The 53114-nt window shown below is 36.1% G+C and overlaps 1 protein-coding gene across 2 annotated transcripts; it reads left to right on the forward strand.

Annotated features, from left to right (window-relative positions):
- The first annotated feature begins 5771 nt into the window (after positions 1 to 5771).
- Positions 5772 to 52902, forward strand: ZNF148 (zinc finger protein 148). Of its 2 annotated transcripts, none has more exons than XM_026707865.2 (7): positions 5772 to 6057; positions 32719 to 33064; positions 36559 to 36684; positions 38604 to 38727; positions 39213 to 39296; positions 48601 to 48719; positions 49693 to 52902. In XM_026707865.2, the coding sequence occupies exons 2-7, from the start codon at positions 32735 to 32737 to the stop codon at positions 51292 to 51294; spliced, it is 2385 nt and encodes a 794-aa protein (XP_026563650.1). In that variant the 5' UTR covers positions 5772 to 6057; positions 32719 to 32734; the 3' UTR covers positions 51295 to 52902. The 2 variants fall into 2 exon arrangements, with proteins under 2 accessions (XP_026563650.1, XP_026563649.1); XM_026707864.2 differs by having other exon boundaries at positions 5775 to 6057; positions 36556 to 36684.
- The last annotated feature ends 212 nt before the right edge of the window (positions 52903 to 53114 follow it).

A 53114-nucleotide genomic window follows, 5' to 3' on the forward strand; every position in this document is an offset into this window, starting at 1 on the left:
CTGCTGCTCAATAAGCAAACCAATTTTATGCTACAAAATCTTGGAAGAGAAGATGGCAGCAGTAGTGTGCTGCTGAACCCTGGGAGAGAGATTGGTGGAAGAATCGAGACATAAAGATTATGGGCTTGCTAACTTTTGTGCCAGTGGTTTAACTATAATTTCTCTGCAATCTAACTGTAGGCTTCCAAACGAATTTGAGAAAAGGTTGAGATGATGTAGGCTTGGGAAAAAGAGTGGTCTCTGTTAGGCCAAGAACTAAACCAGACGTCATTCTATTCAGTTGCTTCCTGACCTGCTGCTAGTCTATGTGAATTTCTGATCTTAGCTTAAAAGCAAAGCAAGATGTGATGCTCAGACCAGCTAACAATGGCTTATTCCCCATTCCCTTCTTAAATACACTGACCAAACTCTACTTTAAAAGAAAGTACATGTAGGGGATCATTTTTTTTCATGCCCAGCTTGACTTTAAGGTATCTTGATAAAGGTATGTTACAAGGGAAGCAACCAAAAATGAACAACAAAACTTATTAGAAAAGAGCGGTCTCTTATATTTCAGCAAACTATTAATTGCATATTCTTTACTGCTTTGTTTCCATTATTCTCTCAAGGAATATGAATCTTCTAAAACGATGACATTGAACCATTCTGCTGTTCAAGGACATAAGGGGAGTGTACTTTATGAAATGGCTGGCTTTGTTCCCTTTCTTCAATGGCCTCATCCTATTTACATGGCATCACCTTTGAAACCATTTTCTTGTTTTTTTCTTTTTCCTCTTTATTCAGACCTATGTGTGAAGTGAAATGATCATTAGGGTACACGGACACATCTGGAAAGCTGTCCTTTATTATTATTGAAGATACGTTTGTCTTTTTGCTTACATAAGCACTCTGAACAATGCACGCTTTTGCAGAAAGCTAACCTGGTGAGGCTAAAGATGAAGGCCATTATTTTTAGAGAAAACCATGGCCATTTTAGTAAGCCATTTAAAACACATTCTTATTATTGCTTTCCCCTGTAGGAAGGTCATCTCAATAGCTAAAGAAGTTTTTCTTCTTCTGTACTCAATAGGTATTTATCTCCCTTTCTTTCCTAAGACACTCTGGACCTACATTAAGTCCACAGATTCACACGTCATTAGAGCTTAATGTGATTTATGTTGGTTTATGTGTTGGGTGAGCCTAGCTGTGATTAGTGTATTGTGTATGCTGGAAACCAGACCTTCATATTGCAACAATTTCAATTTCCTAGATATTTTTTAAAAATAGCTTTCTAAATAGAGAGGAGTCAAACTAAATAGAGAGGAGTAGTCCTTGGCTTACAATAGTTCATTTAGTGACCGTTCAAACTTACAATGGCACTGAGAAAAGTGATTTATGACCATTTTTGCAATTACAGCCTTTGTAGCATCCCCTTGAAGTACATATTTTTTTATTTTTTGTTTCTTTATACACATCATTGTGTGAACAGTGTGGTTCCAGATCGTTTTACATTTTAAAATGTAATGATCATCTGACCAAAATTTATATGTTTGGCGACTGATTCATACTTATTACCATTGCTGTGTCTCAAGGTCATACGATCCACCTTTTGCAACCTTTTGATAAGCAAACTCAATGGGGAAGCCAGATTCACTTAATAATCGGATTACTAACTTATCAACTGCAGTGATTAACTTAGCAATCGTGGCAAGAAAGGACATAAAATGGGGGCAAAACTCACTTAACAGAAATTTTGGGCTCAATTGTGGTTATAAGTTGAGGACTACTTATGTTTGACTCCTCCTACCTGTACCTGATGGGACCCAAGATTATAAGACTGTTAATATCTGATGGATATTAACCATATCCAGTTAGGAACTGCAGAGGAGCTCCAAAACCATATCTAAGATTGTATCAAGGCTTTTGATAATTTAAAGCACAACAAAATGTGAATAGCTCTTTAAAAACTTGGGCACATCAGGCTGCCTCATCACCCTAAGGAAGAATTTTGTACACTGACCAGAAAGCAAATAGCTGGGATGAAACTGCAACTAAATACTCTGGGAGTATTTCTTGAGCTTCAACTGTTCCTGAATTTACTCTGGCTATGGTACTTTGGCTATGGGGCAAGTTACAATCCTTCTCAAATCAGATGGATCTAGTAGTATCAGTAGTTCTCATCTATTTTAGTGTGCTCTATTTAGGACAACCTTTGAAAAATATCCAGAAGTTGCAAATAGTGCAAAACTAAGGTTTTATTTTGCAAGAGACAAAAAGGATATGGTGTCTGTACCAAAAGCCTGCACTAGTTGCCAAATGCTTACTGCTCATAATATTTTTGGTGTTGAGAAAATCTAAAGATTTGTCTATAGAGATTCTCAGTCATTCAGGTCATGGTTGTCCCAAAGGTGCTTTTTCAAGAGGCAACTGAACTTTCTGGTTTTTCTTTGAAGACGTTTTGCTTCTCATCCAAGAAGCTTCTTCAGCTCTGACTGGATGCTAGGGAATGGATGGATTTATACCCCTTTCAGAAATATCCTTGCAGTATAAATCCTTCCATTCCCCACCATCCAGTCAAAGCTGAAGAAGCTCCTTAGATGAGAGGTGAAATGTCTTCAAATTAAAAACAAAGTCCAGTTGCCTCTTGAAAAAGCACCTTTGGATTGCTCTGGACAAGCTTTTAATTGTTAATCAACATTGGTTGCTCCTTACATTGGAGTTTTAAGCTGTGGTTTTTGTTTTGTGGTTTCCCATATCAAATGCTTGTTTAAATACAAAACTAAATAATCTTCCGTGTTAAGGCAAGAGTTCTTTCCTGGAATGGTGTGTAGAATGGTATGATATATGATATGTAAACACAATGCTCCAACATTGGAAGTTTTTAGGACAAGATTGGACAACCACTTGTCTGAAATGGTATAGGGTTTCCTGCCTGAGCAGGGGTTAGACTAGAAGACCTCCAAGGTCCCTTCCAACTCTGTTTATTCTATTCTATTCTATTCTATTCTATTCTATTCTATTCTATTCTATTCTATTCTATTCTGACTCTGGATATTTACCATAGAACCAACAGGGCTTATTTCTCCAGTGCCTGTATTACAGAGATATCTGTACTCCTGTTTCCTCTTATCATTATCCATAAATACCCAGGACACACAGGATACTTTTTGATAAGTCTGTTACTTTCAGATACCAATGCAACCTACAATATTCTATACATACAATGTTCTATGAAGCAGTACTCAAAATTCATTGGATGACGACCTGTGCTCAACTTTATAAATTAAAGCTAATGGGCTTTAATTAATATTGGGCTAGTACTTTATTATTGTAAATATTAGACTGTTTTACAACTTGATACAGTCTTCCACATGCTAACCTTTAATGCTTCCTTACACCCATCTAATACTTCCACAACTCCTTGCAGATTCTCCCTTTTTATACATACTTTTAATTTTTAACTTATAATTTATATATCTTCTAGCTTTTTATAATTTCTTTTACATTTTTGTTTTCACTCTTGGTACATTAGATACTTTATGCTTCTTAATGGTTATATTCCACTACAGTTGGTCAATGATCATAATAAAAATTTGACTATACTTGTCATATAAGTATATGAGGAAAGGGAAAATAAAGTGTGGTGGTAAGGTACTTATAATTGAAGTAACGCAAGTAAAGTGAGCAAACAATAAGAACTGTAATTGTTTTAGATTAATTATAAAAAGTTCGAGTTCTTCCAGTTATGATGGATAGTCACCATACATTGCATTTGATGTGAAGGTCTTTTTTGTACTGTACATTATTGGGGTTGGGTGACTGTATAAATGTCATTAATGAAAAAATGAGATATTGACTTTACACAGATATTGACAAACGTTAAAGTAATTTCTTTTCAGAGTTACACTATCCCTGAGGATTTTCCACACTAGCAATTTATATTATATAGCTATTCATTGGTGTGTTGATAGATCATTAAATACAGATTTAATGTTGCCACAGTGGCAATATAAAGTGGCTGGGAGCATATTATCCCTGCTATGGGTATTTTTATTCAAACAATTAAAATTACATCAATTTTTGAACATATATTTTAGGAAGATTGTTGACAAAAAAGCATGTCCAGAGGATAAGGATTAAGGGCTAAGAAGGAATAATTTATGAGGAACAGTTAGAGTGAAGGGAATCTGGCTGCCACATGCCTGTATTCCTGTTATTAAAGAATACATGCCTGCACTTCTGATTTTTAAAAATATGTCTTCAAAAATGATTTGGAAATTGCAAGTGGTTAAAAATATAGCCACTAAATATTTGATCAATACAGTAAGAGCAAGGCAGTCAGCACATGCTATACTGATATCCAATTAATTGCCAACAAATTAAAGTGCCAGTTTAAGCCTTTAATGGGCTGTACTTAGTAACTGAAAGACTGCTCGCATCCCTAAGAACAAGACTACTATTTGAGGCCTTGCTGTCTGGCCAGGACACCAAGGAAAAAAAAATGATGGTATTAAGAACAGAACATTTTCTGAGAAAACTCTGCAGCTGTGGTGGATTTTTTCCTCCTCCCTAAATCCCAGCCCCCTTTTACTGCTTTCAAGTCATCTTTGATAATGCTTTCCTTTTGTAAAACGTTTATACACAGATAGTCTTCTGCATCTCTTTGCTTCAGGATACAAATTTGCTCCCCCCTTTTATAAACTATTAGAACTTTTTTTTTTAATGTTGGGACACAAATGACTAATGCATACTCTGCCTTTTCCATTCATAAACAAAGGATGATTATTCCCTTACATATCAAAATGCACGAGAGGTGCTCCCAGATAGATGGATTCTAGTACTATCATCAAAAATATATAATATGGCTGACTTTCTCCTTCCTTAATAGTTTGGGTGTGCAGAAGTGTGTGTTTTCTACAAAACAAGGTCCCGAAGCTATAGGAAAATACAAGAGTCACAGGTTGGGAGAGTCCCTCAAATGTCAGTAAGGAACATTAATTATAAATGGTCTTTTTTTCTGAATCATCCCTAGGTTGGAGTGCCTATCCTATATATTCATGCTCTTCGCAACTATGGTTCACGCAACGGAGTATTTTTTTATTTATTTCCCCAACCTATTAAATAAGGGTGCTGGCTTTGCTAAACTCAAAACGAGGCCGTCGTGTCTAACAGGCGCCGCGGATACTTCTCCACTTGCGGCTGTTCTCCTTGTTTTGGTCTCCAGGTCCTTTACATTCTTAAACGTATGCTGGAGAAACCCCCAAAGCTTTGATTTATGTGGATGGGTATCTATCGCTATTTACTGGATTAGGGATGAAAAGGGAGAACTTTTACAATGTTTATTTATTGGATTTATTCGCGGATCCTCTGAGAGGTCTCGGGGGCGGGGGGGGGGGGTACCCAGGCTTCACGTGGAGGACCGCTTGCTCCGTGGGAATATCCAGGGAAGCTTCCCGCAAGGCAGCCTGGAGGGACCCACCTGCTCTTTGCTCCTTTCATGTTTCCTTCCCGGATGGGATTTTCAGCCGTGGTCCGGTCACCGAAGCCAGCACCGAGGCCGAGAGGGGTGGTGGGGGGACAGGCTCCGGCCGCGCAGGAACGAGACCCCCCGAGGTTATAACGACGGTCCCCGGGTGGGTGGGCGCCCCCCCCCCCTCCGCGCCCTTCTCGGCCCCTTCAGCGATAGCTTCCCCTCCCAGGAAGGGCGCACGGTCGCCAGTGGAGCCTGGCGGCGGGTTCGGATGCTGCGGCTCTTTCCCAAGCTGCACCGCGGCGGCAGCGGCGGCGCTGCTCTCTGGCTCGGCCCGTCGCTGTCACCGCCAGGAGGAGGCTGCGGCGGCTGCGCTTTCCCGACCGGCCTGGTGCCCGCCAGCCGCCGCAGCTTGCAGGAAGAAGCCGCCGCTTCTGCAGTTGCCGCCGCCGCCGCCGCCGCCATCATGGTGCCCGGGGCTGCAGCCTTGCTGGTTGCCTGGGGGCTCTGAGCCCCCCTCATCACCTCCTCTTCCTCCTGTCGCCGGTCGTGCCGTCGCCGACGTCGCCACCCGCCTCCGCCCTTCACTCCGCCGTTTTGGGCCGCCGGTAAGGACCCCCCCCCTCCACCTCCCGAGCGAGGGAGCCTGAACACGAAGAGGGCCCGGCGGTTTGAGGGGGGGGCGGGCGCGGACTCCCCTCTGGCCCGCGCCGGTGGGGCCTCGGTGGCCTCTGGGTGTCGGGCGGGGTCAGGCCCGATGTTCGCTAAGGACTCCGGGATCTCCCTGCTTGACACCCCGCTTGTCCGGGGCCTGCATTTGCAGAAGGTGAAGTGTGTGTCTCCCAGCCCTGGGCAGGCCTCGCCGGAGCTCTCCGCTTCTTCCTCGGCGCTTTGGTGAGGCTGGAGGAAAGGTACACAAACAAAGGAAGGGGGCTCCGGGGGTGGGCGGGAGGGCGGGCAGGTCTCTTCTGCTAGGCTTCCCCCCACCACCACCACCCCACTTTCTTGCTTCGGCCGAGGGGGGCTTTCTTGGAAACGGGCTGGAGGAAGGACCCTGGCAGACAAAGGGACTTGTAGGGCCGGTCTACCCCTAGGTAGGAAGCATTCCTGTCGCGTTGGCCCAAGACGGTTGCTTCCCCCTTGGTTCTCTGGCGCTCCAGTTTGGAAAGTTAGGATTACAAAAAGGTGGCGGGCAGGTTGCTCTTCGAATGGTTGCCGCTATAATAGGGTCCTAGCTATCAAGAATGACCCCCCCATCCACCCACACACACCGATCATAGCTCCCTTGAATGCAAAGATTGACAACCTGGTCAAGTCCAACTCTAGCTGCTTCCTGTTTAGCCAAAGAGTTCCCTTGGATCTTGGATACAGGCTGCTGAACATAACAGACAAAGGGGACTGACAGAACCAAATATAATATATATGTACGTATATATATTTAAAAAGAAGAAATTGCAACTTCCCTAATCCGTGAAATCCATTCTCGGATAGGGTTTTGATCTATTCTGAATATCTTTTTTAAAAAATTTTTGATAAAAGATTAGTGAGCTGCCCTGCAGAAGCAGTCCCTTTTTTCAAAAAAGGTTTTAGATTCAGAATACCTTGAAAATAAATAATTCAGGATTAGCAGTATCTGACTTCTTTTTGCTGTTTAGTGCAGAATTCTAATCTTTTTGGAGACAGACGGTCAGAAACATAGATCGAGGCTGCATGCCTATGCAGGTGTGCACGGGGAATCAAATTTGCTTAATCTGAGTGGCAATTATTTTTTTAATAAATGTTCATTGGGATGCAAAAAAAAGTGCAGAATCCATAACTGCCATTTTTGGGTCTTTTTTTCTTTTACCATTAAATGACATTCCTTTTCATGATTATATTATGAAATTAAGAAACACTGACAATAATTGAGCCCATCTATTTGGCATCCTTACTTTTGGGATGGCTATATATACTCTAACGATAAGACTTCTGTAATTTTATTTTTAACTTTATTAGATGAAGATGATAAGATGTTTGGGAGCTTATTTATGAGTAGAAATGTCCAATTCTAAAAACAGCTAAGAAGTGATACTCTATACATAATTGTTTGTATTTATCTATTTACATGTTGAACTGAAAATGACTACTTGCCACAATTCAAACAAGCATTTACAGATCCCAGACTGTTATTATTCAGAGAAAACTCTGAGTGAGTAGAAAGATGGTAGGTTAAGGTATTGTGGTAGAAACACATCTCTGAAAGAATCACAAACAATATACTTGTTTTTAAGCCATAAAACGTGTTGAAGCAAATCCTATGCTTAACAGCACGTAAAACATAGTATTTCTAATAAGTGTTATTCCCCCTGGAAGCACATGTAAAAATATTTCAGCGGGGGATATTGGAATTGGTTAATTGTATTTTTCAGGAAATGTTTATTAGCAGAGGTTATAGCTACCTGTTAAATCATGTGTAAAAATCTTCATAGGAGAACATTTTCAGTGGCATCAAGTTTCCTATTTACCCACATGGGAATAATCTGAAAAATGTCTCCAAAATGAATTGTGATAATGACAAAACTCATTCACTATCAAAATATTTGCTTTCCATCAAAAGTAGTTACAGACTAGATAGGAGCATTCAGATCCAACTTAAGTAGAGACATGCCTAAATATCACTAAAGACTCAGAAATCTCTTAATGTACCTATGCTATTGTATAATTATTCTAGCCGTATGTTAACGCTGGCAATATTCTGATATAAATAATATATTGAAATAAAGATAATTTCAGACTGATAGCTTAACTCTTAATAACCAAGAAAACTAAACATCTTTTCTTGATTATTATTATTGTTTGCATTAAGGAAAAAAACAAAATGAATGTTACAGCAGAAGATAATGTGATTTCTGGATATTAGAAAATATTCTTTTTATATATAATAATTTTTATTAAAAATTACAATTAAAAAGAGAAAATACAAAAATTACAAGAATAAGAGAAAAAAAATGCAGAAAAGAAAAAATAGAGTAGAAAGAAAAAGAAAATATATGCAAGGAAATGGTTTTTCCTTTCAGCATAACAAGTATAAACAATTTTAATAACTTGTCACTTCTTTTAAATTACAACAAAATATATCTTCTTCCGATATCCTATTTCTTCTCCATAAACAGATCCTTAAAGCCTCGTCATTCAGTCCTGATCGGTAAAAGTGTATTAATTACCAGAGACAATAACATATCTATTTTAACCTTGATCAAATAAGCCAACTTTATATTCCTTCCTTTTATTTTTTTATTTTTAACAACATTGATTTTTAATCCATTTAAATAATGTCTTAGAACTTGATTTTTCCTTTCATTCTGTTTTTATCCCTTCTCACAAGATTCTTCAAAGCTTTAACGAATCAGTTTTGTAAATCTGAGATTGGAAAGTTTCCAGGACACTCTTTTGATTTGTATTTCTATATCCCTTTTAATTATTAAGACATCTTCTGTTTTCACTTGTTATCCAATATGGCATCTTTTCCACATTGTTCTTGTAGTTGTCATTTTTTAAATCTACTTTCAGATAGGTCTCAACCTTGTCCTGTAAAACTTGTTCCTTTTCCATCACATATTTAAAGACAATCTTTCTATAGGGACACCTTTAAAATTAACTTCTAAAATTGTTCAAAAATATCCTTCAGTATATCCAATGTTAAGATATTGTATTTGCAAGTCAAATTTAAATGTTATTCTGCTTTAATTATAATCTTTAGTTTCTTCTAGTTCCCTCTTGTGTTCAACCTTCAAAGTTCCATCACATTTAAAAAAAATTCAAAAAGAGCATTTTCCTATGGAAAGGATTTTTACAATTAACTCTGAAATCTTATTTCAAATCCATGTGTTTGTAACTTTCCAAAATCAAATTTCTAATCCCCTTTGGCTGCATTTCAAATATTGTTTTGAAGTTCTTAAACTTGTTTTTAAGTTTATTTCACTAAGAATTGAAGGAAACTCACCTGGTGCTATAAAACTTGTTGGTTCAAAAGTGCCTAATAATTGAAAAGCAGTTAATAAGCCATTTCTGAAAGTAATTAGAAAAGGAAGTATGCGAACCCAGTGTCTTTTGAATAAGAGAAGATGGTTTTCCCTTATCTCCCAGACCTCTAGATCTGGAGATCTTTGTCTTGTGGTCTTCTCATGAGGAACAACTGTCTGGTGGAACATCTGTAGGTGATCTCAAATCCTTTCTTTCTCTGGAGAGGAATTACAAAGAGTCATCTGTGTTTAGTGGACCTGTTTTCACCTTTACCATTTCTTTGTATCATTCTACAGATGGGGCAATTTTATAATAGAAATCTTACGTGAAAGTATCTTGTGCATGTGAATTGTAGGACATAACAAGAGAGAAAAAGTTCAAGTTATAAGTTAGGGTAGGTACTCTTAAATAAAATTTCAAATCAATTTAGAAAACTATAAAAAATGTCAACTCTGTATTTATTTTTGAGGCTTAGTAACAATATTTTGTGAGTTCTGTCATATTTATTTGATTTTGATGTAACGTACTGTTGACCACTTAAATGTGTTTGTAAACAGTGGTTTATACATTATTTTATTTCTCTACTTTCCAATTTGCTAGAGATTGAAAATAGTTTCTACTGTGCAAAATGAGTCAGTTGTATTTAATTGAATGAAACGTGATGTGCAAAATGTATGAAAATGAAATATAATGTATTTTTATGCATATCTAATTTATAAGGTTGGTATTTGTTGCTACAAATGAAGAAATGTTAAATCTTGTTATAGATAGCATTTATATTTCTAAGATATTTTCATGATTATCCTTAAAGTTGTAAATTTACATTGCTTAAATTGATTTAAGTAATTAAAGCAGAGCTACCTAGAGTAAAAAATAAAAATAATATCTTGTATTTTACTCTTAATTACTAGTTACTTTTGTAAACAAGTAGATACTGAAGCATCAGTAATGTTCTGGGAAATTTTCTTTTTCAGATTGCAATGTTGATAGTGTTACCATTGTTTTTTAGAGAGAAACTCTGGCTTTATTTCTCCGCTACTTCTGTGGATTTCTTTGAGACTGGCAGATCAGTACCTTTTGGGTTAGGCTGATGTCTTTATGTTGACATAGCTTTCAAAAGGGTTAAGGTTGTGACTTTTTGTGAAAGTCTATAATGTTTATTTGAAAAGTCAGATTCTTTCATATCTTTCATTCTTTCAATTTCCTTGAATTCAACTTCTGATAATTTAATGGACGCATCCATATAAATTTTGTGATGGAATTATGGGAAAGGTTTGTCAATCAATAATGGGAAATACAATTTCAGAGTGTTTAATTAGTACTTGAATTTCATAAATAAGGATTGCTCTGAGAATGCTTGTCCTTTTAATTGCATTGACCTCACTGGAATAGATTATATAATGGTAATGTGACATCCTTGCAGTAAAAGAAGAATGCTTATAAATTTACAATTAATATCCTTTGCATCAGATGAAATTATTGTTATGCTTTTTACAAATAGACATACATATTGATTGCTTTGGGAAAAAAAGCAATCTCTACCATCCCAAATCTATATTAAATGAACAGTTAATAATGTAATAATAATGAACATAATTTTCTTTAGCTATTTTCTTATTTTAAAACTCCTGGTCACTTCTTACAGTGTTTGACAATGTACTTCTGCTTGCATTTTTTTATATTTAAAAATTTACAATAATGTTGAAAGTTTGTCTCCCACCTCCTTAATCTGTTTTTTAATTCAGTTAAATCAGCAAAGACAAAAAGCTGTTAATTATTCATATTATAATTCCATGAATTCTTTGTGTATGTGTGACTTAGAAAGAGGCATGATCTCTACACTGATATACTGTACACTGATACACTATAATCCAGGGGTCTTCAAACTTGACAGCTTTAAGACTTGTAGACTTCAACTCCCAGAATTCCTCCTCCAGTCATGTTAGTTCAGGAATTCTGGGAGTTGAAGTCCACAAGACTTAAACTTGCTAAGTTTGAAGACCCTTGATATAATCAATGCCATCACAGAATGTAAGAGCAGTATTCTTCAGGAGCAAAAATGTCATAGTAGAAACACAGAAATATTTTGGGTGCTGCAAGGTAATGCACATATTCAAACATATGAATATGGCCAATGCTTTCATTAATACTGCCATTTTGGATTCAGTCTAGATCTCTGAAATCTTGTAAGAGCATTATTTGCCAGTGTTCACTCAATACAATCTGAAATAGATCAGATTGACCAAAGTTTAGGAAAAATCTGGATATTTTTTCTTGAAGCCGTGATTACCACCTAAAAACTAAGAGGAGCAATTAGCATTGGTTTTAACATTTTAACATTGGTGCCATATTCCTGAAAGGAACCACTTACTCAACAAAGTCTGAACAGACAACAGGATTCTAGAAAACTGACAGATCCATACACTGAGTATCAAATGGGCACAATTTTCCCATTATTTTAACTCTGTGAATTTTCAGCTCATCGGACAAGCAAATGATGATGGTCTATCAATCAGCACAAATATTTTGTTGCTTTTCTAGCTTCCACTCTGCAACCTAAGAACTTTGTCCCTTAATTCCACTGCCCTTAGTCCATGAAACACCAGGAGCTGGAAGACATTCTTCCCTGTAACACTGAGCAAATTCTCACCCAGCTGCAGATCCATATGGGTGAGCTTGACTAGATAACCTTTAGGAACCATCATCACCCCTCCCCCAATTCACTCTTCCCTTTTTTTTTTGGAATTAGGGAGAACTACAATAGAATGTCTGACTGAATTTCTCTTAGTCTCTAAGAAAGGACATTTTATAGCTCCATCATAACAGCTAGCAGGGTGGACATTTTGGACTGTTATAACTACTCAGCTCCCGTTCAATGGGTTTTGGTGTCCTTGTTTCCCAGCAGATGCTAAGGATTATATTTTTTTCCTTGTTACATCTCTTATTATGCTAAACCTCTAGTTGGTGTGTTGGGTTTTGTTCCCATTCCACAGGGGTCTTGAGATATGGACTTTATTACCAATCTACCATATTCAAGAAACTGACTGCTGTCTTTTTGCCTCCAAGTTTGACTTGATTTCAAAAATGGTGCCGTTCATTCCCTGTCATGACCTTTCCTTGCCCCCAAAACAACCTGTTTATTCACCAGATTTTTGATCATGAGGGCATGCTGTAATATCTGGTTCCTGGCAGATATTTTCAATTCATGGTCTACTTTATAGTTGTTAAACTTATTTTTTTCTTCTCCCTAGTACCCCCCCCCCCAAAAAAAAAGTGATGGGAAATTTGAAAGAATGGTACTTTAGCCCAATAATGTTTTTGCTTTGTGAATGATCAACAAAACAATAGGAATTATCTTTTTGCATATAGCTAAGCTTATCTACAAGAACTCAGTTAATTCTTTACTTGTATGTCACCATTCCAGAACTTGTACAGCTAGTAGCTACCACCAGTGTCTGTTGCCTGACACTTGAGCACCTTATCCTATTTCTGAGGTTTTGAACTTTTTACCAGAAACTCCAAGCAGCACAATCGGTGTTTCTTCAAAGAGCACATGAATCTTATCAGGGCTTCCTAGAATGTACCACTGACTGACATTATCATGGACATTTGTCTTTTGCCAGGTTCCCCTGGATGGTATTTGGGTGGACAGGCTTTTTCAGTTTTAATCAAAACATAAATGGAAAGGTAGAAGATTACAGGCTCATCTATGAAAAGGAAAGAGAAAGAGGGGGAAATGGAAGGAAGGTGGCGAGGGTAAATTCTGGCAGGATCAGAAGGAAACAGTCTGAGATCACACGAATATTTTAGAGTAACAAGACTCAGGGAGCCGTTGCTTTACCCCTCCCAAAGGTGTGAGCCCACCTTCTCTATCTCTCCCCCCCCCCCAAGGCATCCCACTGCACAGGCTGGAAGAAATGATACAGAAGTGAACTCTGCTTCTGCATAAATAAGAACTTCCATTTATGGACAATTGTTGTCCGTAACATTGTTGGACTTATTTTTAATGGCTTAGTTCTTAGAGTAAGCATAATAATCAGAGAGCTGTATCCTTCAATTACTGTCTATAAGGCTTGGGAAAATCTGACACTTCAGCAAAATGGCATGGAAATTCCCAACCTGCTGAAACATTAAACAGCATATTAAGCAGATCCCTTCATTGTAGACTTCAGCAATTCATCACCTTATATACTGCTGCATTTATTTAAAGAAGGAATCGCAGCCATCTCATATTTACTCTAGGCAGCACACAGCGGGTTAAAAAAAGACAAACAAATCCATGAGTTATAAAGCAGAGATCCAGAACATTAATATGGATCGGATTTTTTCCCCATTTCCAAGCCGTAAAGGTAACTAGATAAATCAACCACAGATTGGCTTAGTCTTCTTGCCAGAATACAATAGGAACAATGAGGCCCTGGTGGTCTAAATTGTACAGTCTGTTACCATCAGTGCCTTTGAGAGTTGTTAATACTCACTCGTACCTTTTTGATCTTCTGAGGAGACAGGAAAGCAGATTCTGGTGAGAAGTGGGAGTAAGAAGGAGATTAGAAGCTCAGGGACCTGTTTGTACTAGAATAAATCACAGCCCCCTTTCTTTTTCATAATCTCATCTTGAACACTGCCACTGCACTTTATATCCTCCCTTTGAATTCCACTTCTATGGATTAAATATTTCCCTTTGGTTAGAGAGACCCATCTTTTTACCCTTTTCCAAAAATGAAAATAGTTCATGTTTTTGAAATATTTACTTTTGGCTTGAAAAGGTGTCCCGTTCCCCCCCCCTGTCCCCCCCCCCATAATCCCTGAATGACTTTTGCCATTAGCTTATATCTTATTAACCTTTTGAAGTTGGGGTTCCCAGATTTACAATAAATTAATGGTTATGTGATAACCGACTCCACCCCATTCTCCTAAGTTCATCCTTGTATTTATGAGGAGTACATTCCTTGTATCTCATAGGCAGCATGAGGAGACCGAAACAGCAATAATGTGAGAATTCGTAGGTAATATAATTTGGGAAAAACTCACAGATGCATTATCACACACTGTAAAGGTAATTTAGAGGTGGGAAATAATTATCGAATCAAAAGTGAAACCAGTCATTATCATCCTGAAGATGAACTAGACTAGTCCACAATCAGAAAGCAAGTGCTTCTAGAACTGTTAATACCAGATGACATGCACAAAACCCCCAATCCAACTGAATGAAGAGATCCTTTCTTTTCATTGCTTAGGCAACCAGGTTTCCCAATTACTGTTTGCTTGTTTTAAAGGTGTTCATAACTTTTATATAAGGATAAAGTATACTATTAGCAACTGTGTGGGAGAAATCCAGCTATTCTTAAAATAGCGAATGAGGAGCTTACAGAGACATTAGTATTTTCTAAAACAGCCATAGATAAAAATTATTCTCAGGCATCCACTCCAGCTGTAATCTGTTGGCACTTATCCAACAAAGAAAGTTTAATAAAATGTCTACCTTACTATTTTTTGAAAACCTTTGTAATATTTTTCAGTATGTCTTGCCTTGATTGTTACCAGAATAGAAACATTACACTCTCATCCAAATAAAGGCTCATCCTAAATTTCTGGGCAATGATGTCTGTTCTTTTAGTCCTATTCTGATACCAGATCTTATGTCAGGGAAATTATAAATATGTACACCACAAAGTGAAAAGATCTAGATGGATTCTTTATGTTATGTTCTAAATGAATAGACCTTACCATAGCTCTTGGTTCTTCTGAAGCTGAAACAGTGATACACATCTCATAGGTACTTTGTAAACATTTTTGGTGTTTATTTAAATAATTATAAATAGTGTTGCTTAATGACTGGTCACCTAGCAGCCACTAAGTTATATTAGACGCTACCTAAGATCCTGTTTCAAAGTTACGGCCGCTGCAGTGCCCCTCAGTCATTTGCTCTTACAACTGACCACAGGGAGGCTATAAAATCACCCAGCACTCCCCACCTCCCTCTTCCCCTCCCATGAGTCCTTGAACCTAGGTCTGTATTATGCTTCCCAGGACTTCTCTCACCTTTGATGCACTCCATTCTCCATTTAAGGAACCACACTTCATGACTTCCTCTGGGGACTGGGGCTTGTTGGATTATGATCGTAGGTTGAGAGCTACCTGTATTAAAATCTTATATCTTTTAAATGGGTTGTCTTCTGAGTTTCAATATAATTGTGTATGCTGTCTCATGAGGAAGATTCTAGCTCCCTAGCAGCATTTGTTCTAGAAAATATCAATAATTCAACCTCCTCTTTATACTTCCACTTGTAAGCTTTCATTGTTTTGGTTAATTTGAAGTGAAGATAGCATATTGAGCATATTGGATTGCTCAATTAGCCTTAAAAACTGTTAGGTTCTTCTGAAACCCTGCAATCTTTAAAATAATGCTCTCATCTATTACCTATTTACCTATATTGAAGTCAACGGGTTTGAAGAAAAGACATCTCTGTAAATATCTCTAAAATATGATACTTATATTACTGATTTGCTTCCTAAGAAAGTTTAACTGTATATATTTAACTCTGACTTTTTTGGCCTGTATAAAAAACAAAACAGCAAATATTTCATACAATACTTTTTCTATAATTACTACTTGTTTTCTTTTAATTATTGTTATTAAAGTACATCTATCTCAAATATTTGAAAGATGGGCTAGAAATAGATATAAATTTGTTAATATTGCTAAGGTATAGAAGTATATACTAAAATAATAATTTTGAAGCCAGTCAAATACCACTTTTCCTATATCATTTATAAACTGAACCCTCCAGACACAATCTGGATCCTACTTTCCAGGGTTTCATCTGATTTTAAGGATATCTTTAGACTCTACATCTGTCTGCCACACATTTAGTTTTTGATGGATCAGGACCTCAATTCTGCCTTCTATCCTTGAGAGGCGCAGAAATCTGCCTAACTTCAATCAGACCTAGGCATTGAGTCAAAATATACTGGGAGTTGTCACCTGGACAATATCAGTGTTTCTGTTTCACAAATTTAAATTCTTTTTTTATGAAATTAGATATGATAGTAACAATTCCTATCTTTTTTTTCTGGCTTAAATTGTGAGTACGGTATTATTTATGCAATTTAGAATTATACCAGTAGACTTTCTTTTGCTAATTGATATTCTTAGCATCTGTAAGTTTTAGATAATCTCAACAACTCTTTAATATTTAAGATAAAAAACATTTATTGTAGCACTAGATTTCTTTCCTTTTATTCTCCATTTTATTAGAAGATTCTTGAGACCTTCAAAACAGACGGGAGAATGTAAAGTTTTCAGGGGAGTTGATGGAGCCTATTCTATTGAAGGAATACTAGAAATGCCAATACTTCTATCAATAATATATAAAAGCATAACTATCCATCTCAAGTAATACTTAGTTGACTTCGCTTTTTCTTGAAAAAGCAAAATGCTGCTTGGATGGAGGACCACCAGGAAATCCCCAAGATGTAGACCAAGGCTGTCAAACTCATGGCCCACATGCCAGATGCGTCACGTGGGCCATGCCCAGGCCCGGTTTAGTGAAGGGGGAAAGTGTTGCAATATGTCCTGTGATGACAATGTGACGATGCAAGTTTGTCACCTCTGATGTAGACTATAGTGTAAAAAATGATTTCAGAGATAAAAGTAGCAACTTGTAAGCCACTTTCACAAAGTTTAATATGATTAAGAATTAATTATTCCCTCCTTGATATTTCAACAGAAAAAAGATCAGTTGAACTTTTCATAGTAGAGGCCAGTAATTAAATTTAGGAATCTCAAGTTGTGCAACGTTTTTCTGAATCTGTTATTTTCATGTTTTTCTTTGTGTAGGTAATAGCTTTTATTAAATCATGCAAAGCTTTCTGTGTGGGTATAGCAGGAATGGTCATCAGAGAAGCAGGGTTTAGAATTTTGCAAGCATTTGAGCCAAATGCAAGCAACTCTTGACTTCTTTGCAAAGAAATGAGAAAATCAACTTTTATCATCCATACACCATATATTTTGACAATCAGATTTTTTAAAAAATGGGACTGTTGTATACAAATATACAAATCCCTCATTTATTGTATGGCCACCATAAATGAGGAATTTGTATATTTGTCTCATATCTGCTAAATTTTAAGAATACCCAAGGAAGCTGAATATAATGTTGAGAATAGGAAGAACTCTATGTTTAAAAGTTACCCTTTTTAAAACCAAGGTAGATACTAGCTCACTGGAGTTTATATGCCCTTAATGTGTGAACAGTATAAATATATTCTATTAGCTTGTTTTGTGAACAGTTTCTCTTATAGATACAATTTGGTTTTTGGCTGCCTTATTTCAATATCCAGCTATTTTTTGAAATTTCAGCTACTATTCCTTTAAAGCTGCATTGCCTGTTGAAAAATAACATCGTTACATGTAATTTTCTTTTTCTTGCCATGTAAACCTAAGATGTGCCTGACCTGAGAATATTCTTGGGACTTGGGAACCATGGTTACCATTGGCTTTCCTTCTCTGATATGTGTCACAACATAACACACACACAAAGTGATACATATTTATCTATTTGCAATATTGCATGCTTTCGAACTGCTGGGTGGGCAGGCGCTCGGGATTGAGTGATGGGCGCTGACTCCATCTCCTGGAGCCAGGCTCAAACCACAAGAGTGCAGACCATTTTCTGGCCAGGAGTTCCAGCATCATTAAGCCTCTGCACCACCACGTCCCAATGTTATTCCTTGATAAATTTATTTCTTGTAAGTGGGAAGAATTGTAGCAGTGGTCTCCAACCTCCCCGGTTCATGGCCCCTTGCCGGGCTGCAGCTGCTTCAGAACTGGGATGTGGAAGTGGTGGGTGAGTGCATGCCTGCACACGTGCGCTTGAGAAGCTGCATTTGTGAGAATGGTGCATGCATGCGCATGAAAACCATCTTCTCTCCCACCCCTCCACCGCCGCCTCTGCCAGTCCGTCAAGGCAGAAAGGTTGGAGGCCACTGTATTATAACATTATTTGTTGGAATTTAATTTGGTTAAACTCAACTCCATATTTTATGTGTTCCTTACTTGATTGTTACTTAGTATCTTGATTCTCAGTTGATCTGATAGGGAACTGTAATATATAGATGTTTAGTGGCACAGCTGAGCCCATTATGTGAAAGTTGGGAGGACGTCTCAACTGTCCTCTCCCAGGAATCCTGTGAATTTACACACCTGACCCACCTTGGTGTACAGATAGTCCTCTACTTAAAACAGTTCATTGAATGACTGTTCAAACTTACAACAGCATTGAAAAAAGTGACTTATGACTGTTTTTCACACAACCATTGCAACATCACTATAGTCGTGTGATCAGAATTTGGATGCTTGGCAACTGACTCATATTTATGATGGTTGCAGTGTCCCAGGATCAGGTGATCACTTTTTGTGACCTTCCGATGAGCAAAGTCAATGGGGAAGCCAGATTCACTTAACAACTGTATTAATATTTTAATACCTGCAGTGATTCACTTAACAACTGTGGCAAGAAAAGTCATAAAATGGGGCAAAGCTCATTTAACAAACATCTCCCTTCACAATAGAAATTTTGGGCTCAGTTGTGGTTGTAAGTCAATGATTACCTATAGTTATTTTACCCGAGTACCTAACCAGCAGAGAAATAACAACAATAATAACTGAACTTTTATGGTACTATTCAGAATCAGGTATTCAAGTAGGTACTATTTAATTCACTTAGAAACAATAAGTATTACCAATTAAGAAGAAATAGATAAAACACAAAGGGTATTAAAGACCAGCTTCTAGTAAACTGCTTTTAGAAAATTGTAAAAGGAGAAAAAAGAGCATGTTGCTTGGCTAACGTGTTTGACTGGTTATCCTCAGAGTTGGATTTCAGAGTGCTTGGAAATGACTGAAGTGAATCACATTTTTTTTAAAAAAAACCAATGCACTTGTGGGAAGCATAGATGATAATCAGTCATGAATAAATCAGCCAAGTTAACTGTAATAATATGTGGGAAAGACTTCAGGCGATGGGGCAAAGAGATGCTGTCTAGGGAACTGTCAGATAAGAGAGAACATAACCCACCGCTGCATAGTGGACTGAGCAAGAATTTAAGAAAGGACCCTTCCTAATTTCTTGGGCTGTTAAAGATGATGGCAGAAAAATGTTACTTTCAGATTTGAAAGATTCTGTTAATATAGCTTTACAATAAAGTACAATTAGGGTATCTGGTTGTGTTTCCTGTCTGGTCTACTTGTTAAGACCAACTTTATGACTAGAGTAAAATTCTTTCATCTGACCATTGTCTAGGGCCTTGGCAGCATCACTTCATCCTGACTCCTAAGATTTTTCCCATATACCATTACATTAACATCAAAAGAATATTTCAGGAATATTCCTCTTACCATTATTACGACCAGTATTGGTAATACTGTTGATTCTCCTGTTAATAATTTTGAGTAAAATTTGGACTGGATATCAGACATTGAAACCTCAATTCAGCTTTTGCACCTCCTATATATGGATTACCTGAAACTATAGTAATTCTTAAAAGTTTGTGAACACCTTCAATGTTTCTGGATACATGTGACCTAAAATGTGATTTGTTATCCATTCAAGTCCTGAAACGAGAGAACCCAATTAAATGAGTCAGAAACATTCTATTTATTGAGAAAAATGATCCAATGCTACATATATGGATGTCCACAAACTGGAGAACCGGTAGCGGAAATTTTAAGTAGTTTGGAGAACCTGTAAATACCACCATCTATTGCTCTGCCCCCATCTATTCTCTCCTTCCCGAGTCCCAGCTGATCAGCTGGGTCTTCTTTTGTTGCCCTGCGCAGGAGAACGGAGCTGGAAAGCAGGTTAGCGCGTGGGGAGAGAGAGGGATTTTGCAGTAACCTTCCCCCAGGAGTGGGATGGGAGTGGAGATTTTGCAGTATCCTTTCCCTGCCATGGCCACCAAGCCACGCCATGCCCACCAAAGCCAGGCCCACAGAACTGGTAGTAAAAATTTTTTTGAATCCCACCACTGGTAGGGAAAGTGCAAACTTCATGATAAAAAATGCTGTTAAAGCCATCATGACCTGAGGTACCTCACTTTTTGATACTCTGCTGAAATTATAAAGTAGACACAGTCCGAGCTAGAAGCATTAGATTAAAACTATGATCATAGACTGCGCACTGCATCCCTATAGTGAGATGGATAGGTCATGTGTGCCCTTTAATAAAAGCAGACATGGAGCGCTGCAAATGAAGGAAACAATTGAAAAAAAAAAAGGATTTCTGGCTGAATACATAGCCAAGAAGATAAACTAAACGACCTAACAAAGGAAGTATACTGTACTGAAAAGCAATGAAATCAAGCATGTATACTAGAATGAGCAGCTGGTGATGCAAATGCACAATTGGCAAAATAAGCCATTACATGGCTGGTAGTTTAACATTATTCAAGGGAAGTTAGTAAATAAAAATATATGGCAGTGGTTTCAAAAAGGCACATTAAAGAAGGAAACGGAAAGCTTATTTTCGTGACTCAAGAACAGTCGCAATATATAAGTGTAATTAAAGCTAAAACTGAGAAAACATGTCAGTTATGCAAAGAACAGGAGGAACACCTGGTATGTGGATGTGAGAAGATTGTACTATTTAAAAGATGCAGTAAAGTGGTCTTATTTATTGGAATCTAGCTAAGAATTACATCTTACCAGCAACCCAGTCACAATGTGGAAGAAAAAAAACAGAAAGGTTTTTGAATCCCATGGGACCTACACATACAAACCAATCACAGTTTATTCCACAATAAGCCAGTTATGACTGTGGTTACAAAAAAACCAAGTGTGGATAATTGACAGCACAGTAGCTGGGTCAATTGACAGCACAGTAGAAGGGTCAGTGAGAAAGAAAAAGCAGAGAAATCTAAAGAGATAGCAAGCAAATGTGGATAAGAAAGTTGTAATGATGCCAATAGTGGCTTGTGTGCTAGATACCATACTAAAAGATCTGTAAAAAATATTTGGACACAATAGAAATGAGCAGGATCCAAGCAGAACTATCTGGCAGACTGTATGCAGACAACAACACTCTAAAACATCCAAAGCACTCCATGAGCATTTAAAAAAATACGTTGAAGGGCAGTTGGACAATACCAAATTATGGCAGTGGCTTAGGAATGGTATATTAAAAGCCAAAATAGAGGGGTGCTTTGTTATTGTGGCACCAGATGCAGTACCACAAAGACTTAGAAATTGATTTATCTAAATTTGGAACAATTTAAAATAGCCCAAGTGCAAATAGGGGAGCTGTGGAGTTCATAAATAATTAGATGCTACCAATGCAATTCCCAAGTTTCTGGATAGAGCTCAAACGACGAATACATCTGATCAACATTGGCCGTGACACATGATTAGTGATACTGGAATTATACAACAATAATAAAATCTGTAGATCTGTAGTGTGTGACTAGGTAAATCTGTCCCCTTTTTTGAGAGTTGGAGAAGAAGACCCACTTTACGATTTAAAGATCAATTTTATTAAAAATAAGAAAAAGGAAAATGTAAACTCTAATTATTAAAGTTATAAATCAAGATTATCATTAAAAATTAATGATAAATGAGATTATAGTGCTAACATTATATACTGCTGCTCCAAAGTTCTGTAATGGATTCACAGGAAAATTATAATATTGTGGACAAATTCCTGGATAATATAGATGTGTCAGAAAGGAAAGGGTAATTCTGTGCACCAAAATCCTGAATTAACCAGATAGCATGAGATTGAATAGAAGGCATGGGTATTGGCCGGTAAAGCTGACTAAAATACACAGTAACTAAAAATAACCTTAGTAGAGTTAGCTACACATCTGTATTTACCTAACCAACAAAAACTTCTGATTCCATTTTACCTTGTTTTGTATTCTGGAAATTTCCAGTTTTAATTCGGTGCTGAAGGAAATATATTTTTCATATTTTCCTTTTTTGATCCCAATATATGCTTGATTATTTTGTTTTATTTATCATTATCACATTTTATAAAAAAAACAAGGTTTTTGAAGATTTTTTTTTTTAAAGAAAAGCACCCTGTGAACTTTATTTGCGTTTCAGATTCATTTTAAGACATATATATCTATTTGTTGCTTATGCTTCATGGAAAAAAACATTTAAAAAATCTGAGCAAAAGCATTTGGAGAGAAGAAGTAAGAAATTTATGAGTACATGTATAAACCAATTTACACCTGAAACATAGAAAGCTTTTATATCTGCTCAGTTGGAACTTAATTCCTTTTATGGACTTCATCCAGCTGGGAAATGTGCAATCACGAAACATGAACGATGATAGATAGATAGAGAGAGAGAGAGAGAAAGAAAGAGAAAGAAAGGAAGGAAGGAAGGAAGGAAGGAAGGAAGGAAGAAAGAAAAAGAATTATATAATTATATAAGACAAGACTATTGAGAGAGAGTAAGAGGAAAGACATTTCTACTAAGGTTGCTTAGGACAAAATATATAATTAATTAAAAATATTCTCAACATAGCAAAGAAAAAGTTACTGAGTGAGGTATTAATCATTTTAACTACTATAGTTCTTCCAAAGTTTACATATCACCAGTTAATTATCTGGCTGCACTTTTATATGTATGAGAATTAACACATTCTATTAAGGTATGAAAAAAAGAAAATTCCTACTCCAACTTAGTAATATAACATACATAATGAAGGAGGGTGGGTTCTTCTTCATTCTGGCAAGTTATAATGAAACTTGCTTGAATAAAGTTTCTTTTAGTTTCCTTTATCCAGATAATATGACAGTGGTTTTGAAGCCTGGTAAAGGTTTGGCTGATTATACAAATTACTGCTTGATTCCTTAATAAACATTGATACTAAAATGTTGACAGCAACCCTGTTATATAGACTAGGGGTCCCAAACCCCCACTATCAGGCCTTGAGCCGTTTGGAACTGGGCCGTGGAAGCGCCAGGCGAGTGCATGTGTGCATTCCCATTCACGGGAGCACCCAGCAAGTGCATGCGTGCACTCTCCATTTACATGAGCAGTGCATGGAACCATCCCCTCTCCCTCCCTGGTGGTGTGCAAAGCCAAAAAGATTGGGGAACTCTGATATGAGCCATGGTGACACAATGGTTAGAATACAGTACTGCAGGCCACTTCTGCTGACTGCCAGCTGCCTGCAATTTGGCAGTTCAAATCTCACCAGACTCAAGGTTGACTCATCCTTCCATCCTTCCAAGGTGGGTAAAATGAGGAGCCAGATTGTTGGGGGCAAATGCTGACTCTGTAAACCACTTAGAGAGGTCTATAAAGCACTCTAAAGTGGTATATAAGTCTAAGTGCTATTTCTATGTAGACTAAAGACATTTAGATGTAACAAATGTCTTCCTAAAATAGTTAAATTGAAGGTTTGATGTACTTTTATTTTAATTACTGCAGTCTAGTTTCAGAAAAGGCCAATAAGCCTTTATCTATTATTAATTGATATCTTATGCATAACATTACTTTAAAAAAAATAGAATTGGCAATAATTTCCTCATTAGGTGAAGAAAAGAGTTGAAATTTTGAGTCAAGATTTGGCCAAACATGGATTTCCTTCTTTTCATTTGTTGGATTTATACAAAGACCAGGATCATTACAGATGGGACTATTTCTTTACCTGTCAAGATGTTTGATGTAACTCATCAAGTGTGACCTCTCCTCGTTTTTCAGGCAGTCAAAGGATATTCTGGCCATAAAAATGGCTGGAGTTGAACAAATTATTTTTATACGTTGATAATATATTATGTCTTATTGCAAACTGTGAATATTTGGTGGCAAAATTTATTGGTATTATGCCACGGTTTGGTCAATTATTAGGTATTTCAGTTAATTGGAGTAAGTCTTTAAAATTTGCCATAGGCTGTAATTTATTTGTGAAAATCTGTAAAAAAATGGGAGTTCTTTGAATTCTAGAATTGTTTAAATATCTTGGAATAATTATTGTAAGAATGGCTTTTTCATTTCTGGACATAAATATTTCAACCTGTTTTCCCCAGTTTTATATTTATATAAATGGATAGATAAGAGAGAGAGAGAGAGAGATTTCCTATTCGTTATAAGGAAAGACAAATGTTGTAATAATTAACATTATTCTAAAATTCTTAGAAGGAATTCCTTGCTAATACTTTTAAGGAACTTGAAGCAGATTTGGTGAGTTTTGAAGAATGCTTTTAATAAGAACAACACTCCCCTAGTTTCTTTATCTAAATTATGGTTTAGATAGGGATTTTAACTTTCCTGATTTTCAACTCTACCATTGGTTACATTATTCTTATAACAGATTTACATCTTGGGATAATCCCAGTCTGAATGTGTTTGGGTTAATAGAGGAACTGGCATATTAAATCAGTTTACAAATATCCCAGTTTGGCCTTGTGTTACACTTTCTCATTTGAGACTGGAGTACAGTTTGGAAGTCAAAGAGCAGGTTGCAGATATGGCTAGGAGGGCCTTTGCACAGATCCATCTGGTGTGCCAGTTGTGCCTGTTCCCAGATTGGGAGGCCCTTCAGGCAGTCACTCAGGCTCTAATCACTTCACAATTGGACACTGGGACTCTCTCTTTTCAAGGAGGCTGTCCTTGAAGATGACCCCTTGGAAGCAACTTTTCAATAGAAAATGCACATTAAGTGGGTAAAATTAAGCATTCCTTTGTGCGTAAAGTATTCCATAATTAAATCACATTGGCACAGATTACATGCTAGCAAATTAGGTTTCCACTTTGCAAATATACATTCGTGTGTGTGTGTGTGTGTGTGTGTGTGTGTGTGTGTGTATGAAAACAATTTTATTGATTTTTAAAAACAAACAAAAACATAAAAACATCAGCTCTCTTCCATACAAACAAACAGTGTGTCGGTTGGTTCATCAGTTTTGTGCATTCATTTTGTAGTCTCAATTACAATTACATTACATAATAATGCATATTATCAATCCAAACTTATATATCCTATTATCGCTATTAAAAAATCATTTGACTATAATTTTATTCATTCATACTTTATGAGATAACTATAATTTAGGTAGTTTATTCTATAACAAATCATATAATCATACCAAATCTATCCTAAAAACATTTTATAGATATGATGTCAAATAACAAAAGAAAAAGAAAAAGCAAAGATATTCCTTCTCATCTAACATTCTAAATATTCTATTATTATATTTTATCATCCAACCATTGATAGAAAAGGTGCCAAATTTTATAAAATTGTTTATCCTCTTGCTCTCTGATTTCAAATGTCAATCTACTCATCTCAGCACATTCCAATATTTTCTTAATAATTTCTTCCTGCAATGGTATTTTCTCATTTTTCCAATTTTTAGCAAATACAATCCTAGCCGCTGTTAATACATTTACAATCAGATATTTCAAGTCTTTACTGTATGTATCTGGTAAGATTCCCAATAAAAAAAACTCCGGTTTCAAATCTGTGTGTTTCTTTGTTATTTTTTCCAACCATATGCGGATTTTAGTCCAATATTTTCTAGCATCCTCACAAGTCCACCACATATGGTAATATGAGCCAGGTATCTGATGACATTTCCAGCATTTTTCAGATTTATTCTTGAACATTCTTGCTATCCTTGTCGGGGGAAAGTGCCACCTGTAAAACATCTTATACAGATTTTCTTTATAGGCTGTTGACATTGTCATTTTATAATTTTGCGACCATAGTTTTTGCCATTTCTCTAAATCAATCCCATATCCAAAATTCTTGCCCCAAACAATAATAGTTTCTTTAACTTGTTCTTCCTCTAGCTTAATTCCCAGTAAATAACCATATAATTTTTTAATCACCTTTTCATCAGTACCTGTCAAAATCTTATCTAGATCAGTCTGTTTATCATCCCTCTGTTTTAGAATCTTCATCATATCTTGAGTGTATTTGTGCATATGAAAACCAATTCATCTTTATACCTTGTTCCTCTAGATTTTGTATCGATTTAAGTTCACCCTTTTCATCCAATAGTTCCCCATATCTAACTGTTTGTTTCTTCTTATAAATTATAGGATAGGAAAATGCTTCAATAGTCGATAACCAAACTGGACTTTTCAAATAACATTGTCTTTTTATCTTCTCCCAATTTAACCACAAAGACTCCCGTATATAATGTCTTCTAAAGTAACCCTGTGTTTTAGTTCCCTTATACCATAAAAAAGCGTGCCAACCCAACAGCAAATCATGACCTTCTAATGTCAACAATCTAGTCTTTCTTAATGTTATCCATTCCTTGACCCACATCAAGTTTGCAGCTTGGTAGTACAACTCCCAATTAGGCAAGCCAAAACCTCCTCTAATTCTAGCATCTTGCAATAGCTTTAGCTTTATTCTCGCTTTCTTACCTTGCCATATATACTTCAGCACAATTTTATTTAAGTCTTCAAAATAGTCTTTTCCGAGCCTAATTGGTATTGTTTGAAACAAATATAAGATTCTGGGTAAAATATTCATCTTGATTGTTGAAATTCTCCCTATTAATGACAATTGTAAGTTTTCCCATTTCTTCAAATCTAAGGCTATCTGTTGTTTAAGTTTAATATAATTATTCTCTTTTAATGTGCTACATCTTGATGTCAAGTATATCCCCAAATACTTGACCTTGTTTGTGACTTGGATTTTCAACAGGTCTGCCAGTTCTTATCTTTGTCTTAGTAGCATGTTCTTTGTCAAGATCTTTGTTTTATCTTTATTTATTTTCAGACCAGCCACCTCGCCATATGTCTCTATCTTTTCCAATAGCTTTGGAGCTGTTTCTAAAGGGTCTTCCAAAATAAAGGCTAAGTCATCCGCAAGGCTTGCAATTTGAATTCTTCCTTTTTAATTTTCATTCCTTTTATGCTTTTATCATCTCTAATATTTCTATTCAACACTTCCAAGGTCAATACAAATAGCAAAGGAGATAGGGGACATCCTTGTCTTGTGCCTTTTCTTATATTAATAAAGTCTGTAAGTTCTCCCTCCATCATTACCTTTGCCGTTTGCTTATGATATATGGCTTCTATTGCTTGAATAAATCTTCTGGCAAAACCCATCTGTTCCAGTAGTAGTAACATAAATCTCCAGTTCACATTATCAAATGCCTTTTGAGCATCTAGGAATATCAAAGCCATTTGCTTTTCAGGATGTGCCTCATAGTATTCCAAAGTATCCAGGATTACTCTCATATTGTCTCTAATTTGTCTCTTTGACAGAAATCCATTTTGGTCTGGATGAATGAAATTATTTAAATATTTTTTAAGTCTTTCTGCTAAAATTGAAGCAAAGACTTTATAGTCTGCATTTAATAAAGAAATAGGTCTATAGTTCTTAATTTGCAGTGGATCAGGCTCTTCTTTTAGAATAAGTGTAATATAAGCCTCTGACCATGTTTTAGATATCATCTTCTTTGACATAGCTTCATTCATGACTTCTAACAATGGAATGCTCGATGATTCTTGTAGTGTTTTATAAAATTCTGCCGGAAGCCCATCTGGACCTGGTGCTTTCCCATTATTTTGTTTCTTAAATGCTTCAGTTAATTCCATCATTGTTATATTGCTTTCTAGCATTTCTTCAGTCTCTTTAGATATCTTAGGTAGGTTAGCATTCTGTAAATACTGTTTGACTTTTTCCTCATCAATATTCTCTTGCTTATATAGTTGCCCATAGAAGTCTCGAATAATTTCCTTTTTCTCCTTATTACCATGACAAACTTGGCCTTGGTCATCTATTAACTGCGATATTTTCCTTCATTCTTTCTCCTTTCTCAATTTATATACTAGCCATCTACCTGGTTTATTTGCATCTTCAAAATAATTCTGTTTAGCATTTCTAATTTTCTGTGCCAGTTCTTCTTTCTCTATTAAACCCATTTTATGTTTAGTTATGTCCAATTTCAATTTAATATCTTTTTTCTGTGGCATTTTCTGTAATTCTTTTTCAAGTCTTTTATACTCATCTTCCAAGGCTTTAGTGGCTTGCCTTTTCCTGATATTCTTTTTTCTTATGTAATCTATTACCAAACCTCTGGCATATGCCTTCATTGTATCCCAAACATTCTGCATTGAAGTATCTTCTTTTTTATTTTCCCTAAAGAAATAAGCCAGTTCTTTCTCAATCCATTGTATAAAATCTTTTTCCTTTAAGATAGTATTATTTAGTGTCCATCTGGATCTTTTTTTTTTGTCCCTTTCATTTAATTGTCATTGGGTTATGGTCTGCCCAAGTACTTGTTCCAATATTTGTTTCTTGAATATTAGATATTAATTCTGTTGAGATCCAAATCATATCCAATCTGGACCATGATAAGTGTCTATTTGAATAGAAAGTGTATTGTTTAGTTTTAGCATTTCTTTCTCTCCATATATCTTTTAAGGTTAATTCATCTATCATTTTAAAGAAGGATTTAGGGAGAATCTTTCTATTTTGCTTTGTTGTTGCTATATAGTCCAGTTTATTGTCCACAATTCCATTAAAGTCTCCCATCATAATTATATTGGCATAGTCCAGTCCAGTTATTTTCATGTATAGTTTTTTATAAAATTCTTCTTGTTTATCATTCGGAGCACAAATTGCAATCAAAAGTATTTTTATATTGTTGTCCATTATTTCCACCATTAATACTCTTCCATCTTCATCAGTATAAATCAATTTTGCTGGGGTAGCCTCTTTAATGTATAAAACCACTCCTCTTTTCTTACATAGAGTCAAAGAAGTAAATATTTTCCCTAATTTTGGCTGTACTAACAATTGTTCATGTTGTTTTTTAATATGTACTTCTTGTAAACAAATTATATAAAACTTTAATTTCCCTAATTTATGAAAAATCTTCCTTCTTTTAACAGCTGAATTAAGTCCATTTATATTCATTGTAATCAATTTTTTCTCTTCCATGATTATATTTTGTAGTTAGGTTTGACAGCTCTCGTAGATCTTGGTTCCCGTTGTTCTTTGATATCCACCTGTCCACCTACTGCGCCTTCTTCTTTTTCAGTCCCCATTTGTTCCTCTTGGAACTCAATTAATGAGACCTCTTTCTCTGCCTCTTCTTCTCTCCTTCCGAAAAATTCTGCGTAGAAAAGTTCTGCTTTCTCAATTGAGTCAATTCTATGTCTCTGTTCTTGCCACGTAAACATTAGTCCTTCTGGAATCAGCCATCTATAATTCACCTCCTTTTTCAATAGCATTTTGGTCAAGAATCGTATTCTCTTCTCATCTCTCTCACTCTTCTAGGTATTTGTTTTAAAACCACGATCTCTTTGCCTTTGTATTTCAACGTCGTCTCTCTTACCGCTTGTAATATTTGTGTTTTGATGGCTTTTTTGGTAAATCTGATGTGGACTTCTCTTGGTAAGTTATTTCTCATCGCATATCTTGTGAAAACTCGCTATACCTCATCTACTCCATCCATCATCTTTTCCTCTGTTATTTCCAAAGCATCAGCCAAAATTTCTTATCATTATCGCAGCCAAATTTTGTCCTTTTTCTTCTTCTATATTTTGAAATCTGAGATAGAATTCTGACCTCTCCATCTCCCACTTCAGCATCCCACTTTTATTTTGTTCAACCACTGTTAGTCTGCTGTCAATATTTCCAATCTTCTCCTCTCTTTGTTTACCTTCTTCTTTGATTTTTTGGAATCTCTCATCATACTTCACCATCATTTGTTGAATATTTTCCACTTTTTCATCGGTCTTCTCTATTCTTTGTTCAATAGTATCTGATTTTATCTTGAGATCTTGGATTCCTTGCATAATCATCTGTAAGGTCACTTTTTCTTGTTCTTTATCTTGCTTTAACATTGTCTGGATTAAACGTTGTCCTCCAGATGGTGGGGAGGCAGAAGTAGAGGTAGAGACGCCAGAAGGTATGAGTTTCCTGCTCATTTTAAACAATTCAAGACCTTCAAATTCTTTTTAAACTTTAATCCAGCTGGTAAAGTAGCCAATTATAATCCAAAATGGAAAAGCCCAATAGTAAAAAGCCCAATAATAAAAAGGAAAAAGAGAAAAAGAAAAATCTTCAGGTTCTTCTGGACCCTAATCTAATTATGAAATAATCCACAATAAAGGATAAAAATAAAAAGAAGGAAAAAGCCCAATGATAATAAAAAAAAGAACAAAAGAAAAGAAAAATTTCTTCAGGTTCTTCACACCTTAATCCAGTTAGGAAATCTCAATAATAATAAAAAAAACCAAAATAGTCCAAGAACATGGATGGAAAAAGCAAAGATCCCAGTGGAAAAAGGGAAAAAAGGGAAAGGGAGAAAAAATTCTGAGGCTTTCCCTTTAAAATGAAAAGCAAAAATAAAAATATTACTAAAATTAAGGTTTACAGAGAAACTGGCAAGGAGGGGTAACACAACCGAAAGAAGATTAAAAAAAACACACTGCACTTTGTTTAATTGTCCAAGGCTCTTATTATGACTCTCTTCTCCACAAGCTTCAAAGCCAAGCCTCAAGTGTTAAGTTGTTGATAGAAGTCCAGAAGAGCACCTGTAATAACATTCTGCCACGCTCTTCCCTCTATCTTATCAAGTTGAAATGTCCTTGAGAAGGAGTCTTTCACAGTTCTCTCCACTTCAAATAAAGTATTTTCAAGCCTCTAGTTGGCAGTGTTACAAAGTTTCTTAATTCTCACTTTCCCCCTCCTCCCAGAAAAACGTAATTTAAGTTAGAAAAAAAGAGAAAATATATACATGTATATATATATATATATATATATATAGTAACCAAAGGGAGCCTCTAGTCTAAAAAAAATTAAGAAATCAAGAAGGAGAATTAGAAAGTAAATATATATATAAAAGAAAATTCAATCCGGTTAACTGCAAAGTCACGATAAAGTCCAGTAAAAAGAAAAAGAAAAAAGTAAGGAAAAAAAACCAAAGCCTCACTTTGACGTCTCCCTTTAAAATTCGCCGCTTATTCAATTTCGTCAAAAATCTCACAGGTTTCTTCCTATATTCAGAGTGTCCTTTCAAGTCTCAGAAAGTTAGTAAAAAAAAAGATTCTCACCCAGCCGACACACTTTCTCTTTCAGCCTCTTCCTTTCCGGAGCTGTCCCGACTTCAGCAGCTTTGGGGCTGCCTCTCCACCGCCGGCAAAAAGGACCTCTCCCGGATCAACCTGGGACTTTGCGGAGTCCCTGGGATCCACAGGATATGCCCTTCACTATCACCTCACCATCTCACCATCTCTACTTTAGGTCCGTTTGGACCAGCCAGGGGAGAAGATATCGGCTGCAATCTTAGAGCTCAATTTATATAAATTAGGACTTGGGGGGGGGAGCAGACCGTGCTCATTCATCATCTGAATGAATCAGATGATGAATGAGACCCATCAACGATCTCTCCCTTACGCTGGAACCCAACAAAATCCATAACCGGGAACCTCAAAAAAAAATAATATATATATATATATATATATATTTATAATGCTGACTTCTAATAGCTTTTGTGCCTCTTATTTGATATTGTAGCCTCTCATATTCAAAGCCCTGCTATACTCATGCTACAGAGCCAAAATGAGGGTGGCGATTATTTACTGTTTTTCCCCTTTGCAAGTAACAGGAGGGAAATGAGGTTTGTTATAAATACGTATTCCTATGTTGGAAGTGTCATTGATGAATAGGAGACCTTTGGATTCCACAGATCCAAAGTTTTCCTCAATTGAGTGTGGTCTCCAATGTCCCTCATTTTCCCCTTTTCTGATGTTGGAATTTCATTGGGGGGGGTGGTGGTTTGCTGAAGCTTTTAGACAGTCAGTCTGGAAGAGGGGAATCCAATGCTAGCGTTCCCCCCGCCCTGGAAATCCAAGCCTCACCCATTCTTAGAAGAGGAAATCTTCTGAATATCCTATGACTCCCAGTAACATAGGAGGTGCACTCTGACATTCTTCAAGAAACTCAGTGCCATAGTGTTGGATCTCTGGGCCAAATACTGTACATCCTGTTCTGTATTTTTTCTAGTAATGTATATGGTTTTGATTCTGTATAATTGCCAGGCTTGAGATTTAAAGGTGACAAATATTTTATTTGTTTGGGGTGGGGGAGGTGTACTTCATTTTCTGGGAGGGGATTGACAAAACTCTTGTAGTTAGATTTTTGTCTCATCAGTAAAGTATATTGTGTTCCTTATACTGCACTTAAGTCAGAAAATAATCTTTTCAGCAGCGCTGTCAGCAAGACTTGAGGATGTACCTCATATATAGTGTTCACCTCGGTTTATTAATTCCATTCTTTTAGGTTACTGCACTTAAGAATGAACATTGAAGATAAGCTAGGAGGATTGTTTCTTAAATGTGGTAGCATAGAACAGATGCAGTCATCGAGGGATATGGTTGGAATGGGTGCCACCTCTAATCAGTCAGCAATTTCTGTGGAACGGCAAGAGGCAGTGCTTCAAGACCGGGCTATGGCACGTCAAGAAATTCTTTCTGCAGATGAAGTTTTACAACAAAGTGAACTCCGGCCGCAAGAAATGATCCCACATGATGAACTTATGGTTCATGAAGAGACGGTGAAAAATGATGATGACATGGAGGGACAAGACAGACTTCCTCAAGGGCTTCATTACGCAGTTAATGTTCCTGTAAGTATTTTCTTCCCCTAATTTTGCCTGCAGCGATTATGTAGAGATTGAGTCAAAGTGTGAGCAAAAGGTAATCATGAGAAAAAGGCAGTGGTTTGTGGGTATCTTATTTCTTTAATCAGTGATTGATTCGGTTTGAAGACAAACCAAAGTGGGAGGAAACATGTTTTTAAAAGGTTGTTCTAAGATAACTTCATCCAGTTTTTCTAGTTGTGTGCATCTTGGTACTATGTATTTGTTACCTTTCTAGCCTCTTCTCTGTGGTCTAAAGAGACTAATGGTTCTTAAAATTACTGATGGGATTATGACATTAAAAAAGTGTTTTCCTCTATTAACACTATAAACACCCTCCTCCTCCAGAATTGCAGGTTTATTTTCTTTTTCATTCTGGAATTCTTAGAAAAGTTCCAGCCCTTAAGCAAATGAATAGATGAGTGCAATTGGAGGAGAGTGAGCAGGAAGACACTGATAAGGACTGAAGGAAGGCAGAAGAGCCAACAAACATGGCAATTAAAGTGAGGGATTGAGAATGTAGTGGAAAACAAGGGGGTAATAAGCTGCACTGAAAATTCTGCTGGGACACTGTAGTTTTTGCATATATACAAGATGACTTTGATCCTGAATGAAAGACAAAGATATCTGATATGAGCATTTTACAAGCACAAAGTTGCTTTTAAAGCCAAACTATTTGACTAATGTTGATGAAATTTACAAAAATTTTATCATGGGATTTATCCATGATTTATCCATGATTGTGAGTTATTTTTATATCTGTTTTTACAAAATTTCTACTGAAGATAAACTTTAAAGAATATTGTAGGGTTCTGAGACGGTTTTACACAGTAAAATTCACTTCTTGATTCATGTCAGATCTAAAGTTTATGCAAATTAGGTATGGATTTTCATTCACCATATAAAAATTATATGTGTAGGCAAACATGTTCATTTCAGATAGTTCAAGACTTGAGAAATCTTGATTCTGAAAATATGAAACAAAAATTCAATTTTGTTAATTATAATTGAAGAATTTCTGAGCTTGAGAATTAGCAACTACAGATGGTCCTCACTGAGCGATCAACAAATAGAACCAGCAACTGGATCATTAAGCAAAGTGGTCACTAAGTAGAAAATCACATGAGTGCAAATGTGCTTATGATTTTACTTCAGCTTTCTTTTGGTTTATTGTGTCAGAAGGCTACAACCCTAAACAGCCAGCTTAGCCAAAGAGTGGGTAAGGTTTCCAGAACTCTACTCTTAGAGCAGGGGTCCCCAAGGGCCTGTTCGAAAGCGGGCTGTGGGAGAAATTGAGCAAGCATGTGCATGTGAAACTCCACTTGCACAAGTGGCAGGCAAATAGGCGTCCGAAGCTCCACAAGCGGAGGCTGCTTGTGCTTGTGGGCGAAGCTCCAGACGAATGGAGCTTTGCGTGTGAGCACAAGCATCTGCTGCTCGCATGTGAACCTCCATTTGTGTGACCGGAGGGCATGCGCGTTCACCTGCCATTCACATGCCTCTCCCCAGGACTGGGCCACCAAGCTGGAAAGGTTAGGGACCACTGTTTTGGAGTCCTTTCCTCCCCTCTCCCACTCCCTTTGGAATATTCACTCTTTGGCTGGGATAATCAGCAAGAAGGGAAGTAGTGTTTGTATATTCATTGGAAAAGAAAGGATTATAAGAAAATAAGCAGATACACAATGGGAAATACATACTGAAAAATATGCTTGTGCCAGCTCTTTGCCTAGCATACTGACTGCTCTTAGCATGAGCTACTTAGGAAGCAAACAAAAGTCAAAGTTGTGAAAATGATTAAAGTCTTGTCAGTTACAGGCAGCAGCTATTAAGCCTGCTGATTAAGTTCACAGAGCTGAGCTTGTTAACCTGCCTTAGAACTTTTTAGGGAGCAGTTATACCATGAAAAAACTTGGTTCAGGAACAACTAGCTTGCTTAGGCAACTCTGCTGGAGGGGGAGGAGAGAGTAAAAAAATGGATCAAGAATAGGGCAGCATATACTAACTGACTGTAGTGGCAAACACATGACTGAGAGAGAGGGAAAGACACTGGAAAGGTTTTAAATATGGGCATTGGTCACAGAATTACTTTTTTTTAATCACAGTTGTAATATCAAACGGTCACTACCCAAGGTAGTTGCTAAGCAAGGTTTGCTTGTATGTTTTACGGTAATTCATTATGTATGTTGTCAGATTTCGCCTTTTGATCTTACAATTGAAGGTTCTGTTAAAAATCTTGGGAAGGGAAATGAGATATAGAACATAAAACATGAGAATTTTATTATAAACACTTAGGTAGAACAAAGCCATATGTCTAAATCTTAATGCCAAACTGAACACATTTGTGTCTTACTTCTCTGTGGGAAATAACCTGTTTTGACTTTAACACCTGCTTTGAATGTAAGTTGTCTTTTCAAGAAAACATTAAAGAATTACAGTAATTGCTATTCTGTAGGAAAAATAACACTAATTTCAGTCAAAAACATCCTGGAACTTCTCGTTCTTTTGAGAATTATATAGTAACTCTGAGAAATAGCAATCAAAAATTTAGATTAGAAATACAACGGTATGGCCTAGGTACCAATTTAATTACTGTCTTTTTGAGCAATGAGCCAATTTCTCAGCTCAAGTTTCCACTGCAAAATTGGCATTCCTGCATATTGTGACTAAGACAGCAAATGTCAGGTCCTAGTTGACTCAATCTGAACTTGAAAAGCTAAACATGGAATTGGTTAATAGTTGAGAAATAGACAGACTATCCGGGAATCCCAAGGCTTCATAAGGCTGAGAAGTAATAAACATGTAAGAGAAAGTCTGTGGTAATGACCTCAATATTGTTGCCAAGAAAATAGGATGGATGTGTCCATGTAATCATGTCCATCTGGCATCAGAAGTTGAGCTTAATTTGAGGGAGAATTTATTTTTTGTATTGTCATGAATAAGAAATTAAAAATGGTTTATCTGTTTTAAATGTTTAAGTAAATCTCCTGTTTAACAGACTTTAACGTAATGGGCATCAGATGCAGTGGACAAAATTTTCATTGTATTTGTTTCATTTACATAATTTAAATAATATTACTGAAATCTGCATAATTTGTATAATTATATCACAACTGATGACATCCTATCTGATTTAATGCAGTTGGCAGTAATATACATGGCCTCTCTATATTTATTCCAATAAATCAAGGTTTTATTTGTATGTATAGCACATAATTCAAATATAACTGTTATATATATATATATATATATATATATATATATATATATATATATATATATATATATATATATATATATATATATATATAATATATACCTCAGAAAACAAATATATATATATATATAGCAAGAGAGCAAGATCAGTAGACCATTCAATAAATGTTCCCCCTCCCCTCAAATCCACCATAATAAAAAAGCACAGAGCCCTTGCAAATGAATTTGCCATTATTTCTTAGAATATGCTACAATTGCTATTTTAGCAGATCAGTGTGAAACAAGAAATTACATTTACTGATGTGGCTGAGCAGCAGAAACGGGACAAAAAGTTAATGCGAGAAGGCATAGATATGCAAAAGAAGAAGAAAAGAAAGCAGCGTTCTCCAGCTAAGGTAAGACAATTAATTAAAGACCTGGTAATTAAAGGGCACGGTGATTTACCATGGAATCCATCCATTCCATTGGAAATACTATCTGCCAGTAATAGATTTACCTAGCAACAGTTCTAAAGCAAAGATATTCATGGCATGGCTCTTTGAACTTCTTTTCACAGCATAAACCTTTAGTGTGTACTTTAGCATCTCAGGAAAGCCCTTCTCTAAATATTTTTTTCTATAATTGTGCTGTACAAAGACCATTTAGCAAAGAATACTTAGATGAATAAAACAGCTTTAATAAGGGCTTAGTATTGGGGCAAATTAAATAACACTAGATTTTATGAACTTTATTTTTACCCATAAAATGCATTAGTGCTGAAAGTAATCATTGTGTGTATCTGAAATGAAATAATTACCTTACAGTGAAAAAGTGATAATCATAGCTGTAATAGAAAGAACATTGTGAAAGAAATTGTGTTGATCTGAACCTTATTATTTAAGGTTTTACATCTTGCATTTTCTTCCATTAACTATGTCAAAAATGTGTAAGATCTTGGGAATGAAACTCATATTTTAAAATTCAGACTCCCTGTTATATTGTGTGGCCATTTGCAAATGTGAACTCCAATTATTTGTCCTCATTAATTTCCACTCAGCAGTATGTCCTAAGTGGCAAGTTTCATACTGTGAGGTTTAAGCTTGAGAATGTCAAATGTTGTCTCTGTTGAAAATAATCACCGTTGAAAATATTTCCCCTGTTTAATTCAGTTTCTTAACTTTTCATTAAGTGTATGCAGAACCAGTTGAACATTTCACATAGCTGTTTCATTCATAATCTGAAAACACTAAAAGAACCATGTTCTCCATTTTCATTGCCCGTCAGATTTTTTCTTATATAAATTAGGTTTCAAAATTGCCTGCAAAAAGTAGCATCTGAGTCCTACTTAAACAATGACTTTGAAAATTATAATTTAACCTAATTAGAGCATGACAGTAAATATGCCTTCTGCCATGTTTCATATATGTAGTTAGGGATTAAGAGTCCCCAGCTGTAGATTTGTGTTTTTAAAACAGCAGAGAAATTTCAGCACTTTTAGCTGAAAGTGCATAGCAATGATACTAAAGACAAAATTCATGGTTCACACAGAAGATTAAAGATAGCATGGACTGAAGTAGTTCGTCTAGCTGCAGAGAAGCCCGGCTGAAGCTGTCGGGCAGCATACCACTTATGCATGAACATGTAATTAAGACTAAAAATGTTCCTTTGGGAGAAATCTTACAATTTCACTAACAATCTGCACGCAAAAGGACCAAATTACACACCATGATATCATTATGGCTATCCCCAAAACAAAGTAAAACAAAAACGACAACTTCGCAGTTGGTGGGTATTTGTAAGCAAAAAGTTTGTGAGTTGTAAGCAAGCACCCCCTTTATAGCTTATTTTGCTGCTTGTTTTTCTTAGGTCTCCCAGAAAGTCATTTAAAGTTGTTGCAGGATGCCAGTGTTAAGAGGGGGAAAAAATGTTTACAGCAGCAATAGTATCAACATGTTTCTAGCTGTCCTACTTCATTATTTACAAGAAATCATAGGGCTGGAAGGGACTTCTGGGGTCTTCTAATTGACCCCCTGCCTAAGGCAAGGGTCCTTATATCATCCCAGACAATAGTTGTCCATTTTTTTTCTAGAAATCCTGCAACAATGGAACTTGAAGAGGCAAGCTGTTCGCCTATATTGCAAACACTGAAAAAAAATATCACATTGTTAATATCACCGAAGGAAATAATTGCAGTTCACCCACCTTTATAAACTCCCTATTTTGCATTGTGGCTTGATACTAAAGTACTTAATATCCCCCTTCTGAGTATGAATTTTTATTGAGTATAATTATTCAGAAATTAATGTGAGACTGAATTTTGCCGTTTTAAAAATAGATCCTTACAATAAATGAGGATGGATCACTTGGTCTGAAAACTACCAAATCTCACATTTGTGAGCATTGTAATGCTGCCTTTAGAACCAACTACCATTTACAAAGACATGTCTTCATTCATACAGGTACTGCTTGAATTTAAATTGTTTCTTTTATTATCAATCTGAAACAATTGACTGAATAATCAATATAAAGTAATGTATATTTTAGATTCCTAAGTGCAGAACATCTGGCATCTAAGCTTACGTATTTCATGCACCAAGGTGTCAAAAAAATACCAGAAAAAAATAGTGTCTTTACAGTTAATGTAAGATAAATTGTGTTGCTCTTACACAGAGATACTATGTATTTACGAGTAGCATATTTTAGTTTGTTTATAAAATAGATTCTGGTTTCTTCCTTGGCCAATGAATGTTTTAAATATATATTATGTAGTGTCTCAGGAGCACTATTTTATTCCAGAGAGTTTATGTAGCCTTTTTAAATTAAAACATTTTGGGAGCTCACAGTTGCTAGCTTCCAATAGTTTACTGTTTCATTTCACAAGAGTGTATTTAAAAATGAATGTATGTAGCTTTTAACTTACAGATGTGGAATTATATTGTTTAAGGTGAAAAACCATTTCAGTGCAATCAGTGCGAGATGCGTTTCATACAGAAGTACCTTCTACAGAGACATGAGAAGATTCATACTGGTGAGTATAGTGCCTTGAGTATCTTTGCTGATATTTTAAAATTTTGTTCTCCAATTCATGGCCAAGTTTGGGGTGATTTAGGCAGCTTTATTTTAATATATGAAAGAAGTGGTGAAGTGCTGATAATTGATACAAACACTGCTTGCAAAATATTTGCTGTTGGGTAAATGATAAAAAGAAATATTCCAAAATTATTAAAGCCCAAATGCCTGTTGTATAAATGTTTGCACCTTCCTTTTATAAACTTTCATGTGGAAAATTAAAATTGAAGTAGAGATTTAGCAAAAGATAATAGAAGAAAAAAGATTCAAAATTAGACAGTTCTACTGCATTTGTGCCTTAAAAATTTACTTCAGGAAAACCACATTTTCTAAACAGCTTTGACTTTAGACTTTAGGTTTTTGGCATTTTGGTGCATGCCTTTTCATTGCTTCCATAAATATTTAGGAGTACAGTCCCCTTGGACTTCTAGATGCCAATTTTCAGATTCCTTTTCTGAAAAGTAGAACTTGCACATAAGCTAAATGTTGCTTGGTGAGATATTTCGTATTTGTAAAATTACTAATGCTTAGTAATTTTTATTCTATATGTAAGCTTTGAGAAATGCAATAGCATTTTTTTCCACAGTGAACTTGCCTGCACAAATCTTGGAATGCTTGCATCTTAGTTTTAACAGTATTTGGATTTGTGGTTTGACATCTTGACTCCTCTGTTTTTTCCAAGCTATGCTTAATTTTTATCTTTTTTTTCCCCTGGCTTTCTTCTGCTACTGTTCTTCAGTATTGTTGATATCTACTTAGTTAAACAATTTAGTATAAGTATGTAAACATATAGTTTCTTTTCAAAAACTTATTTTGCACTCTAGGGATGTGTCAGCATTCTGCACAGTGAATTGAAATGATTAGCATGTACAGTATGTTTGGTATAAAAAATACTTCTCCTCCAAAAGATTTCCAACGTTTATAAAGAGGAAAGATTGCCTAAATGTATTCTTAGATGTCACTTGTAAAAATACTTCAGATTCACTCAGATTGATTATTTATATTATTTTAAAATATGCATAAACCGGCTTAATTTGTGCAGTTTATTAGAATATACACTTTTCTAATTTATGAAGATGTGATTCCCATGTTACTTGGAAGAGATGATGACATGAAAGGAGTAGGTTCCAAATAGAATGGATTTGTAATCTGTTTGTGACAGGGCAATTATCATTGGGAAAGCCAGCTAAGAAATTACAAACAAGCCCCAATAAACCTGTAATTCCATTGTATTAGTCTATATTGGTACATGGCATGATTCAAACTTGCAGTGTTTCTCCTCTAAGATAAATAATAGCCGAGCTATATATAGCTTCAAACTTGATTTCCAGAACATGTTTCAGAATGTGCGGGAAAGCAAATATACTAAAATAGAGCCACCCTTTCCTAGGATTTTGCAGCTGCTCTGGTAGTGAGACAGTAGCAACATTCATGCTTTCATGCACTCCAGAGCATCCTTTGGAAGCAGAATCCAAAGTGCTACCCAGAATGATAATAAAAATTAGCTATAGGAAGCTTCGATCAGAAACGAAGAAGGAAGTGACATTTCCTTTTCCCTGTTGATAATTTTTTCACCTCCCAAAATAGAATCTTGACAGTATTACTTTTCTTGTAAAGGAGAAAAAAGCAGGCGATCAGTACCCGTAAGGTTCTTTTAAATGGGGGAGGATAGATGCTATATTTGCTGCATGTTTTTCTTTCTTAAGTCTTTTCTTTAAGTCTTACTTAAAGCCAACAACAGCTGCTTTTTAAACAAATAAATAAAAAAACGCTAAAATCCCAAAGTATGCAATTTGTATAATTGCTGTAGCCGTATTAGGACTATATAAGTACTATATATAATATCAGATGATCCGTAAACTGTGTAGCAAAAATTCTCTAAATTCTTTTCCGGTGCTCCCTTGCAAATGTATTTGACCAGGGAGAACTGGAATGTATAAGCTGTAACTTTCTGTGTGTGAAATTCTGCTTCAATGTTTTAGTTACATTTAATTTAGATTTCAAGGGCTTTGTCACTGAAATTCAGCACATAATTAAAATGCATTTGATATTTAGAAATCGTTTTGTTCTCTGAAGAAGTTTCGGTTTTGCTTCTCCTTTTATACGCAGGAAATTCGCTACAAGTAGTCCTTGACTTATCGCCACAATTAAGCCCCAAATTTCCATTGCTAAGCAAGATAGAAGTTACATGAATTTTGCCTCCTTTTACGACCTTTGTTGCCACAGTGGTTAAGTGAATCACTGCAGTTGTTAAGTTAGTAACACAGTTGTTAAGTGAATCTGGCTTCTCCATTGACTTTGCTTGTCAGGTCACCAAAGAATCCCAGGACACTGCAACAGTCATAAATACATATCAGTTGCCAAGCATGTGAATTTCGATCACATGACCACAGGGTTGTTACAATGGCCACAAGGCACTTTTTGTAATTTCGAACAGTTACTAAATGAATGGTTGTAAGTCAAGGATTACCTGTATTGCCTTTCATTTTCCACTTTCATTTTCTTTCCTCTAACAGGGTAAGGTAGATCCCAAATTTTAGCTGAGGTACAAATAGTAGTCTAGTGTTTCTAATTACCTTAACCACACACATGAACAGGAATAAACTGTACTGAATTTCACGCTGATAAACTCCAACTGTCCTATATTCCTCCGATAGCAGTGGTCTCTTAACCTTTTTGGCACCAGGGACTGGTTTTGTGGACAATTTTTCCACAAACCAGGGGGAGATAGTTTTGGTTTTGCTTGCTCATTTGCTGCTCACCTCCAGCTGTGCAGCCCAGTTCCTAACAGGCCACAGACCAGTACTGGTCCGTGGCCAGTGGGTTGAGACTTCTACCCTGTAATATAGTTCCCAGAATATTTTGAAGCACTATCCCTATATACAAAATCTCAATTGTGCATTGTGACTCTTCTTAATCTGGAAGATCGGTTTGATAACTGAATTCTTGATCACATGTAGTCTGTGTGTTCAGGGAGTGACTTCGGCAAGGGGTACATTTGCTCCTTGTAGGACTTCATTGTACCTTTCCCAAGCTGGTGTCATGTAATTCATATCCCAGTTATGTAAACACAACCACACCTACCATCATTTACTGATGATTTCTCTTGGAGCTTTACATTATAATGTATACATTACAGTCGCACATTGTAATAGGCTGTTAAATGAACTGGGTTGCAAAAATCCAGGGCACAACTGGATGTCACCAAGTAGGGTTTATTGTATCTTTATTCCTGCTATCTAGTGATTGACAAGATTTCGGTGACCTAAATATGATATGATCATTCCATTGTGAATTTTTAATGCTTGGGTCAGTGGGACTTTATTAAAGAAAAGTGTTGTCATCAAAATTAACAGTAAATCTAACAAAATCTCAGTATCCTGTATGGCATTGTGGCAAAGGCAAGGAATTGATCCCACTGTTAGAGACCCACCATTCTAGTTGGGCAGGGAAATAATACTTACAGTGGAACCTTGGATCATGATAGTTCCAGGACTTTGGTTGCAACCCGATTTGGTCATGAACAGAAGCGAGACTGCGCATGTGCTTACAGTTCTGCTCGTGCGCAGAAGGGAAAATCACTGCAGCTGTACTGATTGGCACCTGAGGATCTGTTCGTAAGCAAAAGCAACAATTTCCCCAAATTTTGGGCTGACACTGGATTTGGTCATGAAGAAGTGTTCGTGACCCAAGGTTCCACTGTATGTTTATTTATTTATCTCACCCTTATTATTTTTATAAGTAACTCAAGTGGCAAACACACATCATACTACTTCTTCCTCCTATTTTCTTCACAACAACCCTGTAAAGTGAATTGGTGTGAGTTGGCCCAAAGCCAGCTCTCAAGTCAAAAGTGGGACTAGAACTCACCGCCTCCAGCATCTGGCCTGATGCCTTAATCACTAGACCAAACTGGCCTAATTAAAAATTGCTTACTTTCCAAGTTGAAATACGATAGCCGTATTTAGATTTTGTATGCTTCGCTGATGGTTTTCTTTTCCACATAATAAGCACCCAGTGGCCTGTCTCTCAGAGCACATTTCCTTTAAATTCATCAACCAAAACCTGCACAGTTCAGCAGCTTTCAGCTGCTCTCCACTTTTTCTTTTGCTTCTGATTTCCAAGCTGAATCGCTTTCCAGATCTGTTCTTCATGCTTCATCTTCCTAAAACTCTTAGGTCCTGAGTTCTATTGCCTGTTTGAGATTTTCATGAAAGTGTACAGTACCGAGTCCAAATTTCTTAATATCGTATGACTACCACCTCCCCTATTTAAGGTTGCTTTTGGAGGGGAAGACTTAATCTTTTCCTTCTTTTGGCTTCTTTTAGTCACAAACAAGTCCTTTGTCACATATCTTTTCTTTCTAAAGCCCTGGCCAGAACCTTTAACTGATCATCTTTCTCATTGACCTTGAAATTACTAATGCTAATTCCTTGACCAATCCACATGGTTTTGTTGGAAGAAAAATCCATTTGGTTCAGTTCCAAGCTGGGAGAAAAAAGCTGAAAACAACATGGAGGCTGATTGGAAAGATGGTTTATTGAACAGCACCACGAAGACAGTGGGCAGTTCTGGGTCCGCTGAACAAATGGTTGAATGAGTGGGTGAATCTTTATAGCTTTCTGTGATTTTGAAGTAACTGTTCTGGGGGTGCTTGTGTTCTGAAAGGGTGCTAGACAGTTCCTATTGTGGCTAATGGCTTTCGTCCTGTGTTGGTGAGGAGTTATTTTCTAATCCTATCATTCTGTCTTTGTTAGCTGTGCTGCAAGGAGTTTCAAAATATCCCGTCTCGAATGGATTTCTGCCTGCAGTATTTGCTTTGCTTATGAATAGAGCCATCTTGATAGTTTTCTTCCTCTTTCAATAAGCTATTTATCTCTTAAATTCTGGCATCTGCTGTGGGCTATTAAGAAAGACTTGGGGCTGCTTTCTGCCTCTACAACATGTTTCTCCATTTCCTCTTTAGGGAAATATAATATTCTGCCTTTTTAATATATCCCAAAATATTTTATGCTTCTGAGGTGTATGAGTATGCTTCCCACAGTTCCTTTAAGGTACATCTTGAAATTACCTTTTCCTAGCAAGGCAGTTATGGTCTTCTGTCCAATACAGAAGAACACAGCTACCTCTCTGGCACATTTGGCAATATCATAACCTCACTCCCAAGTGTCTCACAGAATAGAATGATTGCAGTATACAAACCAGAATAAATACTGTTTTTCTTCATAATCTCAGATTAAGGTTAATGAGACTACATTACTAATATATCTAAATGGAATGTGGCCTGATTCATATATCAAGTTGAATCTTTTTCTGAACACAGCCTTTATGATTTCTAAACTATGGTTTATGATATTTATAATTTATAATTTCAAAAGTTTTCTTAATTTTATGTACGAATCTGATTATTCCTCTGACTGCAGAGGTCAATTGGAAATTTGCAATACAATACAATCCTTAGAACGTTGTGTAGCTGCATCCAGATGTGGCGCATTCTATAAACCATGGTTAAAACAGTTTAGGAAAGGAGCAGAATCTGAGATTCAAGTGCCGCATATGTTCCCTGAAAACCTTGAATGCAGAGCCTTTCACTGTAACAGAAGGAAGAAATGATCAAATGAATATGCAATTAGGGAGTAATTACATTAATGATGCGTAATTTTAATTGCATGTAAACAAAATACTGGTAGAATCTGAATGGGGATGGCAACAGATAAATGTAATTAATAACTACGGTTTGTTTTTGATCTGAACTTACTGCTTTTTAGCTTGCTGCTCTTGTATGCCCAAAGTATACAAATATGGCTTTAGGACTAGAAAACAGAGTTTGCCAGAGAAAATTGCAGCACAAGTGGACTGAAATTCTCAATTAGTTTTAAATCAGTGAGATTGAATTGGTTTAATTCCAAATATTTATTACAATGTAATAAGGTTTAAACTAAACCAAAATAACACATCCTATGGAAAAGAGAACAATAGATTAAAAAAGGAAATGAAAAGTATAAGTATTGGGGAGAAGATAATACTAAGTAGTCCTTTAAAATAACAGGAGAAGTGGTGTTAGGCTTCCTAAATAATTCACTTTTGGTGGCAAAATAAAACCCTTGTCTGGGATGTTTTAAAAAGGAGCATGTGAAGGGGGTAGCACTTTTCTAAAAAAAAGTCTCCAGTAGTGCCAAGATTGAAGGCTAATCAGTAAGTCTTTCGTTAACATAGAATTTTAGCAGTTGTTTAATATTTTTAGATATTCTGTTATCTGAGTATTGCCACCATTATTATCTACTAATTTGTTACTGGATTTATCTTTACAGATATGTTTTCCAAAGTTCTTATTCCATGCCATATGAACAAAAATGAGAATTATCTTGCAACTTCTTATCATGAATAAATTTTATTTTTATAAGTGATTATATCCCCAAACGTCACATTGCTCACCAAGTCCTACATATCTAACAGAATCATCAGCCCTAGAATCACCAGTAGTATACTTTACTATTTTAACAAGTGTTATTCACTGTAGAATAGTATGCTGCCTATGAATGTGTAGAAGCTCATGGTCAAGAGTAGCAGTGTCAGCCACACAGGTATTTGCATAAAAGGTAACTCCATGACATATGCTACGGTTTTATAGTCGATCACCACATATACTTTGACGTAGTTTTTTTCTACATGTTGTACTATGTAGTAAAATGACGTGTTTGACATTTCAAAGAACACATTTCCGTGAACTTACATTTCAAAATCCAAGATACTGTTAATGTCAGATTTGTTACAGTATGATTACTTTTGATATTTGTAACTTGATAACTGATGTACAGAGAATATTTTTTTATCTAGGGTTGTAATCATCCTGCAATATGCTGCAGGAATCATTTGTTAAAAAAGCACCATAACAACATTTATCCAATTGCATGTGGTAGAATTTGCCTTGTGAAAAATTCTAGAGAAAAGTGTCGTGTCCCTCCCCCCCCCCCCCGTTTCTTATTTCAAACCATTTCTCCTCAAAATCCCCCCATGGACTAATCAAGGGTCTTCAAACTTGGCAAATTTAAGACTTGTTGACTTCAACACCCAAAATTTCTGAGCTAACATGACTGGAGGAGGAATTCTGGGAGTAAGTCCACAAGTCTTAAACCTGTCAAGTTTGAAGACCCCTGGACTAGCCCATCTTTTCCACAAAAAAAGTTTTCTTTCCCTCCCTGAGTTGAATATAAGAGTGGAGATATAAAAACCATTGAAACCAAAATCTTGGTTTCAAAGGTTTTCTTCACTATTTGTAAAATTAAACAATGGTTTGCCTCAGGCTTTCCTATTCAAACAAATATTTTATTTCTTCTGGTTTATGAATTCTGATTGACTATGTGCCGTCAAGTCATTTTTCAGTACTAGTGACTGCATAGATTTTCTCCGTGATGATCTGTCCTTCACCTGGCCAATACAGACTCAACTCTTTCAACAAACAGTATATTCATCAGCACTGTACCTGAGTCCATCCACCCTGTTGCCGGCCATCCTCTTCTCTTTCCTTCCACGTTTCTCTGCCGTAGAGCCTTCTCCAGATAACTAGGTCCTTCCATAATATGTTAAATAGGACAATTTGAGATAGGTCATTTGTGCCTCGAGTTGAATAGCAATCTCTCTCCTTGCATTATGACAGGCTATCAGTGAAGATTTTGAATTGTGATTTATTTTACAGCTTATCTTATATTACAGTTACTGTGCATTTTCGGTTATTAGAAGCAGAACTAGACTGAACGTCAATGCAGGTAGTCCTTGACTTAAACCTCAAAAGAGCCCAAAACATTTGTTAAGGGAATTTTATGACCTTCCTTACCACAGTTGGTAAGTGAATCACTGCTGTTAAGTTAGTAACACAGTTGTTAAATGGATCTAGGTTCCCCATTGACTTTGCTTGTCAGAAGGTTACAAAAGGTAATCACATGGTCCCAGGATATTGCAACTGTCATAAATATGGGTCAGTTGCCAAGCAATCTGAATTTTGATCACATGAATATGGGGATACTGCAACAGCTACAAGTGTGAAAAACAGTCATAAGTCACTTTTTTCTGTACTGTTGTAACTTTGAACGTCACTAAATGAACTGTCCTAAGTCAAGGACTACCTGTATACATAAAAATATAATTTTAAAGACATAAAAGTTATTTTCAATATCAGATTAGTACTTGCAACTAGAAGAAAACTACAATTACTACAGTTTTATTTATTTTTTCATTAAGAGTTTTTTTCATTGGGAGCAGTTTGTGAAAAATAGAAAGTAAAGTACAATTGGAGATCAGAGTTGACAAGCAGATAGCAGATAATCAAAAAGGAATTTGTGAAAAATTGGTTTTTCTCTTAAATGTTTGATTATCAATTGTGGTAGTTTTAAAAATACAGAGCCATTGTCATTGTTTAAAGAATTGATATTAACAAGACTTCATTTAAACAGTTGTGAATGGTGCACATCTCATTTTCAGGCAAAACAAATAAGGGTGTATTTTATGGGATAAGATAACTTTTAGCATATATTTGAGGGGTTGAAAATTAGATCCCTGAAAGCCATTTTAAAAACTATAGGTATAGTGTTTATGTTTTTATGTTTGTGTACATTTTTAAGAAAATCCATGATATTCATACCATCCTCAAGGACTATGTTTTCTTGATTTGACATGGAATCACTTCTTTTCTTCAGGAGTAGTTTAAAGGAAGCTCAGAGAGAACTTTGATTAATCTAAAATTATACTAAAGATACCATACAACATTTTCCCCAGGAATTTACTTTCTTTCCATATTGCCTAACTAAATAAATGCAGAATTGGGATATTTAATTAGTTTCACTAGTTTAACTACAGTGTATTCAAAGCTAGTACAGTTACTTGATCTCTTTATAAAAGTCAGAAAAAATAATAGGAAATCTTCAAGGCAACAAATTTTGTACAAAATTTTACTATTTTTAAATTGCTAGATGGTAAAGAAATATCCCCCACCCATCACATAGCTCTTCATGTCAAAAACTTTTTAGGAGAGAATATGTGTCTGATACTTGTTTTGCATTTCTAGTTCTGAGACACCAGAATGAAAATAAATATATTCAATAATGGTTTTCACTCCAGAGTGTATGTTCTGAATATTATGGCGTTTTCTTGTCAAGTTTTGTGCTGGTATCTTGTATTTGACAGTAAAACTACTGCATGTTAATATGGAAACCTACATATATCTTATTTCTCATTTTTTTAACAATACTTTCTATTTTTATTCTTAGGTGAGAAACCATTTCGATGTGATGAATGTGGCATGAGATTCATACAGAAATATCACATGGAAAGACATAAGAGAACTCATAGTGGAGAGAAGCCTTATCAGTGTGAATATTGCTTTCAGGTAATTAGAGAAGGACAAAAGAAAGATATGGTGAAAATTGTTAGAACTGTTGATTAATAAGACTGTGGATAATTCATCTCTCTATTTAATTAATAAGACTGAGGGTAATTCATCTCTCTATTTGAGTAATAAGAGTACATGTAATTCCCTCTGTACATCAGGGAAATAAATATAAGAAAAGTGATAAACTTGTACAGGTAGCATCGGTAGTCTTTGTTTAACATCCATTCAGTTACCGACTGTTCAAAATTTAAACTCTGCTGAATGAGGGGTATTTAAAAGGGATTCTTGTAGTTTTGGCCATCACAATATCCTCTGATCATGTGATTAACATTTGTGACCTTCATTGCCAGCTTTCCACAAGCAAAATCAATGGGGAAAAGGTTGGGAAGTCTCAAATGGCAATCACAGGACACCGCAATAGCGTGGAGCTGCCATTGTAAATAGGCGTGGCCACATGTCATCCATTATGAATGTGTTGCTTAGTGACACGAGTTCCCGTTCCCAGTCCCAATTACCACTGGTAAGCAAGGGCAAACTGTATTATAGTAGGTGATGTTAACATGTGTCTTGTAGAAGAGGAGCACATTTATTTATTTATGTTATTTGCAAAACTTTTACTTGAATTTGGTTGAATAATTATTCAACAAGGAAAAAATATAAAACCCTTAGGGAACCATATTTTTTCCTGCAGAAAAAACAAAAGCAGAGAAGCTGAGACAAATCAGCGCTGTTGAACAGAATTAGATGGTTGAATTTTGTAATAACTTAAATTGTTTTAACATGAATTCTGAGCCATATCTTTTGACATGGTAGGGCTTGACGCTACAATTTCTGTCTTTAATGCCTTTCTGGGAATTTTTAAAATTATCACATTAGCAAAATGATTTATGAAGACTTTCCCATGTCAAAAAATAAATTGGCCAAAAGGTTGCTTTTTTCCCCTTCTCTAATCCAACCATGTTCCCCGTAGTTCTTCTCCAGGACTGATCGTGTCCTGAAACACAAACGTATGTGCCATGAAAACCGTGACAAGAAACCCAATAGAAGTGCCACCAAAGTTGGCCTTTTGGCTCCTGATGAAGATCAAGGCTTCCCTCTATCTTTGAAAGACTGTTCTTTGCCAAAAAAGAAGAGGCAAAAAACGGAGAAATTGAAATCTGGGATGGATAAAGAAACTGGGATGGACAAGTCTGAACATAAGAAAGATAAGAATGATTTCTTGCCATTGTATGCTGGCAGTACTAAAATAAAGGATGAATATATGGTGGCGGAATATGCAGTTGAGATGCCCCATTCTTCTGTCACTGGAGGGCATTTACAGGAAGCAAATTCTGGAGAAATACACCCACCTAAACTAGTGCTCAAAAAAGTTAACAGCAAGAGAACGCTCAAGCAGCCACTAGAACAGAGTCAGACCATTTCATCCCTAGCTTCTTATGAAGACAGCAAGGTTTCAAAATATGCCTTCGATCTTGTGGATAAACAAGGCTTACTGGATGCTGAAGGTAACGCTGATATCGACCAAGTTGATTCTTTACAGGAAGGTCCCAGTAAACCCGTCCACAGCAGCACAAACTATGACGATGCAATGCAGTTTTTAAAGAAGAGGCGGTATCTCCAAGCAGCTAATAGTAACAGCAGAGAATATGCCTTGAATGTTGGCACTATTGCTTCACAGCCATCAGTCACTCAAGCAGCTGTTGCAAGTGTGATAGATGAAGGTAGCACAGCATCGATATTGGATACATCGGCACTGAATGTGGAGATTAAAGGAAACCATGACAAAAGTGTCATTCCAGATGAGGTACTTCAGACTCTTTTAGACCATTATTCCCATAAAGCCAACGGCCAGCATGAAATTGCTTTCAACGTGGCTGATACTGAAGTGACTTCCAGTATATCCATAAATTCTTCTGAAGTCTCAGAGGTTACACAAACGGAAAATGTTGGGACAAGTTCTCAAGGCTCATCCTCTGATAAAGCCAGTATGTTACAGGAATATTCCAAGTTTTTGCAGCAAGCTTTGGACAGGACAAGCCAAAATGATGCCTATTTGAACAACTCAAGCCTTAATTTTGTGAATGACAACCAGACTCTTACAGGACAACCAGCATTCTCTGCTATTGACAAACAGGTCTATGCATCTATACCTGTTAACAGTTTCCGATCGGGAATGAACTCTCCCCTGAGAACAACTCCGGACAAGTCTCACTTTGGACTTATAGTTGGCGATTCCCAGCACTCTTTTCCCTTTTCAGGTGATGAGCCAAATCACTCTTCATCGTCCTCCACCCAGGACTTTTTGGAACAAGTGACTTCTCAGAAGAAGGCAGAGGCACAGCCTGTCCATCAAGCGTATCAGATAGGCTCGTTTGAGCAACCCTTCAGGGCTCAGTATCATGGAACACGAGCTGGATTATCATCTCAGTTTAATACTGCTAATGGACAAGTGAACCTGCGGGGGCCAGGGGCAAGTGCTGATTTCCCAGAATTTCCTTTGGTGAATGTAAATGATGCTCGGGCAGGGATGAACTCATCACCTGATGCAACAACAGGCCAAACATTTGGCTAAGAAAACCTGTAGAAATAACATTGGCACTTTACCACAGGTCTGTTGAGAATGAGTGTCTTCTGTATAAGATGGCTTCTATACAGATTGAAGGCCTTGTGTTATAATGAAAAAGTAAGCTGGTACAGCATATTAATAATTTTTTAAATTAATCGTCATTCTTTTTTAATTGCCTTATAAGTGGGTGCCCACTGAAAAGGCAGGTGGCTGTTTCCTTTTTTTTTTTTTTTGAGATCAGGAATTTGCTGTGTTGAGATTGATTTTAAAAAAAATGAAGCAAACCAAAAAAAGCATCCAGTTAAGATATCTCTCCCATAATAATTTCCTAGTTTGGTTAACTATGATGATTTGGGAGAGAATGATCATTATGAAATTATTCATATTGCATTTCCTAATTAGTCCAGTTATTGCACTTCATCAGGGAATATGAATAAGCTGTACAAATCCAAAAGTTTAAATGTCAGGAGATTGTAGTTAGAAGCTACAAAGCATTTGGGGGGGGCGGGGGGGGAGAAGAACGGGACTTATTTTTTAAAAAACTGTTAAATCCACATTACCACCCTTCTATTGATTTCCTTTAATACACTTTAATGAAAATAATGTTTGCTGGACACATTTTCCTATTTAAATGTTTGATTAATTAAAAGTTATTTAAAAGCTAAGTCCCTCTTATTCATGCATTTAAATTTTCATTAATTTTTACCAGTGATGACAGTTAATGAGATGGTTAGATTTTAGCTTTGGAGTCTGTGTTCCCAGTTTTGTAATGTTCCATAAATGATAAAACTCCAGGATTTAAAATTTAACTGTATTTCATCCTACAAATTTGCAATAATTAACATTAGAGCACTTAGATCCTTCCTCATATTTCTCCTTTAAAAAAAATTAAAAAACTATTTTTGAGATTTAGGCTCATTATCCAGCATTATTTTCACCTCACATTATAGATTTTTTTAAAAAAATTAAAAATGAAAATAAAGGGGATGCCTTAACATCCACCAAATTAGATTTACTTACCCAGAAACTCTCAGCACTTCAGCTTGTTAGATACTATCAACTTTCTCTAAAGCAGTTATTCTTGCTGCATCTCTTAACCTGGATGAGCAATTTCACTGTACTTTTGCCAGCCGGGGCTGGTGAACAGTGTCAGTGACAGAAAGCTATACAGTCCCTATTTTAATATATTTCATACATAATAACGTGTAAATGTTATCCCTTTCCCATTTTCACTGTAAAGTTGTCCTCAGTTAAACAGTATGCTGCAACAATTCTATATACACTTTTTAAAATGGCATGGTTTTACTTAACATAAATGTTGGCATAATTTAACCATTTTTAAAACTGGAAAAAATGATTTTTATTCCAGTCTGTAATAGAATAAATATTTTATTCTTTTCATGAATTCTATTCTATGTATCCATTAATAGAAAACTATAAGTAGTATTACTGAAAAGCTGAGTGCTTCTCTTTCCCAAATGAAAATAATTCAGATGGGGGGGCACATATTAAGATATATTCCTTGCTATTGTCTCTCACAAAATCTAAAAATTTGGTTAAGAAAAAAAATCCAAAGTAATTGTGACTTTTAATTAAACATAGCTTGTTATCCCATTGGCAGTTTTCCTCTCTTCTGTATCAAGGTCATCATAGTATTTACCTAAGAGTTCTGGATGGCAAGATAAAGCTCTTTAAATCTACTTATGAATCTTCATAGTCTCAACATTCATTGTACATTCCTTTCAATCGCAATTCGGAAATTGCATCCCATTTTCCTCTACACAATGCCTACAAATTTAAATACCTTATTAAACAACCCGCATAAT

This window comes from Pseudonaja textilis, chromosome 1, assembly GCF_049901715.1.
Source record: "Pseudonaja textilis isolate UNSWEBS1 chromosome 1, rPseTex1.2, whole genome shotgun sequence".
NCBI classification, from domain to species: Eukaryota; Metazoa; Chordata; class Lepidosauria; order Squamata; family Elapidae; genus Pseudonaja; species Pseudonaja textilis.

What these genes read in the sequence shown, in the direction of transcription:
- ZNF148 (XM_026707864.2), top strand. Translation starts at nt 32,735, where the DNA reads ATGAACATTGAAGATAAGCTAGGAGGATTGTTTCTTAAATGTGGTAGC. An exon ending in ATTACGCAGTTAATGTTCCT is followed by an intron (nt 33,065 to 36,555) that starts GTAAGTATTTTC and finishes TTGCTATTTTAG; the next exon opens with CAGATCAGTGTGAAACAAGA. An exon ending in AGTGTGAATATTGCTTTCAG is followed by an intron (nt 48,720 to 49,692) that starts GTAATTAGAGAA and finishes TGTTCCCCGTAG; the next exon opens with TTCTTCTCCAGGACTGATCG.